Here is a 59,644-nt window from a genome sequence, read left to right as displayed (position 1 = left end):
CACCTTCGGCGAAGCCTTTTGGCACGAAACTGTCACTGCGCCAAGCTGGATCTGTCGACACCTCCCCCTGCTGCGCCGCCACACCCATCTCAGCGCACCTCGGTCTGCCAAACTACCAAACTGAGCGCGCCTCGGGTTGCTCTGCTCGAAACTAGCTCTGCGCAGGGTTCGCCACCCTGCGCCGCGCCGGGAAACTAGAGCCCCATGAGTCTTGTTTTTTAGGAAAATCCTGCATAGTGTGTCTTTAAGATTCGGAAAGCACTGTGGTCACCAAGGTAGGAGCCTAATGTAGAGATGACAGGAGGTAAACAGATGTGCAGATATGTCACACTAAAGTTGGGCCCATATTCAGTGTGGATGCCTCATGTTGATTGAGTCTAGTTGCCACCATCTTCCTTTGTTGCTGTTTCAGTAAATCTTCCCATACATTTCTAACTGATCTGTCTTTATAGATCTTCTGACAGTCCATTGTTTTCCTCTACCTGCCTTTGTAAGCAGCTCCAAAAGCTCTAGCTCTATCCCCACTGGATGCACAGTGTGTTATTCCTGTGTTTATAGAGATTTCAGCACAGCAGGGGTATTATTTAAAATGCAGCAAATGCAGTGGCTTGTAGCTACTACCAATCGCCTCAGCTTTGATTGTTCACGCTAAATATATTAGTCTCCAAATTAATGTGCTAATGATTTTTTGATGGTGAAAGCTGCACTCGGCGCATTTAAATTCTGACAGTGTTCCATCCATGTGTCTTCCCTCTTGCACCAAAGGCCGCCCACACTAGCTTACCCATTCCCACTGTGTCATCTCTTCATCCTCGGGCTAACCAACAGTGGAGGTCAGTGAGGATTTGTCTCTCCTCACACACACACACACACACACACACACCTACACACATGCAATCTCCCCCCTTTTTTTCCTCACACTAACAGCCTCTCTGCTGCACACCCACATCTACACAGCTCTCCTAATTGTATGCAGTGTACACCTATCAAATTAAATTTGCACACAAAACCCTCTTATGCTATCACTTGGCTGACTATTCACCCACTTAATTAATCCAATTAATCAGAAAAGGTATATCCGCCTAATCAAAACATGTGTGTCGTATCTGGCAGCATCATCAGTATCCTCCCCCTGCTCAGCAAAGTGTGAAGAGTGAGATGAAGAAACTTTAATTTGGGTTTTCCTCCTTTTCCATTATCCTCAATCATCTTGGAACATGACATCTTCTCAGAGCCTGACACCACAGCTATAGATTCTATAGCTTGTTTTGATCAGGCGGTGCTGACAGATGCGTGAATTACTGGCTTCGAGTCCTGAAACGGCGTCTTGTTTGTTTGTTTAATGTGTGGCGTAGCTGTGCCTCAAAGCCAACTAATAAAAACCTCATTAGAATAGTGTTTTCATATTCACTGGCTGTGTAGATAACCGAGGCACAGCACACATTTCACGGGACATTTTTTTGGGAATCCGTGCGAGATGTGCAGCACAGTTGAATATAATGAATAATTTTGCTCATAAATTAAACAAAACTTTGATTTAAAACCACACATTACACACAAAACCTGTTAATTTGACCCATCACTGTGCTGAGTCTGAATTAAGTCAGGCCCACACCTGGTCTGGAAGGGCAGCTTTAATGACTGCTGGCTTGGGCATTAATCGATACTGGTAGCGCTGCAAGCTGATGTTAAATATTTAACATTCAAAGCTCATCCCACTGATGTACTAAGGAAAGGTCTCAGTATATGGAAGGCCTTTGGATTGAGGCTTCCTCCCGGGTGTCAGCAGCCATGCCCGCCTCTTTTGTCCTCCTCCACAACACGACTTTGCTCAAGGACTTCTGCAACTCCAGTCTGGTCAACTTCTCCCCCATATACACACACCAGACATCCCTCTGTCTCTCCCTGCCCCCTCTGTCTCACTCCTCCTCCCCTTTCGTCAGGCTCCGTTGATTGTACTGATGACAGTATGGACTTCGGCACCAGTGTATCGGAACCAAGAGCTGAAGAGAGCGATGAGGGAAGGGAGAAAAGATAGGAGACAAAACGAGATGGATAGAGAGACAGAAAGAGAGTCAGTCCTTCCCAGAGCCTGTCAGCCTTTTTATTACCATAATGTCTGTGCTTTTATCACCGTGCCCGCCAACAAAAATCTCTTATAGCCGATGGGTCGGCAGCTGCGGAGACCTTGCTGAATGGAGAGCGGGCCTGCTCATTTTGATCCGCAAGGCGTTTGAGCATTGCAGGCGAGGCCCAGCGAGAGCTTGCAAGGGTCGGAAAGGGCTGGAGGGAGAAGGGCTCACCTTGTTGACCCTGCGCTGGATGGAGGGGAAGGGGAATGGACGGCCTGTTGAGGACAGCCTGTGGTGGTGGTCGGTGTCACACACGTGTTCAAGGAGAGATTTGTGGACAGGCAGAGGATTAGAAGGCAGTGTTCGTCCGTGGCTCACCTTACACTGTGAACTGCCAGGAAAGAGACGCTGAGGCTCACGCAGGGAAGGAGATGTGCTTTAGATGTCTCATATGTTTGAGTAAAATTGGTCTAAATGATAGGGGAGAACTTTCAGGAAAAGCAGGAAGAGACGAAAAAGACAGAATTGGATGCATTTCACACATTTTCAATTTAAGATGACTTCTCTGAAGTTTGGCCTTTAATCGACATTGTTTAACATAATGGATTAAAAGTATCTTAAAGGAAGGCTGTGATGTAAATTAAAATGTCTACCCTATTTACATATATACGATCACAGTGTCTGATGTAGGTGTTCAGAGTTGTCTTGGTCATTGCCCTACTCATTTGTTCAATTTGTCAAACAGGAAAGTGTGAAGCAAACTGAACACTGACTTATTTATTTAGAGGAGCAGCTTTAGAGTTAGTAAGTCAAGAGTTCAAAAATGAAGCTGACAATGAAGTACCAAAAACTGCAGTTCCTCTAATGACCACTTGAAGTCCATCCCAATTTAACCCATGTTAAAATGCTCATCTTTCCAGCAGAAATAAACATGTTTATACCCTGGCAGAAAAAAAGGGTTTAGGGCGCTATAGCTGATTTCCCCATTTACGATAACTGTATGGAGGCTCAATTTTTATATCACTCACCCATTTCAATTTTATTAGAAAGGATCAGTGTATAGATTTAGTGGCATCTAGCGCTGAGGACTGCACATTGCAACTAGAAGAAACTTCTCCTGTGTGCCAAGTATGAACTCCTGGTTAGGATTCCTTCAGTGGACACTGTTCAGGAGGCTTTTTAAGTGGGAGGTCTCTTCCTCTCCAAAACAAATAGACCAGGTGTTTAAAACCAGTAAAAACACTGAATAAAGCCATTTCACATTACAAATCAGTGTTTCTCCTATGCCGTTCAGCTCATCAGAGATGGGCTGCTAGCCCAGCAGCTGATAATGTGTGCTCACCTATTTATTCTGATAACTTAAGATCCAAATGTTCAGGAGGTCTTTACAGGGAGCCGAAGTATCCGCAGAGGTCTCTCCCCCTCCAAAACAAATGGACCAAGTGATTTAAAAAACACTGAAGAAAGCAGTTTCATGTAAAAATCAGTGTTTTTCCGATGCTGTTTGGCTCATCGTGGAGGAGCTCCTGACAACGGTGGCCAGCGCGAAAATGGCTCTGTCTAGAGCCAGTGCTTGGTTTGTCTGTTCTTGGCTACTGTAGACACATGGCGGCACAACGGATTCTTAAAGAGAAGCTGACAATAAAGAAAATAAAACACGTGTCAGTATTGGAGGAGTGTTTCAGAGATAGAGAAAAAATGTTGCTTATCGTTTAGCCTTCTGCTAACTGGAGACAAAGGCTGTGGTCTCATGTTCACTGTTATGTGGGCCTAGCCAATGTTAGCTAGGTCAGCAGCCAAAGAATCACAAATTCAGCCAGCTGGCAAAATTCAAGCTGTTCGGCTGCTGACTGAAGGCAGCGTTGCCAGGTGGGAAATGTAGGATTATCGTACCTGAGACTCAAATTTATCGTATTTTGAGGGAAATTATCGTACATCCGTCATAACCAAAATAACAATCCTACTGATGCGCTATAGGCAAATATAGTCACTCTAGTATTTACTTTTTTGGTTTACTTTTTTTCCATTTTCCTTGCTTCTGTTTTTCCTCTTCTTCTTCTGTTTTGAATCTCATTCTCGCTCGACTTCCTGAGGGGTCCTAGCGCCTCGTGGGGCGGGTACAGCTGACCATTCAGCCAATCGTGCTCATTGTTCAGAGACAAACGTCACCCGTATCTCACACTAAGCTCCGTCTCCTAAGCTGCTACCAGCTCTCTTTCTGGGTAAACAGTCCACAGTGGCAGGGAGTGAGATGAAGGCACTCCTGGACGTGCCACCCCATGGCACTTCACATTACTGTCCTATGTCCAGCCTCATCACCCCGGCAATTAAATGCACACCACTCACTCTCTGCTTGTACATACCAGCTGCTGTGGCAGCTCTTTTTATCGGCTCCTATGGCAGCTCAACTCCTCTTCTCACCATTGGCGACCCACAGTCACCAAAATATTGCCTGTCGAGTCATAGCTCTGGAGGTTCAGGTTAGAATTGAAGTTTAATTAGGAGCTGTCCACACATGATTTTAAGCTAATTCATAGGTAAAGGAAGTACAGATCTTTCAGTAACATTAGTAATATCTGCGTGGTTGTCTGTTGATGAACTGCAGTGCGACACCTCCGGTGTGGCACTTGACTTGTGTTAGATGATGTGCTGAGTTGCGGTGGCGCTGGTGTGTTTTCAGCTTCACTAGCTTGCTAGTTCTTATCTCATTTGTGGTCCGATAAACAGAGAGCGGGGCAAGGAGTTGCTGAGTGATTGTCTTGCGTGCACCTCTACAGTGAAATAGGATTAAATACATCAGTGTATGGGAAACACTGGATCACTGTATGAAGTGCGTGCCCATGCCTGTGGTCATCTGGGAGGAGCTTAGGGCAGAGATGGGTGAGCTGCAGAAAGAGAGCATACTTTTGAATTGTTTTCCAGATTTTTGCCTACCCCAGCTTTAATTCAAGGGAACGTATTCGTACCATCGACTCCTTCAGTAGAGCAGGGTTACATAAAATTGGATGTGCAACACAGCTAATCTGATACTTTCCTACATTTTGGGCTCTCTGGCTTTCCATGCCCTCAAAGGTCAGCCCTGTCAGGACCATTTGCAATTCATCAGCAGTACAAATTTGCATGCCACAGTGCAACACAATGAGGGGCTGGTGTGGTGTGACTAAGCCCTGAGTACAGTGATATTCGTATTCTGAGTCACAGTACGTATGAATGATGCAAGACTTTTAAAGCCTTCTGTGCACTTTTGATCTTTCTGATTACATTATTGGGGACGCAGCCACCTCAGCTATCATCACATCTGGCATACAGTAAGTAGGCATTAGGTCTCATAAAAGGGTGACATGACACACCTCTTGCTCTGATAGAAATTGGCACTTAGAGTCCGTCTGGGTCGTGTCTCCACGCACACAGACTTCAGCTCCCACAAAAAGCAGCCAGTAGATAGTATTACACATCATCCTCACCGCTGCCCGTCTTGTCATTGTCCCCTATGAATATTCAGTTCCTCTCCCCCACTCTGGCCTTCTCATCAAACGTCTGGTATAAATGTGCCACAGACGGCAGGCTGCGCCCCTCTCCGCCCTCCTCCCTCCTCTGCTCTACAATGACTTGTGTCCTGGCCAATGCATTATGACTCGTAGGGGTGACTCAGGCTGGGCAGCGAGCCACTGGAGTGTGGGGTGACATGAATGGAGAGAGGTTATATTAGGTGACACACTGATGCAAATACAGCAGACGCAGGACCGGTCATGATGATGGATTTTGGATAAGACTCTCCAATCATTTGCATTTAATAAACTCTGGATACACTCACATTACGGATGTTAATTCAGAATTTTTTAGTGACCAACAGTCGACTCTCATTAACTATCATTTAACTATTAACCGACAAGTTGGGGTTGACTTTACTTTTTTTAGATTTTCATTTCATTATAGAGCTGCGGGTAGTGTATTGCTACACCCAGTGCCTCCTTGCCCTGCTCTCTCTCCATCTCTATCTCTCCTCCTCCATTTATCATGACACTACGGGAATGTCAGCTCTGTGCCAGGGACATTGAAAGTCCACCTGCACACACACAGGGACAGAGCTAACTGTTAGCATCACATGGCTAAAGTTACCTAATGAGCTAATGGTAGAGTTGAGTGAGTTTGTTGGGAGCGTTTATGCTCTGTGTTGGATGTTAGCCACTGCTGTGTTAGCTCATGCTAACCAGGCAGATGCAGAAGTGACCGTTCTGTGTAACGGCAGCAACAGAAAGTTTGCAGTTCCTTTCCATCAGTGAAGAGGATGAGTATCAAATGAGGGGTGGGGAGACTGTCTGTCATATAGGTGTCCACCTCTGTCTTTGGGTCATTAGCTTATTGAGGGTTGCTGCATCCATGTACAAACTGTGTGGAACAGTGTGTAAAAGTTAGGGGCTTTTGTGGCATCTATCCAAGGATTGCAGGTTGCAACTAGCATAAGCTTCTGCTGGTTAGAATTCCTTCAGTGTTCTTTGTTCAGGAGGTTTTCACCAGGAGCCGAATTCTCCACAGAGGTCTCTTCCTCTCCAAAAACAAATGGACCCAGTGATTAAAACCAGCAAAGACACTGAATAAAGCTGTTGCATTTTACACATCAGTGTTTCTCCTATGTTGTTTGGTAAGTCACAGACGGGTCCCTAACCCAGCACCTGCAAATGTATACCCACCCATTTACTTTGATAACTTAATATGAGCTCACTTTATTTTTGATCCAGATGTCCAGGAGGTTTTTGCTAGGAGCCGAATTATCTGCGAAGGTCTCTTCCTCTCCAAAACAAACAAATTCTGTGATTTAAACCAGTAAAAACACTTACTAAAGCAGCGTCACGTTAAAAATCAGTGTTTCTCCTATGCTGTTCGGTGCATCGCAGAGCAGCACCTGCTTACCTGTGCTCACCTTTATTTCTCTGATACCTTAAAATCCAGGGGCCATATTCACGAACATTTTGAGAACACTCTCAGAGAGCTCCTAAGGTTGCCTAAACATTTTAGTCAGGAGGCTAGCTTAGGAGTGATTTAGGAAAGTTCTCAGAGCAGCTCTGAGCAAGGAAGGGACAGAAACTTTTACCTTAGTGAGGAGGTGTGGTTGACCCTGTTGCTAGGTATGATGCATTCTTTTAACAGATGTGATTGGTTGTCACAGACACACCCTTTTTTGCACCTGCAGGGTGTGGACTCCCAGTGGAAATGAAATGAACTGCTGACTGTGAAAGTGTTGTCATTGTTAGTGTGATCACGCTGATGGAAGGTTGAGACAGACTCAACTCATCACTGCTGCACTGTTGCATCTTTCTAGTTTTTCAAATATCTTAGTGTCATGATCATTTTACTTCATGGCATTATAGTGTTAGGTGGGAAATGTGTGCATATCCCAAATGAGATCAACCACACATATTATTCCCACACAATCTAATCTGTAGCATTTCATTTACTCACTGTCATCCAGCATTTGGAGAACACTTCTATGACCTCTTTTAGTTTCCGCCTTTTTTTCTCCCTTTTTTTAAGAAACTCTTAAGCCTCTTAAAAGCCCTCCTCTCTACTCCTCACAGTTTTTCACCTTAGGAGCTCTTTTAAGGTCTAAGATGCTCTGTGAATAACTTTTATCTTTACAAGGACCTGGTCTTAACTTTAAAGCGACACTTACCTTTCTGGAGATGCTGGACGCTTTTCTTTGTTTAGGTTAAAATGCTATTAATAAGCTGATGGCACACTAAAATGTAAGTGAGTTCCACCAGAGATAAAAACTCATAATTATACCATTCTCATATGGTTCTAAGAAAACTCAGACCAATCAACGCAATGATTGGCCGAGCGTCCTGTCTGTCTTCCCCACGTGGAGGCCTCCGACTGACGTAACCGCTCGCGTAACATTAGCTATAACGTTATAAATGACAACACAGCATCCAGTTGCTAACGGTTAGCCTACTGTAACCTAACGTAACCTGAGCCCCTGTATTATCTTCCTTGTTTGTTGCCAGTCACCAGTAGTATCTAGTGTTGCCGTTTACATTATATTCTAAAACTCATCAGTCATCACTGACCCCGGATAAGTTTCAGAACTCTGGGGTTGCGTTTGACTGTGCAGAACAGGCAACGTTATGTTTAGTTTGCTTCTAATATAACATATAACGTTATATGACAACACAGCACCCAGTTGCTAATGGCTAACGTTAGCCTACTGTAGCGTAGCCTCTGAAACATTAGCGTTATCTTCCTTGTGCGTTTCCACTTACTAGTAACGCTAACGCTACTATCTAACGCCAGCACTGTAACCTTATTCTAAAACTCTTCAGTCATCACTGACTCCAGTTGAGTTTTAAAACTCCGGGGTTGTGTTTGACTGTCTTGGTTGTAACATTACACTCGCTCTCCTCTTCCGTCTATCTAACGTTACCTTGCCAACACCTACGCCTAATGAGGACGTAATAGATTAGGGGGGAGTAGGCCTTTGGAGGGAGGTGGGAGCTGTGTGGGAGTGCAGTGTGAAATGCAAGAAAGGTAAGAGTAGCTTTAAGGGGAAATTCTGAGAAAACCTCACAATTCTAAGAATTTTTTATAATTTCATCACTAGGAGCAACTCATTGTAGGACACTTTGTGAGTATGGCCCAAGACGTTCGGGAGGTTTTTACCAGGAGCCGAATTGTCCGCAGATGTCTCCTTCCTCTCCAAAACGAACATACCTGATGATTATAACTGATAAATACAGTGAATAAAGCAGTTTCACATTACAAAAATCAGTATTTTCCCAACACTCTTCTTGTGGAGGGGCTGCTAACTATGGTGGCCAACGCAAAAACATAAATGGCCTTATCTAGGGCCAGTGTCCATTCTGGGCTACTGTGGAAACATGGAGGTGCAACATGACAATCTCTGTAGACGAGGACCCGCTCCCTATGTAGACATAAACAGCTCATAATAAGGTAACAAAGACACAAAGATTCTTATTTTCAGGTGATTATACACCAAAGGAAACATACTTATTATATTATTTTCCATTTCTGCCAATATATCCCCCTGAATCCTACACACAGGACATTAACTGATAGTATAAATTGGTTACATGTCTTAAAATCCCTGACTCACACACAGTGAGACAAGAAACCCTCATTTAAACTGTTTTTAAATACATTATAATTGTATTCTAAAGATTCAGCTGTTACACTGTCGGTGTGGAAACTTCTCATGAGACAACAAATACTAGACATTATCTGGTTTAAAAGCTTCTGCTAATCCACTTTTTGATGGGGACTTCTTATAAAGCCCTGAAGGATCCTGGAAGGTCCCTGAAACACAATTCGGGAGCTACTTAGCAGCTGCGTGAAACACACAGATAGTGCTTTGAAAGCTCGGTAATGACAGTGATTGATACACGTCGTGAAACAGCTGTTTGCATAAAATCAGACTAGAATGTCAGTAAATTGTATCATAATGATCCCTGCTGATGGCTGCCACAGAAAAATATACCAAAAGAGTTCTCTCAAGAAAACAAGTCAAAAAAAAGAGAAAACTATGACTCATGGCGACAGAAAGCTGCCATTTGTTATGAACTTGAGCAATGGCAGCACCGACCCTGGTGTGTGTTGTTGCTTCTTCCATTCCTCAGGTCGCTTCAGACAGACGCTGAGCTGAGTGGCTTACACTAATTGGCTGCATCTCATCAGGACAAAATGCCAGCAGATGAGCTGTGTCTCAGCTACCGTCGCAAGGCTGTGCATTGAGCGACAAGCTCTCAGACAATGGCCCTCGTGTTCACAGGAGAGGACAAAGGAGGTAGCCCTTGCAGTGCAAGATCCGCATAAGCTCCATAAGACTGCGGCATCTCAAATGTGTCTGTGCTGGAAGAGAGGGAGAAAGGCAAACACTAACAATGCTGAGGAGAGAGATAAGAAATAATGATGGGGGGAAAAAATGGACCACCAATTCACTTTTTAAAGCTCAAACTGGAAATAAGAGGCAGAAATGGGAAAGGAGAAGAGCAGAAAAGACTGATTTCCAGATTAAAAGACCTAAAAGGCGCAGACATTTAAAGCATCTTAATCTTAAGAATCTCAGGGGGAGTCATTTACCAAGAAATATTACAAACCCACAGCACTCAATAAGTTAATTTGCTTAAAACGCCATTTCCTTGTTATTTTTGTGGATGCAATGCAATATGTCAGCCTTGAATATTATCTGTAGAGGCTCCATTCAGTGATAGTTTTTATTTCTTTCCACTCCCCTTCTCATCACTGCCCCCACTTCTGAATTTGGCACTTGAGAAAACATCGATCTTGTACAAGCACACACACACACACACACACACACACACACCACCACTGCTTTTTAGCTTCTGGAGACTTATCATAGTATGTGTTCCAATAAAATATGATGTATTGGTTTGTTAAGACTGAGTGTGAATATGATATCAGCTTCTTGTTATATTTCACAGAATACTGTCATTTATTAAGCATGATTAAGATTCACTGGCCCTCACACACAACAGTGTGTTCACCAGCGGTAAACAATGTCAACATGCCCCATGAGTATTAGCCATTGTCACTCTTCGATGCCTCATGGGAGGTGTTGCTGTTGAATGCTAACAAACAGTTTTCTTTTCTTTGTTAAAATGCCACATATTCGAATTTTATTATCCAGGATACTGATAGCTTAGTATATGGATAGAAACATCCCAAAGAACAGAAGCTGGTGGAACAGAGGCTAAAGATCCATTTCCACCAAAGACTTTTGGAATGGTACGTCTGGAACCAGACATGGTACCTAGACCCTAGGTCTGTTAAGCATTTCCACCACAAACGATACCCTTAAATGTGGGCGGGGTTGTTGTCACTCACTGCTCCGTCCAGCACTCACTGTATTTACTAAACGTCTGCAGCTCATTTATCGTCCACAGAACAAGGTTGTGCATACCGACATTGATATTTGCAAATAGTGTATTTGTGCATTTAGTCCTCAGGCATGCGCCACTCCACCATGCTTTTTTTCTTCAAGAACAAACAAACAAATGAATGAATGAATGAGTGGGATTGGTTAGGGTTAGGCCGAGTATGTCAGGGTAAGCCAATACGATGCAGAGGAAGGTCGGCCATTGTAGTGTACTTACCATGAGTACAGTCCATCTGATGCTCATTTTGTTTCTGTTTTTTGCCATTTCATCCCCACTATAGATGCAACTGCAGCCAGTATCTCACTATCACTATCCTCATTCATATTTTAAGAAGCTACAAATTATATTCAGCCACAGAATAAGCCTGAAAAAGCTGCAAATCAGAACAGAAGTACAGAAAGTTGATGCACCGTCTTATCTAGTTGCATTGGTCTGAACTGGCAGGTTTTTAGAACGTTGCAGAACGGTGCATTGCAAGTAGTTGTTTGTTTCAACTCCTCTCGTCACAAATCTTTGGTCTGAACTGGGCTGTAGAAGCCGTAGGTGGACAGGAGCTACAAGATTTTGTTTTTACTGTCTCATGTACTTCTCTGAGAATGTAGGGACAGTTCCAGCAAACATGACACAAAGTTATTTTCATCACTTACCAACTGTAGCTTAAAGTCATCATTAATGTAATTAGTTCCACATGTGCTTTCACTGCTACGAGCTGTCAAAGTGTCCTCTGTGGAAAAACCAGCTGCATCTTTTATGATGGAAAAACCTTTCAAAGAAATACAGCAAATATTCAGGAGTTCAGTTCAAAAGTTCAGGAACCGTAGGAAGTATTGTAGTAATAAACCATTATTACCATTGCTAAAATACAGTTTATAACAGCCGCTTCTTTCTGAGCTCTGACCTAGCCCACGTCATGACACCACCCAGCTACATTCCAGCGAGCACAAACATGAGTGTGGCATAGATTTTAGCGTCCCAACACCAGATCAGTGTCAAGCTGCGATGTATCTCTGTGGTTATACTAATTGATGAATGATATGTCTTAGCCTATTATTAGCCAACAGTGAAAGCCAGTCCATTAGATTTGGTTCATCTGATGCTGCTGGAATGTACTTCTTATGCCCCGTTTCCACCAAACACTTTCGGTATGGTACCTTTGGAACCAACAGTAACCCTTCAGACATGGTACCAAACAGCTATACTGACATACACACTATACTTCCGTGTATCAAACTTCTTCTGAAATGACTAAAAAGGACTCTCGTTTTTCGATTTAATGTTTAAACATGTTTATTTTAAATGCACGTGCAGAAATGCCAGCTTCAGGGTTTCTGTAACATTTATTTGTTCACTTTTACGAGTAGGCTACTGACCCCCTATAGACTTCAATTGTATTCGCTAAGCTAAGCCGCAATGTTAACCGCTGAGTCCCAGCCACTGGACGTACAGACACAAAAAAGATATCGATCATGTTGTCTCACTATGAAAATGATAGAGAAAGGGCATAACTCCCAAATCGTCGGCGTATTCCTTTAAGGTGGAACGTTAACTTGTAATGTTACTCAATGCATGAGATGACTACATGACTACAAACATTTATATAAATTAATTTCGACCAGGTTATGTGAACTGCATATATCCCAATCCTCGGAGAAAAAAAAAGCGCTGCAGAGCGTCATTCTTGGGGCTCCTACAACACTAAACCCCTGAGCTTGTCGGAGAAGGACTAAATGCACAAAGCTGCTATTTTCAAATACCTCATGGAGAGACTCTCACTGCAGCCTGTTTTATTTTGTTCTGAAAATGTCGGCGTGTAACCTCGTTCCGTGGACGATAAACGAGGTGCAGACTGATAAAAGAGGAAATACAGTGAGTCCTGGACGAGCAGTGAGTGACAATAACTCCGCCCACATTTAAGGGTACTGTTTGAGGTAGAAATGCTAGGTTCTGGGTACCATGTCTGAAGGGTTACTGTTGGTTCCAAAGGTACCATACTGAAATTGTTTGGTGGAAACGGGGCTTAAAGGGATAGTGCACCCAAAAATGAAAATTCAGCCATTATCTACTCACCCATATGCCGAGGGAGGCTCAGGTGAAGTTTTAGAGTCCTCACATCACTTGCGGAGATCCAAGGGGAGAGGAAGTAGCAGCATAACTCCACCTAATGCAGGCTGACGGCGCCCCAGATTACAATGTCCAAAAACACATAATTGAAACCACAAAATATCTCCATACTGCTCGTCCATAGTGATCCAAGTGTCCTGAAGCCCTGACATAAAAAGTTGTTTGGAAAAACAGAGAGGCAGTCAGAGCTACAGGCTACAGTGAGGCTAAAAACAGAGTTCAAATGACGTTTTTCCAAACAACTTTTTATGTCGGAGCTTCCGGACACTACGGACGAGCAGTATGGAGATATTTTGTGGTTTCAATTATGTGTTTTTGGACCTCCATTAGGTGGAGTTGTGTTGCTACCCCCTCTCCCCTGGGATCTCCGCAAGGGATGTGAGGACTCCTGAGCCTCCCTCGGCATATGGGTGAGTAGATGATGGCTGAATTTTCATTTTTGGGTGCACTATCCCTTTAATAAATCTCTCCACGGTATAAACAGTGGTTATATGAGCCTCAAAACCAGCCACAACTCAGCCCTGAGCAGAGTGACCGTCTGCTATTGACTAACCAGTGGACTGCAGTGTTCACAGCTCCACCTTTTAGTACTGGATCTGTGTGCTAGGTACCCCAACAGAGGGGGGACCAAAAAATGGGGACAGTGCGGTTCCATTGGTACCATGCACAACTTTTCACAGTGGAAACAGAAAAAAACGCACTGACCTGTACTGTAGTGTACTGTTCAGTGGAGACGGGGCTTTACAGGAATACTGATCTAACAAAGTGGTAGAGTGACATTTGGATGTCCTCTCCCCTCCCAGCCCTAGTTGGAGTTGGGCCTACTGTAGTTCATTAAAATCTTTGCTGTCTGCTCTCTGACACATTTTACATTATCTAATGGACAGCAGAGAGCGGCTGCGGGACACAGCTCTCCAGACAGAGTGCAGAGGGAGTTAGTGTTTCATATTTGCACTTCCTTTTCACATTATAACAGTATGATTTCAGCTGAATAATAGTAAAGTGGCCTTTTATAGACAACTCTACTTTAAGAGCATTTTAACCCCTCTTAGCCAAACATCAGCTCGTCCTTGCTGCACACTAATGTACCCATAAGCATTTTATGCCACAGGCTGCTTGGGGGAAGAGATAAATTAATCTAATATTTATTGATTTTCCAGGAGAGACTTTTTTTTTCTTTTTAATAATTACTATAGTACAGGAGTTCAGTTATTTAACACTTTAAGGAAAATATCTACAATTCTTTCTATCTATATGAAAATATTCATGCCTAAAGTTACACTGCCCCCTAGAGGCAAAACCATAACACAGTCAAATTAATTTCCTTCCAGTCAAACTTTATTCATCATCTCAAAAAAAAATAATAAAATTGAACAGATTCTGACCAAATGACAATTAAACCCCACCTCCCCCACCCTCCCTCCCTCTCCCTCTCCCTGCCCAACCAAAACTAATCAACTCCCCCTTAATGTGGACTAATTGGAATATCTTTCAACTCAGTAAATAGTCAGTGGCCTTTACATCTTTCAGCCACAACCGAGGGCAGATGAATTAAACACAGAAAAAATAATTGGGGTGCGTAGTTTTCACAGTGCATTACACAGCTCAATAAGACAAAGAGCTCATGAAATTACAATTCTGTCTTATCATTTTAAGTTTGACTCAAGGTCGTGACACACCCTCTGTTAGATTATCCTTATTCATTCTCCCTTCTGTGGATGTCAGTCTTCTTAAATTTAATGTTGCTCTTTGAATTAATTTGTCGCACACTTCATCTGACAGAACATCTTTCAAAACACACACACACACTTCTGAAAGACATTCCCCAGCATACAAACTGGGTTATCATTCACATCTGATTAGACATTTGTTAATAAATTATCAGTTATAGCTCCCCACCCCGCCCACCCCATCGACCCCCACAAAAAAAAAAATCTTCTCACACAGTATTCAAACCCCAAATTTCCAGCATCCTATCGACCACCACTTTCCTGAGCTGAAACTGACATAAAGTCAATCTTGCATCACACTTAAGAGCTTATAAAATACCATCAGAAGTGGAGTGCATTACAGTAACCGGTGGGTGTTTTTATATTTGAGTGGTGTGACATGACTGACAACTGTATACAGCGTTTGTTAGCTTGTCAAAGTCTTTGGCTGTCTTTCAATCATAGTTACACATCCCACGTTTGTGATGGCATTATAGAAGTCAATTCAGCTCGGGGCTGATGCAGTTTGGTATTAAAAGGTACGGAGTCAAGTAAGTGTCAAAAAGATATAGAGCTTGTCCATCACCCTCATGCTGAAAAATGTGTTGTTATAGTTTTTATTTTTTTGTTTTGTTTTTAATTCAGTTTAGTTTCAGTTTCCAGAGTGGGTTTGCTCGTTTCAGTTTAGTGTTTATTAGTTTCAGTATTAGTTCTACTTTTTTTTTAAATGTAATATTGGGGTATTTTTCAGGGGCAAAATTAAAGTTCGGACATAGACATTAAAATACGAACACAACACCTTGTGAGGGCAACTGACTCAGAGTCATGTAGACACCTCAGTCTGAATAAACAGATGCACCAGTACCTCCTCACACTTGTGTTAACAGATTTGACCAAATTTCCTGTATATTTTTATTTTATTTTATAAAGTTTATAAAGAGTTTTACTTTTTAGTTTATTTTTAATTAACTGTAATAACCTTGCTACCAAGGAGAGTTTGTTGGTCTGTTTGTCGGCAGGATTACAGAAAAACTACCAGCCCAATTTTCATGAAACTTGGGGGAAGGATGGAGCATGGGCCAAGGAAGAATCCATTATATGTTGGAGCGGATCCGAATCATGGGGTGGATACACAAATTATTTTTCCCTTTCATTAACATTGTGAGATGTGCAGTGGCCTTGATGACGGTGCCTTTCTACAAACACAGATCTTTTCTTCACATTCAGAAACTGATTATCTTTTCACAAGCTTTAAATGTTATTGACCCTTATTTGATCCATAGAAATCAATGGAACCATTACATTTTAAATTTCCTTAAAGGGACAGTTCGATCCCAAATAAAAAAATATACATTTTTCCTTCCTTCCTATTTTTCTACCGCACTACACCTGCCAACCAAATCACGGTGCAGAAGGAAGTTTGCACATACTGCTAGCGACACTGAGCTAGCTAACATCACAGCTCAGCCGAGGAGGACGCCATTAATGTTTACATCCTGTGCTGTCACGAGCACAAGCCTCTTGTTCATGAGTAGATGCACTCTTCCTTCTGTGCTGTGATCCGGTTACTTTGGTATAAAGAATAAAGTTCCTACATGAAACTGCTCGCAACAAGGTCTGCAGACTATCCTGAGTACCCAGGTCATGATTCTGAAGAGACGTTGCTGTTGAGGTTTTTTTTAAAAAATCTATTCTTTTTGGTGATTTGAGCACCACAAGCTGAGTGCCATCTAGTTGGCTGATATCTCCAACAATCAGCAACTCACACCAAAACTATCTAGATGTATAAACAGCACTACAGGTAGAAGAGGAAAAATGTATATTTTTGATTTGGTGGTGAACTGTCCCTTTAAGTTAATATAGGTAGTCATGAATACATTTTATATAATTCCAGCCACACTTTGATGACAATCTCCTTTGTGTATTCGCTGAATTGACCCAAATGCTGGAATCTGAGTCACATGATCATCCACGCTGCCTGATCATCCCAAACTATGTCAGGACAGATATCAAAAGCATTCAAGTGCTTCCAAAACACAAGCAAAAGATTTTAGTTGACCTAGATAAATTACAAATGTATAAAAATGGCTCATATTCTATCACAAATATTAACATTTTTTTTTAGACACGAGTGTTCTGGAAAAAAAGGAGTTAAAAAAAAAAAGCAACAGAAGAAAACAACCTGTAAAATGTCAGCGATCAGTCCAGTGAATCCGAGTGGCTGATGAGGTGGTGGTAATGCATATCGAGTGGTTCATGTTGGGCTTCACTCGGGGGCCAAATCACATCCTAGCGAGCTAAACAGTTCACTTGCACCCACGATGAGCCACTCCAAACGTTAAGAGGTTTATCTAGTGAACCTGCGTCCTATGAGCTAACCCGCAGTGCTCTCTGAGGCTGTAACCATGTGTGCAGGTGTACCAATTAGTGTGCGAAGATGTGGTCTGAGGTGAGCCGTGATTGCAGGTCCTCATGTGCGCCTGGCTTTCTGTCTCTTGGCCTGACGTTTGGCTTCATCCAGAGCGGCGCTGTCACTGCTGACCTGGGCCATGCTCCTCACTCCCTGGATACGGTTCACCACTTGTAAGAGGAGGGGGATTACCTGCAGAACAGGTCCGCAAAGGGTGTTAAACAAATGCTTTTCTGACTAAAAATTTTTGACTTGAAGTATTCGGAAAATACAAAGAAAAAAATATGTGATTAACATGAATACGAATTGATTATAAAACTACAAAAAATAGGACTCTCTTCTTGATGCCATTCCAAATTTTAGGCTTGGCCATGACAAGGCCAAATTCCACTGAGTTTTATTCAAAGTAAATAGATTCAGAAATTCAACAGTCGAGCAAGAAAAGCTCTTTGAACATGTTGTCTGGAGCAGGTGAAGGTGGTTATGTACCTTCTCATGGTTGTACGCTGCTAACAGGAGCAGCAGCGTGAGGGGCAGAGCTATGTAGGAGCCCTGGGCAACATCCTGGTCAGGCACTTTACGCTGTGGGAAGACACAAGCATCAACACACACCCCGAGATGAGACAATTTTAAAAGAAACGGCCCGATCAATACTGTTTTGATAGAAAGCCTGCCGCAACCTGCACAATGCACCTCAGCAGGAAAGCTGTGGTTCCCTTCAGTAAACAAACAAATCACAGGAAACACCAGCATTGAAATATTCTGTGGGTTAGAGAAGCATCTTACAGTGGGGTTGAAGGTGAGTGTGACGTGCTTGTGGTAGCCACTGGAGGTGAAGGAGACCTGAGGCAGAGTGAAGTCATACTGGGAGCGGGACAGCGTGGAGTACAGCATCAGCACGTAACTCTAGAGAGGGAAGAGAAAGGTGACTTTAGATCCAACAATAGCAGCTTCTGAGTCTATACATTCAGTGAAATATACAGTCGTGTCGACATAAAGGAGACTTTTAATCACTGAATAATGTACTCTTGAAAATATGACTTTTGGTTTTAGGCCTGGTCCACATTATTGTTTTTGAAAACACAATTTTTTTCTTCTTTATTGTCAAAAAAAACAAAACCCATCCACACACACTGTTATAAAAAATTCTCAGTCCAAATGAAAGTGCAAAACACAACTGAAGTGCTGTCAGTATTATGGCAAACCAACAGGCAGCGATATAACCGTAACCCTAAAGCCACAGAAAGAAGATGGTGATGTTGGCCAATCAAATGATCTCCGTAGCGCATTCTGGCGTCTCCGTTTCTCAATATAGTTGAAGAGTTAGGCCTTTTTTTTGTCCGAAATGTCACACGTCTAAAAATAAATACGACCTCACGTTTGCACACTAAGTCTGAAACTTTCCTTTGTCTTTAATATTTTCAGAACAGGTTTGATTTTCTGCGTTTTTCGTGTCTGTCTCCTTTAGAGACATTTGACCAAGAATCGGTGAAGAAAATGTGGCGGCAGGACACAGACAGTGGAAGGGGGTGCACAGAATAATTTCCTAACTCAGATAGCTCACATTCAACATCAGATAGTAATAGTCAGGTGGATGATGATGATGAGCAGGAGAATGTGGACGGCACACAGAATGTGGAGGACTGAGAGAGGACAGCTCTGCCCTTTCATACAGCTGTGGTGCCAAATGAAAGACAGGGAGGGAGCAGTGACAGCCAGATGGGTAATTCCAGTGGAGTTACAAATACAACAGCATCGGAATTAGTGTGTAAGGTGTCTGTGCGTAATGAAATGTCACCTCATTTGTGATGCCTCATAAAGGCAACACTGCGACATCACAATCCCAAAACTTTCCCCATTTACACGTCAACACTGAAAACGGAGCTGCAGAAAATCTTTAACCTGGATGGAATTTTACAAAAGATCCTTTCACTGACCTAAAACGCAGTTTGTCTGTGGATGTAAGGCCAAAATGCATAGGACATACTACAGTCTCAAATATAGCTGTGTATGTGTGGGCTTGTCAACCATCTTAAGAACAAAAAAAGAATACAAAAATGGAGATGAATATGAGTTCAAACTCATATGCTTGCCCAGGTACGCTACTCATCTGTGCCTGAGACTGTTTATACAGAAGGGTTTCATATCGTAAGGTTTTCGTGGGAATGCCATGTGTTTGGGAAGTACTGAGTGTACGACTGGATAAATGAGACTTAGATTGTAGGAACTTGGGTTGGGAACCGGAGGGTCACCGGTTCAAGTCCCCGCCCACGCCATATGGAGTGTGGACTGGTGGCTTAATAAACTATATCTTTGTCTTAATTCATTAAGAATATTCGCCTTTTTTGAATCCTCCGTTCACCATTGAGGGATGTGATAAACTGTCGTTTTTACAAATGCAAGGTAACACACAGTGTGTAATTGATATGCAAATGGTCATACTGTGGGTGAGGTATTCATTTAAGAGAGCACAATTACGGGCAGATACCTCTCCATCTCTGTCCAGAGGAGGGAAGTGGAAGAAGAGGGACTGTCCCAGAGAGACGCTGTTGATTGGGTTGTCCAGATTGTCGCTCTTGTAAAGCTTCACCTGGACAAAGAAAGAGAACCATAACAATGTTAAGTGCACATTCCTGCCATGTGGGTGGGGCAGGGGAGCTGCAGAAATGTAATTAAGTTCAATAAAAAGGAGCAAAATGCAGGGATAATGTCAGCCGAGCAGTCCTACCGATAGCGTTGTGAGATGTTCAGGGGACGTCTGGACGTTTCCACTGAGGTCAAACTGATTGATTTGCCTGAAGGCGATGATGTTGACCCCTTCAATGTCACTACTGCCCACCTGAGGGGGGAAATACAGAGCTTAATGTACAGATACAACCTTGGCCTCTTAAAGGACACGCCAAATGTGAACTGTGGATAAAGCTCTGTACAAGTCACACGGTGTGATAATAACAGAGAATTAAGTGGAATTAAGGCATTTCCAGCCTTGCCTGAGAGATTAGGGGGTGCTGCACTTTTCAGACAAGCTAAAATTATGAACCGAGAGGTTTAAAGTTGCAATGGGATTACCGCTGCTTTTGTTCTGCGTATAGAAAGGACCCATGTGATAAGGCTGCAGATAAGTCATAATCACAGGGTTCCCACAGTTATTTCAACAATTCAATTAGAAAGTTTTCCATACCCTCCCTATCTAGTTTTCAATGCCACGTACAGAGGAACACACTATGACATTGAAAATGTGTTACTGTTTGGACTGGAGGATCAGGAATGGCATTTTAGACGTTTACAGCTCATTCTTCACTTCAGCTACTAAGAAAAGAATCCCATAACACTGTCCATTTAGTAGCTGTTCTGGAGCTTTCAATCATACCCCTTGATATTCATCAGAAGCTGGAGCCAGCTGTCAACATCACCTCAGCTGTTAAAGGGTAACTTTGGTCTTTTCTAACCTGTACCCTATTTTTCCCATGTTTTTGTGTCTAAGTGAAGAATGAAAACAATTTTTGAAGCTGGTCCAGTATTGAGTGAGGCCACAGCAGCCAGCAGCAGCGTAACAGGCTGCAATGTAACCCTTGAGGGCAACTAAGCACTGTCAGTTTACATCCACTCAAGGTGCTTGTTTTTGCCTCAGGATCTCCTCAGAGACAGACCTTTTTTGTTAGAGAGTAAGATCCTTTTTGTTTAACCAGAAACAAAATCGGGAAGCTGCACCTTCCCAGATGATGACAATCACCTCCTGGTTAATTCTTTTGTGGCATGAACTATTAACACTGTTTAACCTTTTGATTGTTGTGACGAAAGATTAAACAGTTGCCGCAGTGGTAACTTTCTAGGGTTGTGAAATCCTATTTGTGAGTTTTACAAACAGTCATATTACAAACCCACTCTGTGAACAGAGGAAAGCCTTTAATAAGTTTGTGTCTTACCTCTATGGCTCTGTGTTGTGGTAAGGCCCTCTCTATGTGGTCGTTGCCTTCAGCTCGCAGCTGAATTAGATATTTGCAACCAGGCTGCAAGGAAACATGATATTCATTTAGTCATATAAGCTAAAACATACAGTAAACGTATAGCATTTAAGACAGTTAATACACAGTCTGCATACTCACCAGCAGACCCCTGAGTCTGAAGCGACCCTCTTCATCAGTGACGGTGTCCTCGCTGTAGAGGCTACACTCTCCCTGTCCCACTGCCTCCACAGCCACATCCCTCTCTGCGTCTCCACTCAGAGACTGCACTGCTCCGTAGCAGCTGAGGACGACAGCACAAGACCAGATCATACTTGTGTTGTGGACATTTTTGGAGCTAGACTCTCAAAACAAACAGCATCAAGGTATGTTATATACCTGTAAGCAGTCTTAATGCCAGTTATATCGATACTGAGGTTCTGACCCTCCTCCACTGTGATCATCTGAGACGCCGGCTCAAAGCGGAACTCCTTCATCATGGGCTTGAAGTAATACTGACCAGGACTCTGAGGAGAGAGAAGCAACGACTACATTAAATGGGAAGCAGAAAAATATATACATCAGCTAGAGCACAACACGAGTCAAAACATCCCTACACTCAGCTTTAAGCAAAGTATATACTTCTGACTTGAACTGACGCTGTACCTACAGTGTAGACTCTGCATAGAGCCTCGGTACAACTATAAAGGTTGCTGGACCCTTACCAGGTTATTAAAGGTGAGCAGGCCGGTGTCCTGAGTCAACAGGTTGGAGCGAAACTGTCCTCCACTCAGGGACAGGAGGACACCTGACAGGGGAAGACCATCCTCCGATTTGATCTACAGCACAGAGGGAACAAAGAGGGAGAGTACAGGTTATAGATCATGAGTGTGTGCAGACTTGTCCACATTCAAATAATAGAAGATTTAAGTATTAGTGAACTTAGAGGTCAAAATAAATGACTGTGTAGACTAAATGCTCATTGTAATGAAGCTAAACTAGCACAGAGACGTCCTGAAATCGAACTGTGACAGCCAAACTGTGAAATTGTGGGTATACTCAGACTGACAGATGAGTTTAGTCCCTCTAGTGTTTTACTCCAGAAAAAAGGATAAATAATGACACAAAGCTCATTGTAAATGCTCTTCAGAAGATTTCAAAGCAATTTATTACACAGTCTGAAAGGGAAACTAACACTCATCCTTTGTGCCAGGATCTCATGGTCGCTGCAGATAATCGCAGACCCTTTTAACATAGGCAGTACAAAGGCGACACACTGGCAGCACACAGCAAAGCAGAGAAGTGATTCGACTAATCATCAGTGATCTTTTCTTTTAATTGTGTTTTGATAAAACATACTGCAGGAACTGACAACAGCTTTTCATCATGTCATTTCATTTTCACTTTAAACCACACAATTAGTCAAAGTAGTAAATGTGAACAAAGAGATATAATTGTGCAATGCTCTGGATTAAAGTGTCGGCTAAATGAGTGCAGATGTAAAAGCGGCTGGTGATTACTGGGATGTAATATGTATGCAAGTGAGGATTGGTCACACTGTACCTTGAAGGTCACACCAGCCAGAGCGAACGCCTTGAAATCTCCCTGGGTTCCCTCGACGGGACTCAGGACGAAACCTTCTTTACTGGCGCTGATGTCGTACTGCCGGTCGCTGTGGAGCGGGCCCACACTGAGCAAAAGAGAGGAGCAAAATGGGGGTTAGGACTGCAGGTTTCCAGGATGAGATATTAGATATGATAATGACAGATAACAGTTCAGAATTTCATCCAACTTAAATCAAAAGTAACCTTTTTAGTATCAACCTCTAATAGTGAAACAAGAGAAAATACTACTGAAAAGGGGCGTTACTAAACATTCATTAGATGATTTCGCAAATTTGACATCTTCACTTTTGAGAGTGGGATATTACAGTCAATGCAAAATGATTTCTATTGTGTTCCTGCCTGTGAAGAACTATTTTTTGTTCAGGGCTCAAGGCAACTGCTGAAAAACCCTCGAGACACCCAGCACCTTCAGGGGATCTTCCAGAGGGCAGAGAGTGAAGGAAAATTAACCTGCAGATCCATTTTGACATCCAAATTTACAGAAGTCTGTTCTGTAGGCATTAACAACGCATAATAAAAATATTTATAGTGCTCCATGAAAAAATATAACACTGGATTTTGTCACTCCTAATATTAATTGTACTTGTATTACGTAGATAATTATGCTTTGACATTTAGAAACTAAAGTGAAACAGGAAGTGTAATGTTGCTATAGATTCAATGAGTTATGCTGCGGGCATGTATTTCTATACATAAGCCTATATTTGTTTACATTTTGGCAAACTGGCAGAATTAAAGGGATAGTTCGGATCTTTTGCAGTAGGGCTGTGTGAGGTACTTATCCATAGTCGGTATATTACATGGAGTAGAGATCAGTCAGTACGCCCCCAGTTTGGAGAAGCCGGCTCGAGTAATGACATGGCAGCAAAACGTATTTTATCGGTTTAAGTGTGAGCTATATTTAGAATGTTCCCACTGCTTTACCTCATCGTCAGACAGCGACGTCAAACAGGTTACTGAAGCCCTTATCTCACCCTCATAAAAGCCAGACTCCATTGAGAAAAACAGTGATTTAAGAACAGCTGAACACAGGAGCTGCTGGTCTACCTCTGCTTCATCGGTTAGTTTGTGTAATTGTGTGACTTTGGCATTTAAAAGGTGTAGTTTGGATTCACCTAAGTCACTAAAATAACAGTGACTAACTAATGGAGGCAGCGATAGACCAGCAGCTCCTGTGTTCAGCGAACTGTAAATACTGTTTTTCTTAATGAGTCTGGTTGCTTTGACAGAGGCATAGATGGGTAACTGAAGTTGTAAACGGCTTCCGCACTAGAAAGGGTTGTCTGGAGCAAGGAAAAGCAGTGTAAATATTCTTAATATAGCGTACACTTAAACTGATATTGGTTTTTGGAACTTTTCTTTGGGTGGATTAAACATGTTTTGACGCTGACCCCAACACAGCAGTGCGCTGCTTAACTTCCTGCCTGTTTCTCCAAACTAGGATGCGCCTGTTACCATCTACTGTATGTTACACACTGACTATGGATAAGTACGTCATACAACCCCCCTTTAAAAGATCCAAACTATCCCTTTGTGCCATCTCTGTGTCTTCAGGATTGAATTAGGACCACAAGCATGGCTAAAATTCCTCCCAACGAGGTGCTGAGCGACATGAACAACAACTACATAAGAATAACTGAGCAAGCTTTCACAAGCAGGGCAAGGCAAAATATTTCAATATGGTTTTCACGCCACAGACTCCAACTTATGTCACTTCCAGGGTATTAACTACAGCCCACACAGTGCTGCTATTTCTATATTTCTTTAGGGGTTCAAATGTATTTAAGGACTGGCCTCTTGGTATATTAATGACTTGCATGACACACATTTAAGCTCAAGACCTAAATGAATGTTGGTTTCAGTTGTATCACAGCCTTCCTGTAGTGTTTATGCACTTTATCTTTCTCTCTCATGTGAAGTGCTGGGCTCTCTCACCTGTATGTTCCCATCTCATTGGTGGCCACAGTGATGAGCGGCACAGCAGCTCCTCTTTCAGTGATAGAGATCTCCACACCCTGTAGCTCTGGCGACACCTTGCCCTCCAGGAAGAGACCTGCGCGCCCTGTGATGTCCACCAGACGACCTGGACACGACTCTGTCGAGAGAGTGTAATTACTTTTATGAAGCTTGTTGATACTACGGACTTCAGGATGTTATTTATCTGCTTTCTCCATGCACCCAATACAGTTTAATGTTGGGGCTAAAATATTATAATCACTTTTGTAAAGACTTAAACAGCTGTACCACAGACACAAAGAGCCACAGTGTGTGCAAGGACCTTACCTCCAGTGATGGTGGCCTCGACCTCAGGAGGGTAGAACAGCAGTTCTTTGGATGAGGGTGTCACTGTGATCCTCTCTCCAGCCCTGCACAGTCATACAGTCTGCATTAACTCACTGCATCATCTCATGAGTTCAAGACTAAGCGAGATTATTATTAGTGGATGCCAACCAGCTGCTAATAATAACATTGTAAAGTGATAGGAGTTATTTGGGGTTTGAGTATTCCGGAAGTAAAAGTCCTTTTAATTTCCTCCAGAGACAGTTTGAGGGCCTGTGTCCAGTGTCCACATAGTGTTCTTTTCTGAGCGCTGTAGCTTTTTTTCAATTGTTTGTCATTTTTGAGAGCGCTCTGGCTTTTTTGTGCAGCCGCTCACAGTGCTTCTAGTTGAAAATCTATAAACTTTTCAGAAGGATGCTGGTGATGTCACTGCCACTGCTTTAGCTACTATATGATATGTGACTCAGAAACCATGTCAACAGAGACAGTCTGTGTGGCCGGACACTGAATGTTGCTGGTTTGTGTTGTGCTTTTACCACCGCATGTGTTGTAACTGCTGTAAGGTCCTTAGCTACCTAGCTAACATTAGTGTCAAGATATTTTTGACATAGAAACATAAACATCGCTGAGCTTAACAATCTGTTACACGTGCACCTAACGTCACGTGGAAGTTCAAGATTGCACTTTCTACAAAACTGATAAATTCGTGACAAAATTTTTTGAATTTGCTACAGCTTTAATTTACGCCTCCATCTGACCAAGATTAATGGCTGCCGAGGCTCATGGGCGCTGTTGTAGTGTAGCCTTGTAAACATGTTCAATTTTAAGCCCTCATTGTCAGTTTTTCCCCAGTGGTATTGAAAATGCCATTGAATATCAATACTTTTCAAGGTATTGTATTGAACTTAGAAATTCCAGTATCATGACAACACTACACTGTTGTATTTAGAGCCATCCATTGTGACAAACTAAAACCACAATGTGTACCTGAGGACTGTCACATTACCTGGGAGATTCCTGTGTTTAGGAACATTGTGGATATTATGTAAAGAAAACTTCAAGACAGACATTAAATGGGGAAAATTGGCTCAAAACCACCAGCTCACCCTACTTTGCAAGGCTGTGACACATATTAGTATGTATTACAGTATGTATGTGCAAGAGGCCCATTTTCTTCACATGACTGAAATCCTTACTTTAATATTGCAAAGAGCAAAAAGTGTAATTTGAAAAAAAGCAGTGCGTCTGACCTGGCCCAGTAGGAGAACTCATAGTGGAAAGGACCCGTCAGTTCATCAGCCTTCTCCTGGATAGGCGGGCTGTCGTCCCTGGCGCCTCCATCCTCTTCAGCGGCGCGGCGCTCTCGTTCCTGACGGCGCAGTTGAATCTCCTGGAGCTGCTGCTCCTGCCTCTGCTCCTCCAGACTTCGCAGGGGACCCAGCACCAGCGCCGGCTCGCTCTCAATAGATGACCTGACGGAGAGGAGGGAGGGAAAAAATGAGCATGATATTTGCAGGATGCACAACAGCTAATATTAGCACGGAGAAAATAAGCATATCCACTTTGTGTTTTCATTACTTGATAGTCACGGTGACATCTAGGATCTTGTCGGTGGTGATGAGCCCAGTCATGTGATGCCGCACTGCGGTGAGGGTGAGGATACTGGGGGCTGAGCTGTAGGACACAGGGTATCAGTCATTTGGTTGTACAGAGGGAGAACACTCCTTTAACCCAGAAATAAATGGACACGGCATCTCATTACTTACGTATCGTAGGTGTAGAAGTCCTGCTCAAACTGGTGGCAGGAGCGAGGGGTGACTTTGTAAACACCTAGACAAGCCATTTTTAGGTGATTAATTACTTTGCTCCAGTTTTATATTTAGATAAGTCTGACACAGACCTTTTGGCTGAAGCACTGTACTCTAACTATGCATGAGGGAACACTTCGTACATGGATATTTTTCTTTTCTAGGTATGCTAATTCAGGCTATGTTTAGCTAATAAGAGGTCAGGAGAGTGAGCCTCACCTGGCTTGGAGAGACAGAAGCGGTTGACTCCCTTAGAGAGGTTGTACACGCCGACATTCTCAGGTTTGCTGCCATCTTGGAAGAACTCCTGTGCAGAAAAACAAACACAGTTGGAATTAGAATAATTTCAGGCGTGCCACCGGCTGCCACAACACACACCAGGTGCTGATTACTTACCAAAGTAATGGCATGGGAGAGGGAGCAGCGCAGGATGTAGCCAATCTGTCTGAACTCCACCCCGACGACATCAGAGTCCAGAACCTCCACCTCCATGGACTTATGCTTCCAGCACCATTCCTCATGAGTAATACTGACTAAACACAGGAGAGAGCAACAGCCAATTAACAAAAAGATACATAAAATAATAAAATAAAGAAAATAAAAATAAGATAAGATTGTTAAAGGATTAAATCTGTCACAGCAGCCAACGAGGAAAAACCTCAGAAGCTGCGATCACTTCAGGTTGAAGACTTTCCCATCTTATAATTATCTCATCTCTAAACAAATGCTTAAGAAAGTAAACTTCTTGCGCAGCTCGGGCCTGGCAACACTACAAGCTGAGTAAACATGCCTCAAAAGAGTGCTGTGTGTGCAGATAGCTCGCAGGCACACAAAACAGATTGTGTGTATTGAACAGCGAGTGAGATGGATGCAGCACCAGAAGGTACAGAAACACTGGCTGAATAATGTGTGCGTCCTGAAAGGCTAACGCTAAATATCAATTATGATCGGAAGCTGGTAATTACCAATTGATTCCCCCGCAATCGGTCGAGAGTAATTAGTGTGATTTCTAAACAGAAATATACACAAGACGGAGGAATCAGTTTATGTACGACGGTTTATTTGCGTTCTTTCAGTCAAAACATGCATGCTGACTCTGCATTTGTGCTCTCCTTAAATCTTAATCTACACAACTACAACTATTGTCAACAACCAATTTCTACTTTGTGTTTTTTTACATAAAAAATGAAAGAAAGAATAAATAACACAACTGTTAATATTACTATTATTTCGAATGTCAAGTGTTATTGCTGGTGAGTCCTGACCTTTGTATTTCCCAGGTAAAATGTCTTCAAAGGAGAAGCTGAGGATGTCGCTGCTGCCAGACAGAGCCACCGTCCGTCTCTCTCCCTGCCGACTCACTGGTTGAAGTGTTACTGACAGGTCATCACAGGACGCTAGAGGTCAACCAGAGGACACAAGGTCAGGGAAAACATGAACAACCACACAAAAGACTGTATTCTAGAAATAAGGGAAACGCTGCAGATTGTCAACCAGCTCTGTGTCAAAGCAGTGTGTGCAGATGAACAGTGTTTGGCTTCCCTTCATCCTGGAAGACTGAAAACTTCCCATCTGTGCCACGAGCACGTTGCCGGCAAGTTTTGTATAGCACGTGGGGGAAGCCAAACACCATTCATCTGCTCACTCTGCCCACACTGCGATGACACAGAGCTGGCTGCAAATTGGCAGTATCCCTTTAGGTGTAAATTACTCATTCCTAACCTAAACAGTAGACTTTTCCAGAGACAGAAGCCATGAACTGGGTAAAAAGTAGGTCGGTGAGGGGCCGGTCCACGAGGGAGACCTCCAGGGCCTGAGGCTGCAGANCATTCATCTGCTCACTCTGCCCACACTGCGATGACACAGAGCTAAGTATCCCTTAAAGTGTAAATTACTCATTCCCTACCTAAACAGTAGACTTTTCCAGAGACAGAAGCCATGAACTGGGTAAAAAGTAGGTCAGTGAGGGGCCGGTCCACGAGGGAGACCTCCAGGGCCTGAGGCTGCAGAGCAAGGCCTGCTTTCACCTCCACCTCGGGGAGAGATACCTGAACACATGGAAATACAACCAAAGTTACCTTGGAGAAAGCCTAGTTTTCATCAGACTACTGCATAAGCACCGAAATCAATGATATCTCAGACAATGCATCTCAAAATCTAGTAGGATAATATTACTGACTAAGTTTGACTATTGGGCTTTCCTTAGTTTTTGGATTTGAGATTTTTGCAGTCAAATTAGTGAATTTGAATGTTGAATTTAACTCATCTAATGTCCATAAAATCTCAGTAAAAAATCTTTGTTTACTGTCCATGAATTAGGTATCTTATCAGCTGTGCATCTTACGGACAGACTGGTGTTCAACAGACTGGGTTCATTTAGTAACACAGCATGTGAGTTCACTTTTTTCGCTTCAAAGGATTTAAGAACTCATGCAGATTAAGCCACACAGATTAAGTCCTAACTACTATAAAAACGAGATGCTGCCAGAGTCTTACATGGACACTGTAGTCTCCAGGTTTGGCCTGAAAGCAGAACGCCCCCTGAGGATCAGAGTCGATGGTCCTGCTGGAGGCCTTGTCTTGGCCCCGGTGTGTCAGAGTGACCTTGTAACGGCCCTGCTGCTTCATGCCCTCAGGCAAGCGGCTGATGGAAATCTGGCCACACACACTGAACCTGTGTGAGACCCAAAACAGAATTTAGATCAAGCAACTTACGAATGAGATATATGAAAAAAACAAGCTAAGAAAAACATGTTTAATGCTGGAATTTGATACGTGTATGAAAATATATTCAGTAGGTAGACAGACCCTGCTGTGATGATGTCAGGAAGTTGGGGTGTGTTGGGGGCGATCTTCACTGTGATTGGCTCAAAGAACATGAGATCCTTGCTGACACGGATGGTGTAGGTACCCGCCGTCATGTTCTCCAACCGGAAAGAACCGTCCTCCTTGCTGACGACTGTGAGGACAGGACAGCAAAGTAAGCTACAGTGTGAATGAGAACCACTGAATGCTCAAATTACGCATTACAGAAAAAAATGCCTGGATGATTTTTTTCAATGTTTTTTAAGACACTGTAACTAAAGTGTGGAGTCTCCACGTACGGCTACCTTTGATCTGGTTGTTGAGGGACACGGTAGCGTCAGGAACGCCCTCCCCACCTACGCTGTTGAGAACTCGGCCTGTCACGGAGAAGCCCATGACACGGAAGATGGGCTGCGTGTGAAGCAACAGAAACAGTGTTATATGTCAAAATATGGTACCATGCATGCAACGTATTCACATCTGCAAGATAATGACAACTGTTAAGGCTAAAATTGAAAACCTGAGATATAATAACGCTTTACCTCTAGTTTCAAACTGTTGTGTTCCACCTTAAAATTCATCCTGGAAGGAGCGACATCAAACGTGATTCTCTCTCCCCTGTAGAAAGGCACCTGAAGACAGTGCGACAGAGAAGAGCCATTTTCAATGTAGTGTTTTCATGAAGTTATTTGGCAGGTTTTTCCATACTATCAATAGTCTAAGAGGGGAAAATTATATGCACCTCACGTAGGTGCAAGGCTGTCAAAAAACAGCGTACATATAGGGAAAAAAGTAACGCCTGCACAGTTACTACATGCCACGAGTTTAATAAAGACAATGTTTCGATCCTACTTGAATTTTGATTGTCATTTTTCTTCAATACCCGCTGATTTATTCATTATAAACAACAGAAGTTTGTAAGACTCATCTGTAAACACATACACCAGTTACACTTCTATTAAATCTCTAACAAAGCAGCTGCTCCGGTAGTGTTTGCTGTAGTATTAAACTGCACTTGTTGTCACCACAGTAACCACAAATGTCACCAGATCAACCAGGAGTGAAATCTGGCGGACGATAACTTTAAAACAGATTAGAAATGGGGATCGTTATCTTTTGCTTTTTTTCCAGAAAACTTACCACGGTGTACTCGCCGCTGGCCAGTGAGGGGAAGACGAAGGTCCCGTCTTCCCTGGATAGAGCGCTGCACAGGTAGACCAGGGAGCTGTCCCCAGAATCTGCCCCCTCCACTGGGGATGTGTTACAGCCACTAACATCCTGAAAGCACACAAATGAATATGGAGCGATTTCACTTAGTTCTGTGGTAAATAATTCATAGAAAATTCCGTAATATTCCTGAAATACTGAGATCTACAACTAATTACACCAACTTTCATCAAATAATGCAGGATAGATCAGACAAGTCCTGTGAGATCATGGTCTGGGCCCTGTCTGCATGTATACAGATATTTCTGAAAACTGAGATTTTCTTTTATGTTTCGGCCTCTTGTCCACACACAAATGTCGCTTAGGTCCCTGAAACAGAGATTTTTGAAAACATCTTCTAAGGTCCAGATTTTTTGAAACTCCAATTACTTTTTATCTGTGTGGACGAAGCATTTTGGAAACTATGACATATCTACTCAATTCATGCATGGCAATCGTTGCTTGGTGTAATTTGTTTGTTAGCACTGCTTGGTCTAATGATTACTTTACACTTAAACTTAATACTGCTGCACCACTTCATGGCTGAACGGAGGCATCTGCTGCGCCCAATGTTATTTGGTGTATCTCAGCGGTTGGTGGGAAAATTCTGACAATGGTGGTGTTGTTGATGAGGAGCGGAAGCTATGTAGTGTAATGAATTGATCAGATATGAAAATGGATGATCAGACTGTAATACTGATGTAGAAGAACAGGGTACAGGAACTTTAAGTGTGTAAGTCGCCTTTTGTAAGTTGTTTTTTGGCTTTGTTGCTATTTTATCATTTGCTTGTTTTGGCTTGTTTTGTTGTTGATTACTAAATATGATGTGCTGTTAAAAGAGTAGGTGTTATGCACTGTAGCTTTAGCTTTAGCTTTTTTAAACTGAGGGAGAAAATATCCATTTTCAAAAGTATCTACATACGTGTAGACAGAGCCCTACATTGACTCCTCACTGTTCTAAAATATGTTAAATAATGTTTTACCTCTTTCTTGACTGTGGCTGAGTACAGTAGGAAGGTGACCTCTTTCATGGGCTCTCCATCACTGCGGACCTCCCCTGAGACATCGTAGCCTCCAACTACCAGATGGTCGGCGGCTGGGGCATTGGCATTGGTGACGAGTACTGAGGTAGCGCTCTATAGGAAGACGGCAAAGGTCACCACAGAAGTTATAGTGAGGGTCGGAAAAATGGCCCTGTCAGGAGCGGTGCGATTACTGCTGGAGATCATTAGTTTTACACCTGCTGACCTGACAGGGAACCTTATCAGCTGAGCAAGTAGGTGAATAATGAAGTATTCCACACTGAAGTGACACAGAATTAAAAAGACCTCTGAGATCAAGCATTCCTAACTGTGTTAATGATATTACTCAGATGGAGAACTGCCATAAAGTTGTACCCAGCAGTGTGTTAAAACCTGATGTCAAACACAGGTTTAATCTGACAGCAGCTGGAAATCACTGGTTACAACCCTGCTGATGTATCCTGATCTCACTCTCCTCCACTCACTGTTCTTTTTTAACGTTCAAACAGTAGTGATTTAGTGTATCCTTACAGGTGGTTCTCAGGTCTTTCTGCTCTGTCTGAATAAATAGCTCATTAACTGTCTGTTAGAGAATGTGAGGAACATTTGAGGGCATTCACAGATAGTAAAGAAAGATTTAACCATGACAACAGTATCTTGCAAAGTCACCCTTTGGTTAAAGTCTGGCTTAACAGTAGAGACTGCCTACATTGCAAAGCAACCCCAAAAAGGGAGACGGACTTAACAGAAAGAGAGTCTAAAAGAGGATCAATGAAATATGATTAAATAAATCACTGTATAGGAAACACTGTGTTACTGAGTGAAGTGTGTGTATATGCCTGTGGTTGTCTGGTGGGAGGGGCTTAGGACAGAGAGGGGAGAGCTGCAGGAAGAAGGTGTATTCTTATCCAGGTTTCTGCCTACCCCAGTTTTAAGAAGATAAAAGGCTTAAAATTAGAGGTTAGCTGGGAAGTTTGCTGTGTTATCACTCCACAGCTCCACCGCAAGTTTGAACTTTGCAGCTCCAGTAAATAACAAAGCAGACAGGAAGAAGAAAATTCAGATGTTCCTTTAAAAACAAGGCATAAGTGACATCACAAATGATACATCCGTGGCTCTGTATAATCTGTGCTACTGATACCGCCTTTTCATTACATTGATGTAAATGTAATGAAATCTGGAGTGAAGGTACCAACCTGCTCAAGAGTCCAGGAGGGATGGGCAGCTGTGATGTCATAATTTCCAGGGAGTACTTTTAAAAAGGTATACCTGTGTTAGGAAGACCAAAAAAAGGGAACTTAAAATGGCAAACAATTTAAGAGACCTACTGCAAGAGCACCTGTGTAAATCTCTACTCTAACAAACATAAAAGTGCAAACCACTTACTTTCCTCCAGGCTGTGTGACCACACTCTGGAGTTTCTCCTCCGTTCCAGCTCGGGTGAGTTTGACTTCTACTCCAGCCGGACCAAGGAGATGGCCTTTACTCAGAACCTGGAGAGAGAGATATTTTATGACATGAAATCATTCCTAGACTGATACATGCAAAACAAAAGCCTACAGAGAGGTGGTTAATGAATCCAAAGAAGTGAATAAACTCACCGCTCCTGAGACGGAGAAGCCAGTGAAGACAAAGTTGATGTCTTCTTCTTTTGTACAGATGTCACTCACTCCATCCACATGGAGGTCGACACTGGTCGGCTCTGGTGACAGTTACAGCCCAAGAAAAAACAAGACAATCGAGAAGAATCAAGTTTCTGGACATCAGCTGTCATGAATAATGTTTGAGTAATCATGAAAATGCAGCTTTTATACAAACACTTACCAAAGCTCCACCCAAGAGGAGGTTCAATCTTCAAAACAAAGTCCCCCTGTGCAAAACAGACAAGTCTAAAGATTACAATCATCATAATCAGTGGAAATTAAAAGATTTAAATTAAATCAAAGGAGTGAATCTCTTACCTTGTCATAGAGAGGGATCATAAAGTAGCCATTGATTGGAGCACAATCCGTTTGATATTTCAAGGACCCTTGTTTGGTGTACAGTTTAATCTGCAGGACAGGAAACAGAAATTGATCATTAATATATAGTTTAATTACTAAACGTGATCTGATATGGTGGCGTCATCTCTGTTGCTGTGAGCTGAATGTCATCGGTTGGTTGAATCATTTGTATGAGCTGTCATTCACAAACAGACCAGTCTGTCTGGGATTTAGTTAATTTCACTAATTAACCAAATGGCTAATCCCATGGAGCCTGTGAATGAGCAGGGATTAGGACTGCTGGCTCGCACTTAACGTCTTCCTCGTCTGCAGACAGGTTAGAGGTTTAAGAGGGAGCAGTCATGACACAAAGCTATATGCTAACATTAGGGTTTTACGTCAACTGTGGGTACAGAAAACATTCAGAATAGCTAACTAGCAGCTAGCTAACATAACGTTAAATAACAGTTTTTGCTTTAATATATGTTTACTGACGAAAGAGAGACAACTTTGAGATAAAACAAACTGCTGCAATGGTCATTTAATTCAAACTGTCATTCAACCAAACCTCCAGTCCCCACCTAACCGTTAGCTTACTACGATAAACCGGATAACTGCTAGCTAGCTGCTAGCTAGCTAACGGTTAGCCGGGAGGTTTGCACTCTCACCTCGATCAGGGAGTAATTGATCTCAACGTCGGATTTCACGAATCCCCCGCAGGCCACCACTATATCATCAGAGGACACGGTTAGAAACTGCGAATACGTGATACAGAATAACACCCAAAGGGCTCCCATGTCTGCCCGTATCGTAATTCTCAACATTTTGGCTGACTGATCTCTCGATGAGCCGAGCAACAGCACGCTGCCTCCGGTTCCGTACCAGCTGAGCTGCTGTCAGTGGCCGAGCGGAGTGTCAGGAGCAGCGGCCTCTGCTGGCCGGGAGGTGGTATAACATGACCCTGGTGACAGGTCTGTGAGAGAGGGAGGGTTACTAATTTGATTACTTCATCAAAGCAATGCAGTTTACTACATTTGATTACTTTTTTATTTATTTTCCAATAATTGTTTTAAACTGGGCATTAACGCTGAAAAATATCTGGTGGTTCTCGATCAGGGAGCCCCCAGGCATCATTCAGGGAGTCACAGGGCCCCCGGAAAAAGGAGGGAATCATTTATGTTCACTTTTTAATTCCCTATAGAAGTGACACCATCCTAAATAAGAATCATGTGACTATTCTGATCACAGGCTTCATTACCTCCATGTTTATCTCAGCTGTAGCTGACAGATCTAACAACCAAAATCTTTTCAGATGGAGGTCCCTGAAGTGAAATCTCTTTAAAATGTGACTTAATGTGTATCAGTCTAGGAGTCCTTGACATGGAAAAGGTTAAGAACCACTACACTGGAGCCTATCCCAGCTGACACTGGGCGAGAGGCAGCTACACCCTGGACAGGTCACCAGACTATCACAGGGCTGACACATAGAGACAGACAACCATTCACACTCACATTCACACCTACGGACAATTTAGAGTCACAACAAACCTAGTCTGCATGTCTTTGGACTGTGGGAGGAAGCTGGAGTACCCGCAGAAAACCCACGCTGACATGAGGAGAACATGCAAACTCCACACAGAAGGGCTCCCCCAGCCCGGGTTCGAACCAGGATGCTAACCACTGCATCACCGTGCCACCCCAGAATGAATGTCATATGTAGGCTACATATAAACTTTTAAATGAGAATTATATATTTGGATGTAACCCCTTTGTAATCACCAACACTTTAATTTGAAACTGTATTTTAATAACATACTTTTTCTCAGTAACTGTAACTTTATACAATTGTATTGATTTTGTTATTTAATATGTATAAATTAAAGTAAGTACAGGAAGTTTCTTTCAAAATCATAGCTATTATCCTGCATGCCATTATATTGTCAGGTTTAATGAAGGCATTTGTGTTAACTGTTTATTATGTGTAATCTATCCAGAAACAAAGCTGCTCCTGTTTTAGCAATGTCCCTTCAGTCCCCACACCAAGTTTTGGAAAGAAGTATCCCAGTATATTGCTGATAACACTGTGAATTTTCTATATACTGGGAAAATGTAATGTTTGGTATCTACAATAATAAAGATTAAAAAAAGCAACCCAAATCATCACATCTAATCAATTTGATGCTTATTATAGTTATATATAATTCAAATTTAAGTGTCCTATAGTAATTGAAAATTAAACTATCAGTACATTAAGATAAATTGTACCTAAAAAAAAAATAAAGCTGCAAAAACCTTTTTTGTTTGTTTATTTGAAAGGTTCCCTCTGGCTCTGATGTTGTTTTGTCTAATGAATTATTTGTTTCTGTGTAATTTCTATTGACAATAATGATCTGAATTTTAGAAGTTGTTTTAAAAAATTAAAAAAGGGGGACTGTGAAATGAAACAATGACAAATTTTAATATTTATTTTCCATGTAAACAGTTTATTAAAGGAAGTCACCGCAATGTCATAATAAAGTAAAACATTTATTCCCAAAATCTGACCACAACATTATTTATAAAGCAACACACCATCCAAATGTTATATTAGAGTTACAAAGACTGAGTCACAGTTTTGAGTGTCTCACTTTCCCCACGTTTTCTTAATAGAACCTGTTACAGAGACAATCACACAAGATTTAAGTGGCAGGTGTCAGTATAGATAAAAAACATCCATATTCATTTACTGGTTGTTGATTTACTCTTCAGTATTCAGTGGTTTCAGTTTATAAAATGAATATGGAAAGAGAGAGAAAAAAATAGCAGTACGGAAAAAAATAAGTTGCAGGACACATAAATCATTTAGGTGTACAAACAAATTATTAATAAATACCTGGGATGTGTATTTAGTGACAATAAGAAAGAGATGTATGAAGCAACTTTTATTTTGTTACTAAATAATTTGAAATCTGACTTAGTTAAATGGATCCAAAATGTTACAGGAAGAATCCGTTTAAAAAGCTTAAAAAACTTCTATTATTACAGAAAAATAAATAAATTAAAAGGAAAGTTTTCTTCCAAAGTTGGAGGCGGATTCAATGTGCCAAATCTAAAACTGTATCACCTTGCCACTTGAATATTTTCCCTACACCATGTACTGAAGTTAGAAACACAATAGAAGAGCGATGAAATCACGGTGATAATATCTGTTTTTCATACATGTATTTTTACAGGTTAAAAAAGATAAAGTCTATAAACTTTACGGAGAAAAAAATGGCAGCATCAGAGAAAAATGAACAGGAATGAGTATTCAGAGTGAGCTAGTATCATTTCCAAACAATACTTACATACAGAGGGATAGAAAGTGTTTTAATGTCGTGTTTTGTCATTAGAGTTACAGGTTTTTACTTCGTTAAAGCAGAAAGTGTATATAATGTGAACTGTATATTGGAAAATCTAAATAAAAGTCACAGTAATGTTACAAAGAACAGTTTAGTGTTTTGAAATGTATTAGTTCCTTACAATATCAGGCCGCCTCAGTTATTAATAATGACATTAATAATAATAATAAAAAACAGTAGATGTAAAAACAAACAAGATGCATTACGAGCACATTTTTTTGTAAACATGATAGTTGTAAAAGTAAGAAAACAGTAGTGTTAATATATTTAAAGTGCATACAATTCAGAAAGGTTTTCCATCTCCAGTGGTTTTAGTATTTCAGGTCCTTCTCAGAAGGAAAAGATGTCAGTATATACAGCGAGGGAAAATGCCACAAAACATCTGAACATCAATGACTGTTTTGGTATAAAATACTTGAACACTGTGGCCTCATAATAGTGTTATAATAATCAGATTGTCAGCAAAAGAACACAGAGAAGACGACACACGTTAATGCCAGTAGAAGCTCCCAGGTTGTTTGCACCAATAACAAAAGACCGGTTTTCACCTCCAGTCTGTCTGTCCACTCTTTTGGTCTTTAATATCAGTCGCCTCACACATGCGTGGAGGAGTCGGGGGGTGAGTGTGCCAGGAACACACTTTCATTGAAGTTATTGGAGAAGCTGGTGTGGTAGCTGGGGCTGCTTCTGCTGCTGCTGCGGGGCTGAGGTTTGGAGCCTGGGGATTTGATAGAGGAGAGCCTCTGGGCCTGGCACAGCTTTTGGATGAGGAAACGCTTGTCTCGGCCCTCCTGAGACACAAAATGACACAAATTATAGAACTCAAATTTTGCTAATAACTCAAATGATCAAGAGGAAATAGAGAATAGGAAAAAAAAAGGGTTAAATGAAACAGATAAACCTACCATGGCTAGCTGCTCTCTTAGCTGGTTGATGACTCTCTTGTGAGCTCCAGCGAGTGCGATCACATAAAACATGGCCAAACTGCAGGGGGAGGTAAGTGTTTAAAATTACAAACAAATAAAGAAAAGACCAATTGCTACCAACAGTTAAACCTACAGCAGGTAACTTTTATAAAAATAACTTTGTCATTTTTGATTTGCTGAAACTTGTAATGGCATTTGCAGGAATCCACCGCAGCTGAATGAAAATGACTAATCAGAGCCAGGAGGAGTCTACCACGTCAGTCACTCCTCATTTACATGCTGTGCTGCCAACGACAGCATACATGGCAAAAACAAGTAAACATAAGGAGACTGATGATGAAAAGCAGGCTAAAAAACAAGATATAAACAGAGCCCAAAATAAAATGAGTAAACATCGTAGAGGCTTTTCCAAAGTGTAGAAAGCTACAGGCCCTGAAAGGATTCAGAACTGATGCCGGCTCAAGCTCCAGTTAACCCTTTCTATTCAGCTTGTTCCTATTTTTCAGTCTTCCTCCATTTACTTGTCTTTGCCTTGTTGATGTTGTCAGTTGGTCAGTTTTTTCATTGCTGGTGGTTGTGTCTCTGCCATTGTGTTTGCAAAGCTCCTCCTGGAGCTGCGCACTGAAGATATTGAGCTTGACACCTTTTTAAAATGAAACATTCTCCGTACAAACGAGCATATCACCACCATTCAAGAAATAATCCCCATCTATACTAACACCCCTAAAAATGCATATTAAGTGACCATTCATGCATGCTGGTGTAAACAGGAAGAGGATTCTCTCCTCTGTGGTTGGTTGCTTAATTAAAGACAATACACCAAAGATGGGGAAAAATAAAACAAGAGTTTCTTTGCCTCGACCAACAACAAGATGGAACTGTTAATGAAAGTAACAGATGAGTATTAGGCAGTCAAGGAGGTGGAAAACAGATTGGGAGTCACTTAAAAGCAAATATGGCAGCACATTAGAGCAGTGCTAGGAGCAGTATCTACCGCTGGAGGGAGCCATGGCAATGGGAGACGAATACCCATAAAAGAAGGATACAATCACAAAAGGTATGCAGACCTAACTGACTTCACATGCCAGAACTGATAAGATCCAGTCGGAATGTGAACGTGGGCGTCTGCGTCATCGTTTTCAAAAGTCTCATTTTCTCCCTGTCCAGACTAAACCGCACACCCGAGTTTTGTTTTGTTTCGTTTTCAAAGATCTCCGTCTGAGTGGTTTCAAAACACCTGAGCAGTGTGGACGCTAAGCACAGACGGTAGCAAAAGTAATTAAAAAATAAAAAATAAAGAAAATGTATTAGTGTGGGTGTAGTCTGAGTGACAGCATCCCCAGGCGAGGGTGGCTGCGCAGCGTGTGCTTGAGCAATGATTGCTAAAGTCTGCTCCCAGCTCTGATTGGTTGCTGTCATTCAGGTGCTGTGGATTCTTGCAAATGCCAGCAGGTGCAGTAGGAGGAGCCAGAGGACCATCATTTTTTTCACAGATTAACTGTTTCACGTACTACTGTCAGGATATGTTGATAGCTTCAGCAAATGTAACCTGTAGCTGTAAAATGCTGCGACATCTGAAGAAAACACATACCATGTGATAACAAAGAAGGAGACGGCGAAGGCCTCTGACGAGAGGGCGAAGAGGAGTGTTCTGATTCCATGAGGTAACGTGGATACTGTAGTTGGCAGCACCGCCCAGGAGGTGTTGTAATTAACGAATGGTCCACAGGCTTGGGAAGAGTTTATTCTGTGCAACAAGAGAGCGGGGAGAATGAGTATATACTGTATGCCAAGAGAAACATGTCAGCAGTAGTGGTGCTATATATATTTAGTCAGTGAAATGCAGAGGACAGAACTCACAAATATCCTGTCTGAGGCCTGAAAGAGGCTCACGCCACTTCCCACGCAAAAGTTGTTTTGTCTAAAAACAGACTTGATGAGAGAAACATTGACCCATGCTTACGAACCTTTTGGAGATGGGAAATTGGCGACGCAGATGGTGAGGTGGAAGCCTGATTTTAGAAACTGTTGAATATTTTTTTACACACAGATTTTTTGGCTTTTGTCTGTACGTACATTCTTAGTATGAATCCTACACATTGTTTTACAAATGAGACCCCAGGTTGTTTGTTTTGGAGAGGAGGAGACCTCTGTGGATACTTCAGCTCCCAGCAATAACTTCCTGAACGTCTGGATCTTAAGTTATCAGAAAAAAGAGGTGAGCTAACTAAGAGAAACTGAATGTAGTGACAGCTTTGCTCTCTTTAGTTATTGCTTTGATTGAGAGATCCTCAGCGGCAGAAAATAACATACTGTAAATTTAACAGTAAAATTCATGAGACAAATATTGATATGACCCAACAGACTGAAGTTAAAACATAACACAGTCTGCATTACTTACTGTGCCACACTGAAAATGACAGGCACACAGGCCAGAGCCAGGCCGATCAGCAGCACAACCAGGAAGAAGAAGTTGGAGCTGGAAGCTCGGAACGGACGTGTGGCTGGACGGCAATTGTTCATCAGTGAGACCTATAAATAAGGAGCAGAAAGGAAGTAGAACATCAGACACACAACATCTGAGTTTGATCCAATTTTAAAAAAAACATGAAAGAAAACCTCACCTTTTTGATATAGAAGATAAAGAAGTATTTAATAGTGCAGATGGCAGGCAGCATCGGGCTGTAGAAGGTGCCGATCCAGCAGATGGTCTGACCATAGACAATCTCGAGCACATTCTGAGGAATAGCAAACTCCTGCTGGCCCCACCACTTAGCCAGGCCACAGTCACAGTGCTTCACTATCAGCCTGAGCAGTACGGAGCAACACAAGGACACGGTTACAAATGACTAAAGAACAAAGGGCGAGAATGACTTCCACCTAAAAGTATTGCCAGAGGTAGGGCAACAAAATGGATTGGAATCACACAGAATAAAATACAAGGCTTAAACAAATACTAATATATAAGTTGACAGGCATACAGAGACAGAATACTTTAAAGTTAAAACATCTAAATGTCTTCAAATGTTCAGATGATCACATTTTGTCCACAAAACTAGAAAAGTACTTGACTTTTTCAAAGTCTCTTTCCCATATTTTCATTGTGGTTTTTCTATTCTGTATTTATGCTCTTGAGTGTTGCAGTACTTAACCTTTCCTAACCTCTTAATATGTTTACTGTATGTTAAATGTATTGTATCAAAACAACCTAAGCAAATTCCTTGTAAGTGGGAAAACTATTTGACAAAAAATCCTTTTCTGATTCTATTTAAATAATGATTTTTTTTTAAGATAAGGACTTACTTTCTGGGAAACTCCACAAAAATGGTGACTGCGAAAATGATGATGAAGTCAAAGATGGTGAGTTTGTACATTTCCTGGCCCACACGGGTCTCCCAGCACTGTGGACAATGACAAAGAGGTAGATAGAGGCACAAATAATAAGTGTTTTGAATATATCACCCTGACACTGGAGACAGCCCCACTGTCAAGCGTCACTGTCACACATACACATGCTCTTTGTCGCTCTTTGATGACCACACACTCGCTACGGACCCAGTCTGGCACCAAAATGAGGCACTAAAATCTGCGTTGTGATTCAGTTCAGTAGGTACTTGTGGTATTGTTTCAATACCAAACACCAAACTCTGATCTTGTCACCCTTTCCTCCTTCAACTATGCAGACAGACTTTATTGCAAAATTGACATCGCAGTGACGATTAAGAAAATAAGACAATATAATGTGCAGCCCTAACAGATAAAAGTGGGTTTGACTTGTGTATTATTCCAAGGAATCATTGTATATTGTACTGGAACACAAGAGAATTACTTACAGAGTAAAGCTTATGGTTGTAACCACAGATACAGGGGTCTGTTTCACATTTAGTGATCTGATACCAGAGAGAGAAGAGCAAGACCCCGATACTGGTCAACCGCATGAAGACACACCTGCGAAGAAAGAAGGAGAAAGGACAAACACAAAGACAAGACAGAAAGTAATTCAATACATGTCTTAAAGACAGAAATTCAGCCATATAGTGTTAGTGGCATTACAGTGAGTGTTTCAAAACAGAAACGCATGTCCGTATGGTTATAGATGCTTCCAAATTGAACAAACTCTTCCCTGATAGTGTTTGTCTCCCGATGCAATAACTTTTCAAGTTAGCATCCCCACTGAGAGAAGGGATGTGTAAATGGTCAATGAATGGACGTCCACTGTACCTCATGAGAGTGAACCGGATCTCAAAGGCAGGTGAGTAGTCCTCAAAATTGATGATAACAGAGAAGAGGAGGGGGGTGATGAAGTTGGCCATGGTGATAACAATTGAGGGCAGATACTCATAGATGAGATCCACGATGAAATTCTCCTGCAAACAAGCAAGTGTTATTTAGTACATTTCCTTAAAGGGGAAGTTCCGTTTTTTACAACCTGGACCTTATTCCTGGCATTAAATACGGTTGTTTACCCACCCAGATAAGTTTGGTTTCATTTGGAGTCCTTCGGAAGATATTTAGATCCGCGAGAGCCGCGTACATCCATATAGTGGGAGTGATCGGGGCAGCGCCAATGAGGCTCTAAATAACACATTATCTGCCGCGAAACTCGTTCATTTCACCAATATGTTTTTATGAATCGCTAGAGTTGCTTGTCATCATCATCATCCGGGTCATTTATACTGACCTACTAACCTCTGACCTGGATGATGTCATCGCGCCGCCGCACACCCGGCAAGGCTCTGTTTACGCTCTGTTTAGGCTGAAACACGGCTGAATATTTGTCAGATTTTGAGGTTGTGGATGACGACTTTGAATATGATGGACGTCCTTACGGTTTTGAGCCAGAGTATACGGATGAGGAGCTCTTTGAAAGGAGGATGCGGACGCAGAGAGAGAAACAGCTGGCCAGAGAACAACAACCCGCTGCACGTCCGAGCTAACCGATGCTAACTGGTGGTGTTCTTGTGAACAATGTTCCACTATGCCAACAGAGGAGGAATGCCTTTGTTGCTCCGAGTGGGATTTGTGGCCAGGAGATACACGTCTGGATGTCTCCAGAAATGACTGTCTCACAACTACAGAGGATTTCACTGAGGATTTCACTTCTATGATCAACCGGGCTGTTGTAGAGACTTTTTTTCGTGTCCCGAAAGTAAACGGGAAGACCCAGCCAAAGCCTGTAGGACCGAACGGGCAACTTTAGATTGAGTAAGTAACGTTAGTCTACACAGCTGCATAAGTTGTTTATTTTCATTGAATTTGTTTGCTTGATAAGTAAATAACTATGAGAATTTACATTCCTTTAGTTTCTTCTCATCGCTTGTGTAAAACAGCCCGCACACTGCACAAAAAGCAGAGGCACTTCTTGTGCAAAACGTGAATTTATTATTACATAGTGCTCAGTGACAAAAAGTGAGAAACAGAAAGGTGAACGCTTCGGTGGTAAAGAGGACTGCCTTTACGAATTGCCTCTGACATCATCCAGGTCAGAGGTTAGTAGGTCAGTATAAATGACCCGGATGATGATGATGACAAGCAACTCTAGCGATTCATAAACATATTGGTGAAATGAACAAGTTTCGCGGCAGATAATGTGTTATTTAGAGCCTCATTGTCGCTGCCCCGATCACTCCCACTATATGGATGTACGCGGCTCTCGCGGATCTAAATATCTTCCGAAGGACTCCAAATGACACCAAACTTGTCTGGGTGAGTAAACAACCATATTTACTGCCAGAAATAAGGTCCAGGTTGTAAAAAACAGAACTTCCCCTTTAATGACCTATGTGATGTCACTCACACAAAATCTGGTTTTAAGTTGAAATGAAGTTTCTAGTAGCCACAAGCAGGTGCTCGGACAGACGGATAATAATAAAACATTTCATTACCTTTATCTTATCCATCTGTACTTTCTGGGAGAAGATGGTGGCCACATAAATGCTGTAGAAGCAACCAGCCAGTACGGAGATGACAAAAAGGTTGAGAATGAGGCGGACGACGTAAATCCGACACTTCTCTTTGCGAGTGCGATCTGCTATTTTCTGTTTGATCCTTTCCTCCTCCAAATCCGTCTGGAGACATAAGAACATGCAATTTTAATGCAAGGCAGGTAAACTTTTATGAGACAAACAAATGACGATCCACTAACCCTGAGCTCATAGAGCAAACTGCTTCTCTTCAGCTTCACGGCATTCTCGTTCGTGATGCAGAAGTCCCAGCCTGAAAATATCTTGTTGCAGAAACTCTGAAAGCGATCCTCATCCTGAATCAGATTGCGTTTGAATCCTCTGGCAGACCTGGAAGAAATATATTTCAAGTTAAAAACATTTCCAGAAACCAAAGTTTATCTCATGATTTTTGTTCCATTCAGTACCTTTTAACAATCCAGATGAGACTGAGGAACAGGTAGGCGATGGTGACCAGCAGGTACGCCAGCGGCAGATTATAAGTAGCCTTTGGAAAGTGTATTTTGTCCGCCTTGTAGTAGCCATAGAAAAGATAGGTCTGTTCCAGGAAGCCCTGCAGATTAAGCACAAAAGATGAGTGAGGAAACCACACTTTGGTTTCATCCAGGGACCATTAAATGTGAAGTGTAAGGACTTACTCCACCAGACAGCAGATCTGTAATGTGCTCATGAAAGATCACCAGACCTCGCCGGGCGCTGCTTGGATAAAAACTGCACACACCTCCTGTAGTAAAACACAGGGAAGCAGAAGCTTACAACTATTCTATGCCTGGTTTGTGCTCAAGGCTGAACAAACAAGCATCCTCTCACCCTCGTTCTGGTTGTAGGTGATGTTCCCTGAAGTGCTGGGGGCTATGATGAGGGGTAGCATGACGAAGCTGAACATGAGCAGGAAGATGATCAAGTTGAGCATGACCAGGTAGCGTAGGAAGGAGAAGTAAGACAGGATCCCTGTGCCGAACGTTCCTATTGAATGTAACGGAGAGGAAAGGGAGAATTTAGCAACAAAAACACAACTGATACACTTTCTGTTAGAGCAACAGTATGTTTACTCATGTCAGCCACCCTGAGTAGAAATCAATACATGCCTCTGAGGCTGAAGATACAGTTCTTACAGTCCATTTAATCTTTCATCTCTCACCCTCTATCAGGTGGATGTCTCCTCTCCAGAGCTTCAGGGAGTTCACCCATTCTTGGGCATCATCCTTCAGCCTCCTCAGATACCTGCTGGTGTTGTGCTTCAACTGTGTCACTCTGCTGAGCTCTCGATCATCCTCCAAGCGCTGCGTTCTAAGAAGTCACAGTCAGACACACAGTTAGCTGAGAGCTTCCACTTTATGATACTTTTTAAACATAACAAACAAAACATTTTCAGACATTAATAATGTCTGTCCTACTTCTCTCTGCGTTTATCCGCCATGGTCTTGGCCAGCTCCCTGACGGGTTTCTGCTCCATCAGGCTCTTCTGTTTCTCCTTATGTCTTCTGAATGTGTTAATGCCCCATTTCCCACTGCCTGAAGAGCCAAGTCTCCCTCTGGAGCTGCTCCTACGTTTGGTGCCAGCAGCCGACGACTTCCTGCGGTACAGCAGGGACTGGTAGCTGGGGAGCTGGTCCAGCAGTGGGTTACTGTTGACCCTTCCACTATTGTCAGTGTAGAAGACTTGAAAAGGATAATAAACAAAATTAGACCTTACAGATTTAAGATTTTTTGATAACCTGGTGCTCAAGTCTGTTTTCATTTCCAGCAGTTATGATATGGTAAAACAGACAGACTGTGAGATGTAATATTCTTTCACTATTGGACTGAGGTTAGCTACTAAATGTAGTGACAAGCAGTTCATTTTCTTAATAGAAGTTCTTCAGATGTTGTTGGTAACCTCAAATTATGTGTCCATTCCTCAGTTACCCTGTAAGTTATTCACATTCCTTTAGTCCGTCAGAGTCCTCAGATCAAAAGAATCTAAAGGGTTTTTCATAAATTAATCCAAGGATAAAGTGGTGTTGTGTCAGTATGCCGAGTGTCGTAATCCTCAAGTGTCCTATCTCTCTCTCTGATGCGCTGTCTGTCAGAGCTAGATCAAATCAATGATTCATAATTGAGGTATTATCTGAAGCCTATTTTTTATACAAGTAATATTCATACTGGTTTAAATAAACAATTTGATTTTATTTCTTGATCTTTGCTGAGCAACAGTGTTGTGTCAAAAGGAATTAAAGGCCTGTCCCATATCGACACCTGTCCAAAATATAAGCCCCTTGATTTCAGTGATATATGCAAATGATAGCGTGGGCCGGGCTATTAATTGTAGTTTTATGGTACATACATACTGACATACTTACAACACCACATATAAACTCAACAAAAAGAAACAAAACTATCATCACTTTTAAAAAAGGTTAAGTCAGACTCAGAATTATAATTCAGCCACAATTCCTATGAATTCATAGCAGACCTGACTTTAATCTTCATACACATACATAGTCATTTATAATAAACATAAATCCCAACTGCCTGACTTTGAATTATATAGTATCCATCCTGTGCTTCTACACATTTAATATAGGGGTGTAAATCACCAGCTTCATCACGATACGATATTATATCGATTTGTTCGGATGACGATACGATGTTTGCCGATATCACAAAGTCTGTCACGATACGATTTCGATTCGATTCAATTCAGGGGCCTGCGATCGATATGACGCAATATCATATGCCCATCAAACACAATCATTTACATCAGCTCACAAAAACAACTAGAATATGATTTGACCATTTTATTTCTGAGCTCTTCCAGGTATCAGGCATTTAAATGAAAAACAGTATTCTTCTGTAACAAAAAAATAATAAAAATAGACCTGTTCACTAAAATGGTGACACAGACGTGCTATGTGAATTTCAAAATAAAGGTGTATCTTTAAGATGACGATATGGATCGATGTTTTAATTCTGCATCGATGTAATTGGATCGTTAATCAATGAATCGATGTATCGATGTGGATCGATGTATCGTTACACCCCTAATTTAATACCAAGAAAATAGGGCATTAAATATCACATCTCATTATATTCAAAAGGGGATTTCTTCTTTCATACAGGTATATATTTGATACATACACCATAGGGCTGGGCGATATGTCCTGATAATTATTAGGCTATATCTCTGTATTTTTAACTCATCAATGCTAGGACTGGGAGACACAGTAGACCATAACAATATTTCTGTCTTAATACCTCCTCTGATGCGACAAAGTTGTGGAGATGATTACCGTTTGTTTGTTTTTTCCAGAAAATGTTAGCATAATTAGATTTTTGATGAATAACCATAATAATGTGAATATAATGAATAAGTGGGTTAAAACAAGCATTAAAACAAATACAAAAATCCACTAAGCTGATACATTCACATCACTTTACTATATTGCAGCCTTTAAAATGAGGGAGAAAACACCATTTATGCCACATCACGATACTAGTATAACCAAAATCTAAGACGATATATAGTTTCATATCTCTGTAACGATTTAATATCAGCCCTAATACACCAATTCTATAATTTACAAACACAATTCATTTTTATAATTCCTGAAATTGAAATGTTGGAGATGCTGTTTTGACATGAGTTTGAAGTGATCTTTAATACTGTCTTGCACAATACACACTGGCAATGAATTTCTCCTGAGCATGACTGTCTTCTGCATCATACTTGTTTTAGCATTGGGTAGCAACAAAATTTTTACTGTTGCATATGGTGTCTGAAAATTGTGTTTAATTACCTTTCACTTGATAGCTTTGGTGGTTGTGTCACCAGGACATTTCTGGCTGTTAATTAGTTTAAACATCAGTATGTCAGGTTTTTGTTTGTGGCAAATAAAGTATGGGTTTTTAAAGTGAGCAACAAACACTGACAGAGACTATTTCTGTGTCCCTGGTTGTGTTTATTACTCCAACAGGAGACAATGGCTGACAAGAGCCAGACTCAGCAGGTAAAAATGCCCACAGCGGAGTTTCGACACGTAACGATGAAGAAACTCCGACAAAGCCAGACACCTCTTTAAACCTGTAACCTGAGCTTTTCGTTAGACCCTTTATCAAATCATTAACTAACAGGTCAAAGCTGTCAGCGGCTTTTTTATCTAACTTTAAAGCTAACGCCACTAGCCTGTTAGCTAATGCTGCGCTAAGTTTTAATGAGCTAACTTAATAGCTACGGAGAAAAGTATCATGCTAACTTCGAGTTTACCTGAGTCGACCTCCATCGTTCCCGTTTCTGAACAGACAATAACTATTTCTTGGGTAATAATATTAGCTGGAAATGAACATGGCAGACTTTGTCAGCTGGAGTTGACTGTCGGCTGTCAGGAAGACAACACAGCCTTTCCCAGAGACAACTTCCTGAATGTGGATCAGGAGCAGCTCAGACCTCAGTACTACTCTCACTGTGTTACTGTGCCTTCATTTCTGACCGTCTGCTTTGCTGGTTTTAATTTAAATTATTCATTATTTATTATTATGTTAAAGTCCTCATCTATAAAGTTGTGTTAGATTATTTTTTTAAAAAAAGAGGAAAATTAAATAGCTTGTCTGAAATGGTTAAAAATGCACTGTAGTGTTTATTGTTCCAACAAAAAGTTGGGATTCTTGTGAGACACATTAAAATAAAAATGATTAAAACTAGTGCAGCAGAGTTTGAGCTTTGGTTGTATCCTACAGTTCCCATTATGGTTGCAAGATATACAGTAAAACTGACGGTTATCATACCCTGTACATTTGCTTATCTAAAAAACAAATGCAACTGGATGGAGAATCTCTATTTTAGTTATTTTCAAAAGGGAGACTTTTTACACAAACTTCCATTTTAACAAATGGGTTTAGGTTTCAGTTATAGTTATAAAATGTTTGTTCAACCAAAAATAACCCTCTGTTTTCATTCCTTTAAGGGTCATTTTGACTGATAATAATAATAATAATAATTCTGTAACACTGTGATACCATGAAACCACAGTGTTTTTGAGACAACTATCACACAGTGAAAGACACATTAAAAATAAAGATGACACATTAAGAATAACATGATTAAAACTAATGCAGCAGAGTTTGAGTTTAGGTTGCAAAATGATTCAAACTCCAGAAACATTGTGTCCTACAGTTCCCATTATGGTTGCAGCGTTTTACCGGTTTTAAGGTGTACTGTGATATCAAAATTGACACTTATCATACCCTGTATATATGCTTATCTATGATATTGAAAAAAATGCAACTGGGCAGAGAATCTCTAATTTATTTTAGTTATTTTCAAAAGGGAGACTTTTTTCACAAACTTCCATTTTAACAAAATGGTTTCAAGTTTCAATTATAGTAATAAAAAGTTTGTTCAACCAAAAATAACCCTCTGTTTTCATTCCTTTAAGGGCCATTTTGACTTATAATAATACTAATTCTGTAACACCCTGATACCAAAAACAGCAGTATTTTCTGAAACAGTTATCATACCATGAGACACATTAAAAGTAAAAATGATTTAAACTAATGCAGCAGAGTTTGAGTTTTAGTTGCTAAATGAGTCAAACTCCAGAAAAAAAAAATGGTATGCAGCAATATACCTGTTTTATGGTACACTGTGGTATTAAAACTGACGGTTATCATACCCTGTATATTTGCTTTTCTTCACCACTGGAAAACAAATGCAACTGAACAGAATTTCAACTTTATTTTAGTTATTTTCATACAAAAACTTTTTACACAAACTTCCATTTTAAGAAATGATTTCAAGTTTCAATTATAGAAATAAAATGTTTGTTCAATCAAAAATAACTCCTCTGTTTTCATTCCTTTAAGGGTCATGACTGATAATAATGATAATTCTCTAATACCATTATACAGTGAAACTGAAATACTTTCTGAGACAGTTATTGTACCGTGAAAATCTCATACTGTTGCAACTCTAGTTCCCATTTTGTAGAAGAAGAAGAAAATATACTCTATTAATCCCAGAGGTGAAATTAATTTTTTTCACTCTGTTGTCATGTACATGCCCGAAATACACACACATGCACAAACAAGACCATTGCATTAAATGGAGAGATGTTAAAGTGAGGGGACTGCACATGGACAGGTGCCTCGAGCACATCGATGCCTTGCTCAGGAGCACCTTGGCAATGCCCAGGAAGCGAGCAGGCACCTCTCCAGCTACCAGTGTACACTCCATATTTAGTCTGTATGGGTACTGGAACCAGTGACCCTCCGGTTCCCAAGCCAAGTCCCTATTGAGCTGAGCTGCTGCATTAACACCAAATCTGGCAGTGCAGTGATTATCAGGAGGGATGTGTGGGAGGGTCACTTGTCATTAAGCCTACTGTAGTATTTCCCACAAAAGACAACGTGTGCAAACACAAAGCAGGTGCTCTTCTTTGTAGGATAGTAGTCTAAAAGCACTTAGAACACTTTTATTTCTTTTATTCACTATAATATCTAATGATAGAATGAGACAGTGTTACTTGTTCCTCAGACTGCAGCTGTCTTTCCGTTCTGAATGCTGGTTACATGACTGACCACCACAGCGTGGCATCAGGTTGTGTTTCTGCAAATGTTAAATCTGTTTCAATTTTATGTCCCAGGCCGTGCAGCCCCACCAATGCAGCTTGAATCCACAACCCACATTTACATGAATGGGAGGAGTGGGGTTTGGTGTGAATACAGGATAAGACTTTCCCTACCAGATAAATGCCCATATCTGTCAAACTCCACCTGTCAGTAACACATGCTATCTATTATAAAGTGTCATGCTGAGATAACCCCAATGACATCCTTAGAGTTATTTTTACCTCCACAGACAAAGAAGACATGTACAGCTGTTCTTACAGGCTGTGTCCTAAACTTCATGAGTAGAAGCAGTGGAGTGCATGTTTAAAAGGTTCTGTTTGCAATATTCAGAGCATTTATATAGCAGCAAACCACGATTTACACTGTGCTTATAGAGCAGTTACCGCCCACCCTTCCGTCCTGACTTAACACTGTAGTTTATCAGGCCTTTCTTATTGCAATGACAAAAAGATGGTGAGATGATGGTGAAGAAAAAGACTCCACAGATACAGACTTGTTTCGGGTCAAGAGAACTTTTATTTCAGCAAGCCAGTATCAGATCAGGCTTCTGCAGTAGCCTGGGAGAAATTCAGCCACTCATCAAAACTCTCTGCCGTTTGTCCCCACAAACTCCACGTTTTAAGGCCTGTACGACATCCTCATCCATATTCATAATATTAGCTCATTTCTGATAGCATAATAAGATACAAAGCCATCCTCCTAACCAAAAGTGGTCATTCCTTTCTTCAGTTTCAGAAGGTTCTTTGTCCGTGCAAAACAGACTAATGTATACATTCCTTTTGTTTCTCCACGTACGTTTCGGAATAAATTCTACATGCATAAACACAACATGACAGTGGTGCCTTACTGCTTCTCGGCAAGCCACCCATTAATCTATACATCATGAGGCACAAACCCCTCAAGATGTTCCTTACGAGAAGCAACGCAGTTAGCCTTCATGTATGTGCCATGCAGTTACCATATATGTATGTATTCTGTGGATGACCCCTTGTATCTTGACAGACTCATGGATTCCTGTTTGCATCTGTAGAGCTGTAGGCCCTGCAACACAGTTAGAATGATGGATTCATCCTTACATAATCAGCAGTAATGTACATCTGATGAGCAGACACCTCAACACTGTTGGGTATTTCAGAACTGTTACCATTGTTTAGTGCTGTTTATGGAGTTAGCACTACTAGCTGCTAGCCACCTCCATGTTGAGAACCGTGTGCAGACAACTCCTATGCTCTATATTTTGAATAGAGCTCCTTTAATGTTAAAGAAAAAGGAGACGAGATGAGAAGAAGCAGCTTAATAAAAGAGCTCAAAATACGGAGCAACAATGCTTTAAATATCCTACAAAATGTAATTGTTTCAAGGGAATAGAAGATCGATGTTGTTATGGTTATGTGGGTGTAGTCTCTGACCTTTACTGATTAAAATCCATCTTAAAGGGTGCCGGGTTTCATGCCTCATGTAGCTATCCTGCTGAGGGGATTCCCCTTTAGTTAGTGTGTAATTTACAAGAACACTTCCCTGTAAATGATTTCGAAGAAGGTGGTGGATTTCTTTCTTTACATCTATCTATCTATCTATCTATCTGTAGAAAGCTTCAGTCACTGAGCACCACCACAGGTCAGCCAACAGCAGATACAACATGGTCTATCAGACACCCACTTTATGTCTGAATACGAATGCCAATTACATTTCAGCCTGAAGGGATTAATTATTTTCGTCACAACACAAAGGGTCTATGTAGGATTACCATCACCTCTTCTTAAGCAGTGGACTTTTACCTTTATGAGCTCAGCACACACTTCCTGGTAGACAGCAGGACTTTTTATCTCACTGCTGGTGGTTCTCAGGCTCATTCACTCCTCAGGCTTCTAAAGAAACACTTTCCTGCCGCTCGACAGCGTTTTATCAGGACTTGCTTCTGTGTTTTCTCTCAACATCACAACACATTTACCAGGTAAGGCTTTATAACGGAATATATTTTATACAGCCTTGTTCAACTCATGCAATAGTTGTCATCCTAGTGTTGAGCCTTTTTCTCTCTAACTTTCATTTATGATTTGTTGGGCTGTAGTTTTCTGTTCATTGCTATTCAGATTTTCCTACTCTGCCATCCTTCAGTGACTCTGTGTGAGAACCATAGAGCCAGGCTACTACTTGTGGTGGAAACCATACCTGATGTTTGAATTAATGATGAACAGATGAGGATGGGACCAAGAGATTAGATTACACATGCTTACCCCCCAGCAATGTACCTGTCACTCTGAGCACAGACAGGCACTCGGCCCTCATGTTTAGGCTTTATTAAAGTTGACTTAGCTGGCAGTTACAGCCTCAACACAACATGTCATTAAGGCATATAATCAAACACACTATTATAGCACACTAAAGAGCATGTGTTTTACAGTGTGTTACTGGAATTGGACGACACAATCACCAACATACTGAAGAGCGACTGGGTGAGCTGAGGGATCGTCTCCAGCAAAAGGATCAATTTGAAGGATCTCATGACAAGTTACAGCAACGGAGGATTCTTCAACCCTGCCTACCATGACAGCGATACTCTGGAAATTGATAGAAGGTTTGTGGTGATATGGAAAATGTGGATTTGTCATTTATCATTGAAAAAACAGAAGCTTCCCTTATTTTTAATTTATCCAGGAATGTGTTTGAGTGAGTGCCATGTATTGTTTGTACTTGTAATCAAAGAGCATGTGAAAGAATGGACAGGATGTCCTCAAGGAACACACAGCTGCGTGGAGTTTATCTTGGCTATACCCCAGGCTGTAGGAATGACTCAATTAATTTTTATACTTTTGGGTAAAAAAATTTAAGGTCTAAAGTTTCCAAAAAAACATTACACTAAACTTCAGAGGCAAAAACATTAGTCCACTGGTCTTTAATCTTGTACTTCCTTGTAGGATATTATATCACTATAATTACCCATTGCTGCATTACTTGATGAGGTGGGTGTACAACTAGGTAGATAGGTAGGTTACTAAGGAGGAAGTGGGTATGCTCATCTATATATCTAAATGGCATTTTGGCTGATAGGTGGATATGCTGTAAAGGCCAGAGAAAGAGGTGTGTATATCTTGTATACCTGCGTATACCCTCCACTGCACAACAGGAGAAAAACATCACCTCCATATTAGTCATACATATGACACTTAAAGTTTTCAGTTGCTTCGGTTTTTGGCCTCCACATCATCAATTGTGAACATCAGACAAGAAAATTCTTATTCTTTTAAACAAAGCCCTTTTTTTGCATTCACCAGTATTAACAATAACCGAGATATTTAAAAAATAAAAAAAATTATGTTAACACAGAAAAAATAATATTGTTTAAATAATCCAAAGTCTCTTTGTCGCTTTTCACTATCAATTTGCTTTTTTTTTATTTACTCATTTTTACAATTTTGTGTAGTTATGTTTACAGACACTCGTATTTTGATTGTAATTATTTTTTTTTTTTTAAAAAGAGACAAAATGCACAATAAATAGAGTTAAGAATTTTCAGTAGACATTGTGATAAAATCCTTACTGTTAACTCCGTTGGCCATCATAAAAACAGTAAAATATGACATCTTATCAGCCCTACTTTGGCACATTCATGCAAATGATTATGTTTAACTGCTGTTTCCTACATTATTATTTGCACATGATGATTAAATTGTATTATACTGGTTTTCTGTTGAACAGTCTTACCCCCTAAAATATATAGGCATTAGTTTGTTGTGTAAGTCATTGAATGCAAAATGGTTGAACCAGTTGTCACTATCCATCACACATATTTTCTACACATTTCTGCTTTACTGTTTTGTAAATGTGTCTTGAGTTGATGAATTGCTCTCAGGTGAATCTTGACTCTCACTAATTAAGGGGAATGTAAGAAGCGTTAGAGCAACTAGCTCTCTAAAACAGTGACTCCCAACTGGTCCAGTCACAGGGTCCAGATTTCTCTTTAGTCATTTGTTCAAGGTCCACACAGTTCAATACATTCGGCATCCTACTTGCATTTGGTCATGTCACTGAGCTAGTTTGATGTCTCTGTCATGTAGCTTTACAGCAGGAAATGGTACTTCAAAGTCAAAGCTCTGTGCCGAAAATTCACTGTCCTTCAAAATAAAGTGTGTATTTTACAAACTTGACATGTTCACGATTCACTTGCGGCCCATTCAGTACGGACCTGGAATCCGCTTTTGGACCTGGACCCACCAGTTGGGAACCACTGCTCTAAAATAGCTCACAGGTTCAGAGCTGCATGCAGTTCTGCCCAAGAGGTGTTTCCTTTGTTTACATTTCAAATTTTATTTTTTTCCCTTTTATGCTCTGTGGTGCTGTAAAAAAGTCTGGTCTTTTTCTTTGCTGTATCACAATGACATGGTCAGTCAACAAATGACGGTACAAACAGTAAAGGTATAAATGTGAATCCCGTCCAGTCTCTTGCAATCAATCTCTCAAACACAGTAATTTGTAACTTGGTACTGTTGAGGCTGATGTACTGAAAAAGTGCACAACTTGTTTGGGGAAATGCACTTACTGTTGTGCAAATATTAAGGATGATTCGAGAAATGTATAAGCAACTGAGAAAAACTGTGACTACAGATAAGGATAATGATAACTTGAACTGATAACCCCAGTGCTCTCAAGTATCATAACCATAAACTAACCTTAATGATAAGCAGTTTCACTTCACATATTATTTGTTTCATGCTGTCACAGGTCTTCCAACAGAACCCACCACGCTAACCCCTATGCCAGGGGTGAGAGGGTGGATGTGTATAACTCGTACACTGGTCAGACCAGCGGGGATGATGCTGTGGGGGGAGTGCCCTGGGGGGGCTGGCAGGAGGAGAGCTGGAGGGGGAGGGAAAGCATCCCCATGGGCCTCGTCTCAACGCGCCCTGGGAGTCCTCCATGGCAGCATGACCACAGTGAGTGGACCAGCACTGAGCAACTGAGCTTATTAAACAGTCTAACAATGTAGAAAAAAAGGCAACAGTATTTGGTGCTGAGCTCTTGTTTGCCTGTGTCAACTGTCTCTACAGTTTTCTATGTGCCTCTCTGTGTTGCTAAGTGACACCTCTGTTGTCCTCCCTATTTCCTGTCTTTTATTCAGATCACAGTACGTTCCAAATCCCAGCTGACTCTCAGTACGATCGATCACTTCCTGTTCACCTTCCTTCTGCAACATCAGGTAAGAGTTACACTAATCTCTCTCCATAGTTTCCTTTCACAGTTACTGTAAACTCTCACACTGTTGCTAGGGTATCGCTAAACACACACACCAAGTTGCTGAGTCTATTATGAGGCAATAATTTAATATAAATGTGACGCTCCTGCTGACCTGTCGACTCTGATTATTTATTAACTTAGCAAAGTCCTACTAGATAATTATTAATGGAGGCTCCACACAAAAACAGATGACAAGGAAGTTGGCAGAGAAAATAAGACAGAGAGAAGAAGGGGTTTGTGAGGAAAAGGTTGTCTTAATCTGAAGGACACAATCTAAAGGTTTTTAAAATGTGTCTGTAAAAGTATAAAACTGTATACACTTACTGACCATATCTTTACCCTTTAACATCAAGAGACATCTTCACAGTTATAGCCACAAAAGCAGCATGACTCTATGTCAGTTTGACAGATGGTTTACCATTTTAGTCCAGACTAAAACAACAGGACAAATATTGGACGGACTTCCATGAAGTTAGGTTAAAAAATAATATTTTGCTCAGGATGAACTGATAACTGTTGTGATACCTACACAGTCCTAAAGCCTTGTCATCGGCTCCAAATTTTAATTTGTCTGATACGTTGGTTTATGACCAAATAGCTATAAAACTAATGACATTTCCATCAGCAACAGTTTTACTTTCTTTTTAATGCAGATTTAAAAATGTAAGCATGCTAAACTAAGATGGTGACCAGGGTAAACATTACACCTGCTTAAAGGTATACTATGCAGGATTGTCGGTTACTGTTTGTGAATATGCTCGCCAACGGAAGTGAAAGTAAAAGTAAAAGCCAACCTTCAATTCACTCTCATTTGGCGTTTTTGCCTTGCTACATTTGCATTTTGTTTGGCGCTGTGTCTCTTGGATGCCTGCTGCCCATGGTCTGGCACCTAAAATTAAGAAAATAAGATGAAAATAAGAAAATACAGGGCAGAGTCTCTGCAGAAAAGTACACCATTCACTTCTAGTGGGTCATAAGTGATAAACTAGGAAGGTTTAGTTCTGTATTGGTCTATACATTGTTTATTAGGACTGTCCTGTCTGTTAGCATGCTGACGTTTAGCTTAAATTATAGCTGTATGTACAAACTCACGGAGCTGCTAGCGTGGCTGTAGACTCTTAGTTTTGTTACAGCTTAATTACACTGTAATTTGCAGGCCATATTGTTTTATTTTATTTTACTTGTTTAAAATGTTTAATAAAGTGATAATGGACCAAATGAACACAAGTACAGGAACACATGAACAGCTGTAAAAGATTAAACAAAGTAAGTCAGAGACATGCGATAAAAACAAAAGGGGACAAAGAAACAAAAAATGACAAACTAAAAACAAGGAATACAATACACACTGTGTATGCAGATGGACGCACGCTTCTGTATGTGTGTGTACCTGTACATGCTACATAGTGGGGACCAAAAGAGCATATTTTAGCAAAGAAGTGAGGACATTTTTCAAAGTGAGGACATTACTTCTTCCAATGATTTTTTGAGCGCTAAGACTTGGTTTTAAGGTTCAGGTTAGACTGAGGTTCAGGTTAGGGTTGGGGTTAGGCATTTAGTTGCGATGCTTAAGGCCAGGGTAAGGGGCTAGGGAATGCATTGTGTCAAAGAGGGTCCTCACCAAGATAGAAGTACAAGGATGTGTGTGTGTGTGTGAGATCGGGATGAGATGGGTTTGTGGGGTGTGGGCACACAAGATATATACATATGATCTACACACAAATGCACATATACCATATACACAATATACAATATACATACATATAATTGTTTTTTTCCTTGTAATGTGTGAAGGAGAGAAGAAAGGAAAAGAGTTTGAAAGAATATTATCTAACTATTACCACTATTATACTCACTGATACCATTATGCAGACTGTATTGTTAAGCATTACCATTCTATCTCACTTAAGCAACACAGTTGGCACAGTAGCCCGGCTGCGGTGCCAGCAGCCTCAGTATCATAGGTTTAATCAGGTGTAAAGATAATGTAGTCAGAGGCATGATAGCACCTACACTAGCTCATACTGTATTGCACTGCTATCAGCTGTACTTTCAATTTGTGCATTTACAGTACACACAAAGTTCATGTGTATCAATTAATCAGGAAAATGCAAAGAGAAGAAAGTAAATCTCTGTCAAGGTGTTGTGGGAGAGCAAATATTTGCATGTGTGAGCAGGTGCAGGCGTTACAAACCTAAATTAAACCTAAACCTAAAATTTGGGGCGGCAGTAGCTCAGTCCATAGGGACTTGGGTTGGGAACCGGAGGGTCGCCGGTTCAAGTCCCCGTCCGGACCAAAATATGGAGCGTGGACTGGTAGCTGGAGAGGTGCCAGTTCACCTCCTGGGCACTGCCGAGGTGCCCCTGAGCAAGGCACCGAACCCCCCAACCGCTCTGAGCGCCTGTCATGGGCAGCCCACTCTGACATCTCTCCACTTAGTGCATGTATAGGTCCTGTTTGTGCATGTGTGTGTTCGGACCTGTGTGTAATTGACAAACAGAGTGAAAAAATTGAATTTCCCCTTGGGGATTAATAAAGTATATAAAAAAAATAAAATAAAAAAAAATGACTGCCACCTTGCTCCTGTACTGTATCTCCCATCCGCCTAAAAGAAAATCCATGACAGCCACTGCTCAACAGCAAAACACATTCTTCTGTTTACGTTTGTTCATCCAGGGAACATGACAATGAGATGGAGGGGAATGGCAATGAGGAGGATGAGCATGTTTCCTAACGGTGATCCTGCCCACCTAGCTCTCACAGAGGATGCCATCAGGAGCGAGATGGAGAACGGTAAGAGCCTGTGGTGGGTGTCGGATTGTGATGTGAAGTGTGACACCTGATCTGCATTCTGGATGGTAGTCTAACAGAGAAGGCTATATCTTGTCGTCTTGTGTGTGACAGAGGAACAGAACCTCGTCAAAGAGCTCGTTGCCCTGTCAACAACAGACCGAATTCAGGCCATTCGAGACCTTCCAATGAGCTTTGAAGAGAAGAAACATATCAGGTGGGTTTTGACTGACAAGCAGTTAAAGGCGATAAGCTTCCTTGTCAGTGTCATTCCAGGCACTGAGTTAACCATTACACCCTGCTGAGAACCATAAAACAAAGATTCTGTTTGCAAAGACAGGGTGATGCTGTGTTGCAATGTAGATCACTGGAGGAAACGTTACATGTATTTGCGCAAACACACACACGTACACACACTGTTCACTTGGGACAAGGCACATTACACAACAATCTATTATAATGACAGAAAGTCCAACTTTTTAAAAAAAAATAACTTTAGTGTTGTGTCCCTGGGCGGATTGTAAGACAATGGGCCCATGGACACAGATATATGAAAGGCCCCATCACCTCTCCTACATAGAATCAAGACACACAGACTTTATAACTGTTTGACCTCCTTTTGCGATGTTGTTATGCGTCTATTCCTGCTTTTGTGACTCTTTGTAGTCATGTTGTGCCATTTTGTAGTAATTTGTCTCAGTTGTCATTTGTGTCTCTTTGAGGTAATTTTGTGTCTCTTTGGTCACTTTGTGTCTCTCTGTAGTTGTTTTGCGTCTCTTTGTAGTTAGTTTGTCCCTTTGAAATTGCTTTGTGTCTCTTTGTAGTTGTTTTGTGTCCTCTGTATTCA

The 59,644-nt window shown here is 41.4% G+C and overlaps 2 protein-coding genes across 2 annotated transcripts in view; both read right to left on the bottom strand.

The window, feature by feature from the left end:
- Positions 1-16,624: 16,624 nt before the first annotated feature.
- nomo (nodal modulator) lies at positions 16,625-48,565 on the bottom strand. Its single transcript, XM_050044017.1, has 47 exons — positions 48,412-48,565; positions 45,563-45,827; positions 45,307-45,455; positions 44,976-45,131; positions 44,804-44,889; positions 44,573-44,718; positions 44,348-44,495; positions 44,088-44,270; positions 42,424-42,569; positions 42,036-42,150; positions 41,506-41,603; positions 40,827-41,010; positions 40,604-40,734; positions 39,794-39,949; positions 38,182-38,260; positions 37,876-38,067; positions 34,565-34,789; positions 33,876-33,965; positions 33,739-33,784; positions 33,516-33,616; positions 33,301-33,407; positions 33,111-33,183; positions 31,876-32,028; positions 30,827-30,964; positions 30,229-30,318; positions 29,992-30,097; positions 29,690-29,840; positions 29,378-29,555; positions 28,788-28,929; positions 28,147-28,278; positions 27,278-27,414; positions 27,101-27,188; positions 26,840-26,903; positions 26,652-26,747; positions 26,324-26,545; positions 25,077-25,159; positions 24,729-24,888; positions 22,732-22,858; positions 21,894-22,007; positions 21,568-21,695; positions 21,331-21,472; positions 21,151-21,234; positions 19,953-20,063; positions 19,713-19,814; positions 18,011-18,130; positions 17,714-17,806; positions 16,625-17,416 (listed from the first exon to the last, which is right to left on the bottom strand). Exons 1-47 carry the CDS (start codon positions 48,425-48,427, stop codon positions 17,285-17,287), a joined length of 5,985 nt encoding a protein of 1,994 aa, XP_049899974.1. The 5' UTR covers positions 48,428-48,565; the 3' UTR covers positions 16,625-17,284.
- A 10,318-nt stretch (positions 48,566-58,883) lies between these two features.
- Positions 58,884-59,644, bottom strand: part of LOC126390658 (cilia- and flagella-associated protein 54-like) — a 25,804-nt gene continuing 25,043 nt past the window's right edge. Inside the window, exon 55 of the mRNA XM_050045054.1 lies at positions 58,884-58,943. Coding sequence (XP_049901011.1) covers positions 58,884-58,943 — 60 coding nt within the window. The remainder of the gene's footprint in view (positions 58,944-59,644) is intronic.

The sequence above is a fragment of the Epinephelus moara genome, chromosome 5 (genome assembly GCF_006386435.1).
Source record: "Epinephelus moara isolate mb chromosome 5, YSFRI_EMoa_1.0, whole genome shotgun sequence".
NCBI classification, from domain to species: domain Eukaryota; kingdom Metazoa; phylum Chordata; class Actinopteri; order Perciformes; family Serranidae; genus Epinephelus; species Epinephelus moara.
This window is presented reverse-complemented; position numbering and strand designations above follow the sequence as displayed.

Bases quoted from the DNA above. Each gene is read 5' to 3' on its own strand.
- nomo (XM_050044017.1), bottom strand. The intron at 41,011-41,505 runs GTAAGTCCTTAT...CGTACTGCTCAG, and splicing joins TTTGTGGAGTTTCCCAGAAA to GCTGATAGTGAAGCACTGTG. The intron at 28,930-29,377 runs GTAAGACTCTGG...CCATGTGTTCAG, and splicing joins CTGGAGACTACAGTGTCCAT to GTATCTCTCCCCGAGGTGGA.